Genomic DNA, 72,089 nt, shown 5'->3' with positions numbered 1-72,089 from the left:
ATATTTTTATGTCAATACGCATACCTGGTACAAGTTAACAACAGTGACGTGTCAACGACAATAAGCAGATCAAACACCAATTTATTTTCAGTATGTATAAATACATTCTTCAGCAATATTGTTGTGTTCTTCCTAGAGGCCACTGCATTGATGTTTCTTGCCAACATTAAAAAAGTGAACGGTTGTGTCATAGATAAACTTTAAACATAGAAATGTATAAATTGAAGTAAAATAATGAAAATGGACTCATTCCCGAAGAATTAACTGAATGTCGGTACCTACATGATGAAAAATGAAAAATTAAATTTGCATTTCTATAGTCAGAATATTCGGGGTTTACTACTTGTGGAAAAAGCGTGGCTCATAAAAAAGAAAGACTAGTTGACAACAGTCTCCTGGCATTCGTAATAAGACATAATAGAATGAAATGAAACTGTTGATCGACTGAATGGTGAAACTAGTATATATGCACGTGGTCTACATCTGTATCTGTATCTACATCTGCATAAATACTCCACAAGGCACCATACTGTGTACATGGCCGAGAGTAACTTGTACCAATGCCAGTCATTCGCTTTTCTGTTCCACTAGCTAATGGATTGAGAGAATAACGATTGTCTATATGTCTTCGTACGATCCCTGGTTTCCCTTATCTGGTCCTCGCAGTCCTTATGAGGAATGTATATTGGTGGCAGTAGAATCGTTCTGCAACCACTCGAAACTGCTAGTTCGCTAAATTTTCTCGATAGTGTTTTGGGACAAGAACGTCTTCTTCCCTCCAGCGATTCCCATTTGAGTTGAAGCGACATCTATGTAAAATATGCGTACTGATCGTGTAACAACACATGGGTAATTTTCTCGCTGCCAAATTGACGCTATTGATGCCGGACCCACTGTGTATGAATCGCTCGATACAATTTTTTTATTACATTCCCGTAATTCTCGGCTTTTGCTGAGGTGCTTTTTTATTATATTTATTCATTATTTCTATTTATTTATCTTTTAAATAATTATAAAAATATTCAGTTTATTTTCTATACGAAAACAGGTGCATTTTGGAAAACTAGTCACTCAGGTAGTTTTACGTTGAACTTAAGCAACACGGCATAAAAATAATTGTTAAAGTCAATGAAATTTATATTTTTCAGTAATAAATGAACTTCTGCTCCTCAAATGTACAAAATTAATATCACAGAATCGATCAAGATAACTTCTTTTAAAATCATCTCTGATAGATGACAGTCTTTAGTCATAGGTTGTTACCATGTGGCGAGAGAGTCTATGTGAAGCTATGGTTGTGGCGTTACCAAGTTTAGTTTCGTCTCTGTCCTTTGAAATGATGCTGAATATTAAGGATAAGAATTTCATTTGAAGTAACTATGTGATGGAAAGTTTAAGAAGTATTTTGTTTGGTTTGAAGGAAACCGGAAAAATGAATCAGCTACAGTGAAAGAAAATTAGTACTTCACCCATTTCGTAAGAAACCCGATCATCATTTACGGCCTATCTGAATGAAATTGAACTGCCCCTAGACACTGATAACACAACAAAGATAGTTTGAAATACACTTTTTCTGTTTTCTGGCGTTGTCACTGATGCAGTATTCACGTAATTGCAATATATGTGGTACACACATAATATGTAATACTACTAATTCATTTTAACAATTAATTTTAATCATAGGCCAACAGTAGTAACGATTTTAGAACCGAACCTACCGGTAACAAATCGAATATTTCACCTCTGAATTTTGCCGATATCTTCCCTTAATCTGACCTGGCAAGGATCCCAAACACTAGAGCAGTACTCGACAATGGGTCCTACTAGTGTCTTATATACAGTATCTTTTAGAGGTGAGCTACCATTTCCTAAAATCGTCCCTATAAATTAAAGCTTTCCCTACTACTTACCCTAAGTGTTCGTTTCATTTTATAACGATTTGCAACGTTACACCTAAATATTTAATCGTCTTGATTGAGTCAATCAGCATGCCACTAATACCATATTCGAATATTACAGGATTGTTTTTCCTATTTATCTGCATTACCTTAGATTTCTCTATATTTATAGCAAACAGCTATTCATCACAATAAATACAAATCCTGTGTAATTTCTCGTGTATCCTCCTACAGTCAGTCAACGATGCTGCTAACCGTATACGTCAGATAGTTTACGTAAATAGAGAGCAGGAGCGGTCTTATCACACTTGTCTGGGACACTCCTGATGATACCCTTGTCTCTGATGAACGCACACCATCCAGAACAACCCGCTGGATTCTATTATTTAAGCAGTCTTTGAGTCACTCAGACACCTGGGAAGCTGCTCCATATGTTCGGAACTTCGTTAAGAGTTTCCAATAGAACACTGTGTCAAACGCTTTTCGGAAATCTAGGAATATAGTATATGCTTGTTATGCTTCATCCATGATTCGCAAAATATAGTGTGAGAAAAGGACAAACTGAATTTCGCACGAGTAATGCTTTCTAAATCTACGCTGATCTGTGGACAGAGGCACGTCCGTTTAAAGGAGATGTATTATATTCTGACAGAATGTGCTCTAGAATCTGCACCAAACCGATGTTAAGGATTTAGGTCTGTAATTTGGCAGGTCCAGTTTACCCTTCTTATATACAGAAGACGTGTGCACTTCTGTCCAAATACTTGAGACTTTGCTCTGGGTGAGAGATTGCCGATAAATAGAAGCTAAGTGAGGGACAGACGCTTAAGAGTACTCACCGAAATGTAATTCCATCCGGACCTGCCGACTTTGTTTCAACTCTTTCAGCTGCTTTTCAGCAAATATGTCTATTTCTATGACCTCCATACGGGAGTCAATGGGAAGGTCAAACAGTTGTATATTTGTACGTTATTCCTGTGTGACTGATTTTTTAAACGCAAAATTTAGAACTTCAGCTTTAGTTTGCTGCCTTCTCTGGCCGCACGACACTGCACAGCGGTTGACTAGATAGAAGCCTTCAGCCCGCTTGGTGATTTTACGTACGATAAGAATTTTCTTGGGTTCCGACAAGATCTTTCGCTAAAAAAATGCAAATTACAGTGGAAGCCGTTGTATGCTTCCCACATCGGTCTTCTTATCTATGCAGAATTTCTACTTACTTTTCCTGCCGATATTTTAGCGTTCTTTCTTGAATCGATAATGCAACAATCTCTGTTGTCTCACAATTTTCTGAATTTTGTTACACACATCCAAAAAACGTTCAGCATGATCTCAATTCCCAAAACTCCTAAATATAGACGTTGACTGTGTATATTATATCACAGACACAGTCGCTTTGAGTGTTCAGAGATGTCACTAAATCCACCCAAAGACATAAGCAACCATGTATGAGCAGTGCCTATTAAACGGGGGCGGTCCGACAACCGATCAGTTGCAGTCATTCCACCAGGAAGGAGGTACACGGCTCGTGTTGTCTGTAGTTCAACCATGCCTAGAAGGTAACAGCGCGGTTCGATTGCGTCCGCATTGTTACTTTGTGCCAGGAAGGGCTCTCAACAAGGGAAGTGTCCAGACTTCTCGGAGTGAACCAAAGCGACGTTGTTCGGACATGGAGGAGATACAGAGAGACAGGAACTGTCGATGACATGCCTCGCACAGGCCGCCCAAAGACTACTACTGCAGTGGATGACCGTTACCTACGGATTATGGCTAAGAGGAAACCTGACAGCATCGCCACCATGTTGAATAATACTTTTCGTGCAGCCACAGGACGTCTAGTTACAACTAAAACTGTGCACAGAAGGCTGCACTTCCCTCACGACGTCCATGGCGAGGTCCATCTTTGCAGCCACGACACCACACAGCGCGGTACAGATGCCGAATAGCCCGCTCAGGATTGGCATCACGTTCTCTTCACCGATGATTGGCGCATATGCCTTTAACCAGACAATCGTCGGAGACGTGTTTGGAGGCAACCCAGTCAAGCTGAGCGCCTTAGACACACCGCCCAGCGAGTACAGCAAGGTGGAGGTTCCCTAATGCTTTGGTATTGCATTATGTGGGGCCGACGTACGCCGCTGGTTGTCATGGAAGGCGCCGTAGCGGCTGTACGATACGTAGATACCATCCTCCGACCGATAGTGCAACAATATCGGCAACGAAAATTCGCGTCCCCATCGTGCACATCTTGTGAATGACTTTCTTCAAGATAACGACATCGCTCGACTAGAATGACCAGCATGTTCTGCATACATGAACCCTATCAAACATGTCTGGGATAGATTGAAAAGGGCTGTTTATGGGCAACATGACCCACCAACCACTCTGAGTGATCTACGCCGAATCCTCGTTGAGGAGTGGGACAGTCTGGACCTACAGCGCCTTGATGAACTTGTGGATAATATGCCACGACGAATACGGGCATGCATCAATGCAAGAGGACGTGCTAGTGGTTATTCGAGGTACCGGTATGTACAGCAATCTGGACAACCACCTCTGAAGGTCTCGCTGTATGGCGGTACAACTTGCAATGTGTGGTTTTCATGAGCAATAAAAAGGGCGTAAATGATGTTTATGTTGATCTCTGCCAAGCGGTCCTAGGAGCTTCAATCCGGAACCGCGCTGCTGCTTCGGTCGCAGGTTCGAATCCTGCCTCAGGCATGGCTGTGTGTGATATCCTTAGGTTAGTTAGGTTTAAGTAGTTCTAAGTCTAGGGGACTGATGACCTCAGATGTTAAATCCCATAGTGCTTAGAGAGATTTGAATCATTTTTGTTGAACTCTACTCCAATTATCTGTACAGGTTCCGGAACTCTCGAAACCGAGGTAATGCAAAACTTTTTTTGATATGTGTATTAAACCACGGTGAATCTCTTCCGTCCTTAATCCACTTACCTAACATGGGTGCCATTCATTAAGTAATACCTGTACAACAGCCTATACATAATGTCACATTCACCGCTGCAAATAAGCACCCCATTTCAGCATGAGTGTCTCTATAAAAAGTTTGCACAAATTCAGTTGATCTGTACAACACGAGAATGTTTTGGCATTTAATAACGTTATCTCTCAGTTTTTCCATAGCCGTCAGCAATGGACTGTAAGTGCTGGTGCAAGAATGTGGTTGTGTGGTTTTCTTAGAATTTTGTTCACAGTGAACTGTAAAAGCATAGTGAACAGAGTGAAATGATCGGTGCTTTGAAATTTCTTGTAATTCATAAACAAATAAAAACAAAAAATGAAAGCGAGAGATTTTAAAAATGTACTACCTGCGATGAAACGAAGACCTCCAACAGAGAAGATGTACATAACATTTTAGCAATATTGCGTGTTCACGGGAATAAAGGGATACATCACGTGAGGCATGCAACCACAGCAAGGGATGTATTTTTTCTGTTTACTGGTTGATTTATTTGTAGTTGCACAGTTGACCGTCCTGGAGGAACGTTGGATATCAGTAGAAACGGCGCTTGTGGCTAAAGTAATTTCACTCCAAAGGATACTGTATTGTTAAATAAATGAGTGGAAAGGAAAATAGATCGGTCAGATTGGAAGCAGAATGTCAAGAAAAGTAGGAGAAACAGTGGAAGATCTTATATTTCTACGGCTGGTAAAGACATGCCTGAAAAACTCTCATCATATGTGGTGCGTGCAAGAAAGTTGTATATCATCATAACGTAAGAATTGTACTCTATAATAATTTGTTTGGTGTGACCATTGATTTGTGCGGAACAATAACGGGACAATGACACTTTTGTAAAACTAACTTGTTTTGGCAGGAAATCTTATAACAGTATAACAAACGTTTACTGTTTCGAGACGTTGCTTTCTGCCCTGGGACCGTTATTTCGCAAGAATAAAAAAAGAAGGCGCGCAGTCAGTGTCATAATTACCTACGAATGGAAGTATGTAATACATGACGCTTGTTTCAGTTCATCTATCATTATAAAGAAAATAAGCCAGAATCACTTTGTTACTGTCAATCTTCTTTAAGGTATTAGAAAGTGTGACATAAACTTGACAATTACTAGTTGCGTAGTTGAATATCAATGCAGATGATCCAAATTAAGTGTGTCTGCGTCTTAATTGAAATGTCATTTACCCTTGAACGTCATTCTCTGCTGGAAACAAAAGAGAAAATCAACCTCAAGTTAATATCCTATACCTGTTATGAGGTTTGTTACACCTCCATCCACATGACTGCTCTGCAATGAACACTCAAGTACCTGGCAGAGGGTTCATCGAACTACTTTCACACTATTGCTCTACCATTCGGCTCTTTAACAGCGCACGGGAACAAACAACACTTAAATCTTGCTATGCGAGCTATTATTTTTCTAATTTTATTACAATGGACATTTCCCCCTATGTAGATAGGTTGAAACAAAATATTTTTGCACTAGAAGGAGAACGTTGGAGATCTAATTTTCGGGAAAAGATCTCACCGCAATAAAAACACCTTTGTGTTAATGACTGAAAACCCCAAGTCGCGTTTCATAACATTGACGCTCTCTACCCTATTTCGCAGTAATACAAAACAAGCTGCCCTTCTTTGAACTTTCTGCATGTCCTCTGTCAATATTAAATCCTATTGTTGTACGAAGAGCTTCTTCCTCTACCGGCAGAGAAAATGAGGGGCTTGTTAAATATATGTAAATACCTTGATGTAGAATAGAGAGAATTTCATGTGAACTTACCATCTGAGTAAACAGTTCAATTTATTTTTCCTTTATTTTTCTTTGTTATTGTGTCTTGTCCTGTATAGAACTAGCTTTTTGCCCTCGTAAGAGAAAATGGCTCTAATCTCTCGAATTTTCTCATCGTGGTCAATACGTGAGAAGTATGTGAGGGGAAGTAATATGTTGACCGTGTTCTCCTGAAAAGTGCTGCCCCGAAAGATCACATGTCTGTTGAACGTCCGGGCCTTATATACTCACTGATACGCGGAATAATGCTGTTGTCGCTTACAGGTACAAATGTTAGTCACTGTGGCCTCGTACAGTTAATCTTGATATCCCCTTCACAAACAATAAGGTCCACCTACGTCAGGCTGCCCTAGAGGATGGATTTCTCTAAGGGAAGATATCGACTGCATGGACTGGCAGCATTTGCTTCTTCCTGAGGAGCATGTCGGGAAAGCTCGCGTGAGTAGAAATGCAACCCACTGATAGTTATTAGGGACTCTTCCAGACATTCACACAGCTCTCTCTCAGGACTGAGTTCGTCTGATGTTTAACTTATTCAACTACCTCATACACAACCTATCTCGTTCCACTGTGACAGCTGAAGTTAGCCATTCCCCTGTTTTCCTTTTCTTTATTAATTGTCACATGTTTCTTCACGTGTACAATATCAGTTGTGTAGCTATTAACTTTTTACCTTCCTTTGTAACTCTTCGCAAATCCTTTTCAGTAAATATGCTCTTTCATTTTCGATTATGCACAAATTTAGGACTTTTTGTATACCGGCTGGTACGCTGCCAACGTTCTTGTATTTCGTGTGTAAGAGGGTGCCTTATGACGGCTGAGCCACCGGGAAGAGAGTGAATCTGCAGACACTCCGCACAAATGATGCCTCCAGGAGAGCTACTGTAACGGCCAGAGAGACCTGTTGCACAACCATCGCTGTTTCCGTCTGTTTTTCTGTGAAATAATGGACAATGAATGATCCTGTGTAATGGGCTTAGAAGATTTGTAAATGAACAGGGCACCAAAGCTTTCTGGTCTAGCTAAGTTATGTCTTTCTCAAGATTGGAATGCTTCAAGAAGGGAATGTTTTGACAAGTGCGAGTTTACTTTACCATGAGAAAGGAAAGTGTTGTGCAACGAGAGTTACAGTTGCTGGTCTATTATTCAATCTATAAATGAATATCATAAAGTGGCTGTTCTTGTGTACGGACACACTCTGAGCGAAGTTAGCAGGACTATTCTAGTGTGACACTAAGCTGCTAGGCCTCACGTAGGAGCCAGCCGTGGTGGCCGAGCGGTTCTAGGCGCTTCAGTCCGGAACCGCGCGACTGCTACGGTCGGAGGTTCGAATTCTGCCTCGGGCATGGGTGTGTATGATGTTCTTAGGTTAGTTAGGTTTAAGTAGTTCTAAGTTCTAGGGGACTGATGACCTCAGATGTTGAGTCCCATAGTACTCAGAGCCATTTCGAACCTCACGTAGGGTACTTCACTTTGAGGTATGCTCGGAGGTATCACATGACTTTGGTCAGTCGGAGTCACTGCTGTTAATGCAAGAGGTTCAGTTCAGTTCAGCCGTTGCCGCAATCATCCAATGCCCACAGCCGACGGATTCATGTGCACAGCTATCATCAACGCTAGCATGCCGGCATGCACCTCCCCGTAATGAAATGTAATAATGCAAGCAAGTAACAGTCCGTCAGCCAAAGTTCTCTCTGTTTCAAAGTAATAATTAACGTCCCCGGTAAGTATTAATCAAATGGATATACCGTATTATGGTTTTCTGTATAATGTTATAGTGTGGTAATAGAATATTATTTCTTTGAGGATAATTTTTTTTAGGGTTAACTTCCACAATTCTAGCAGAGGTCCTAAATAGCAATTTTTATGAAAATGAAAGCAGTAAGAATGTACTTAAGTTACATTTGTGTAAGAGTTGTACTTAATACATTTGATTTGTTATCGTTCATTAATGACACTCTCATGCGTAATTTTATTAATTAATAAATATTACTTATGTAAGTTATCTCCTCAAACTGGGAAATATAATAAACCATCACCACTTATTTAGTTTCCCAAACTGACTAACAAAAGCTCCACTACAAAAAAAAAGGTATTTGTTGTGAGCCTAACGACAAATTATTTGCGTTAAGGAGTACGAATGTCAAGTACTTCATGCTTCTATATAAACCCGAAATGTCTCAGATCTACAGATACAAACGCAGAAACCTACACACAATCACTCAGAGAGAGAGAGAGAGAGAGAGGAGAGGAGAGGAGGGGTGGGGAAGAGAGAGAGTAAAGGAGAATTCGGAGGAGAAGGATAAAGAGAAGGCTAACGATAATCAGAAGGAGGAGAGGGAATGGGTGACAGGTAGGAGGGACAGAGAGATTCACGCAGCGTCCCTTGCTAACGTACCGTAACGTAAGCAGCACGCAGACGCTAAGTTCTTCACATACTGTCACGGGCCTTAAATCCCAGCGACAGATTGTATCACATAAGCACCTTGAGGTGGCCTACTTTATGAGGTACAGAGGCAAGAACGTGTGACCGCGAGCATCTCGACTGACAAGAGTAACGTGTGCAATGCCGGAACCGCGCCAGAAAAGGGGACCAGCGGAACGGCGAGCTGGCTGAGTTATAAGCCATCTCATGTGTGTAGACGGAACTCTTCCCGAAAAGGGGCTGCTGCTTTACAACCAGTTTTAATACTGCTGCCAAGCGCATAACTTTGGTGATACCTGAAACACAAAATTATCCTACCAAGGATTTATTTTCGTCGTCAGCAGTGGAGATGACATGTATACGGCCGTACAGGCTTACGTTACTAACCAATTTATGGATTCTGCGCGACACTTAAATGCCTCGCTTGTTTGAGCCTGCGACACTCTCCTGTACACAAACTGCGACGTGGCGTTTGGCTGTCAACAGTCAGCTGAAATCACTGTCCTCGAAAGCATACTTGCAAATTCTGAGCGCAATGTGCAAGTGGCCGTACGTGGGACGTTCCCAACGTATGTTTAGTTATGGACTATTTTACAGTTCACCGTGCCCAAAAAAATCACATTAAATTTTAATGCGACAGGTGACACGTTACAACATAGTTTTATGAAAGGTAGACTATTTATGTGTCAGATGTTTCAATTTACTAAATTTTTATATTCGTTTACCGACGTAGGGATTACCTCACTAACAGCCAACAGCACTGTAATCACTTGAAGCACTTGAAGAGTAGATATATAAAACATTCTATGTGCCAAATCTTACATTCCTCAGGAGAATCAGAGAACAATGTATCTCTTTTTTACATAACTTACTTATATCGAACAGCTGGACGAGTGTTCTGTTACCACAGAATTATGGTGGCCACCTCAACACTGCAAAATATAATGAGACAAATTAGAAAATAAGTAATTTATTAAGAACTTTCTAGTTGCCATAACAGGTGACTATATGAAAGGTTTTGTTCCAAGTGCCATTATTAGTGAGTCATTACATCTCATGTGTGATAATATTAGTACTAAAATACAGCAGAAATATTTTAATCGTAGAACTATATTCCACAAAAATTATTTCTTACTGCTCTGCAAGGCATCTTCCGTGGCCTGGAATATGTATATATTTTTACTATTTAGTTTACACTTTGGAGCAATGTATCTATACATTATAAACAGTTCTGGTCGTTGGTTTTTTCTCTGATGTAGTAATATTTTAAACTGTACTTACAGGTTGCGTGGACGATTTTCTACATGCTATGTTTCTGTTCCATTTTTTGTGCCGTTCTTCTTCTTATAATTGTCACTTGGGGTTTATATTTCCATATTTCACAGCAGTAGGAACTGGACACTTGTTTTGATGCAGTGTTTTGGTTTGTGTTACTAACCATCAGATGCTATTGCAAAAGATTGAATGTTATGGCCAACTTTCGAGTGTAATTTTTGAAAATCTGCCGTCTGTTTATGTATGCATGTGTGTGTATGTGTGTGTTTTTGTGTGGAATAGTATTTGTTTTGGTGAGAGTTTTTATTATTATTACTTTTTGTGTCTGAGTCTGATCAGAAGGCGAGGGGGAGGTGAGGGGGAGAGAGAGAGAGAAAGAGAGAGAGAGAGAGAGAGAGAGAGGAGAGAGGAGAAGAGAGACAGATATGTATATTCAGCCACAAAAAAATTGTAAACATGTCTCTCTCTCTCTCTCTCTCTCTCTCTCTCTCTCTCTACCTTCGTCTTCTGATCTTCTGATCTCACCCACACACACACACACACACACACACATACAGTCACGTACAAAATTCATAGTAATTAAAAAAGTTCACCACAACAAATACTATTTCACACACAAAAAAACACACACACATACACACACATGCATACACAAACAGATCACAGATATTTCGAAAATTACACTCGAAAGTTGGCAATAACATTCGATCTTTGGCAATAGCATCTGACAGTTGGCAACACAAATCAAAACACTGCATCAAAACAAGTGTCGAGTTCCTAGTGCTGTGAAATATGGAAAATGAAAACCCCAAGTGGCAATTATAAGAGGAGGAACAGCATCAAAATTGGAACAGAATCATAACAAGTAGAAAATCGTCCACGCACCCTGAAAGCAGAATTTAAAATATTACTACGTCATAGAAAAAAAGCCATCACAACTGTTTATAGCGTATAGGTACATTGCCTCAAAATGTAAACTAAATGGTAAAAATATGTACATATTACAGGCCACTGAAGATGCCTTGCAGAGAACAAAGACGAAACGCGTATGGCACGAAAATTTTGTTTCATTCAGTTGTAGTTAGTCAGTCCAAAAGTATAAATTATCAATATGTCATGAAGAAAGTGACTCAATCTTGACTTCGGTTTCTTACACAACGCCATTCATGGGATGTGTTGCGAAGTTTACTGTGAATTTCCCTGTGCGTTTGAGGAAGGAATAGTAACAGCGTCGATAGGTCTTTCTGTAGTGCAATCGTTAAACATGATAACCAAAGCGGCCCGAGTTCGATTCCCGACCGCGTTGGAGATTTTCTCCGCTCGGTAACTGGGTGTTGTGTTTTCGTAACATTCGTATGATCATAATTGAATTCCCACTTTTGCGATGCCTTTATGGACACGTAACGCAACCGTACAACTTTGAAAATTAATTACAAACATGGCAGGTATTTCAGACGAGGTACAGCATGGCATTCACCTGCTATGGCATTTCCTCGTTTGAATACATTAAAGTTTTTCTTTTCTTCTGCTTTAGTGTAAGAATTTTTAATAGCTATTTGAGATGGCTGAGTATTAGAAACTTTGATCACACTTCATTTGGGCATCTTACACTACTGCATTTACAACAATATTGCCGCGGAATTTTTAGAATCAAAGGATTCAGTTGTTTGTATTGTAAGGGCATACAGATTTCCTGAGGGAACCACTGCTAGGCACTATGACCATGCACCTTCTAGTAAGGGGTGTTTGAAATATTTTCTCCAAGATTTGGCACTTGGAACGAGTATAGAGACATTCATTAGGGTATCTAGGGACATTCATCAGAGTACCGAGAAAACGATAGCATTGAAAACAGGTTTTGGAGAAATGTGGAACGTAGAAGGTCTTCCATATCTACTTTTCACTTGTTTCATCTTTCACCTAATACGACATCTGTTTTCCTTCTATCAGCCTTTATTGGACCAAAGACATAAACTTTGGTCGATGGATGGTGTTGCAAGCGTCTCTCAAAAATTTTCCATTTCAGATGCCTTGTAAGGTGATGAATCAAATACCGGGTGGTTATAATTGAAGGTCAGCTACTCACAGATGTACAGTGTGGGCTATTAGTATCATTTGGCAGCAAAACTTGGTATATAATTCTAATGTGTTAATGCGCAACCGATTACGCTGGGAAAAAAGTTCCAATTTTGGCCACCAGGTACAAATCAGGCGCTGTAATTGCAAGGAAGAAGTATAGTAATATTTCCATATGTAATGGGTTAAGACCGGGACATGGACAGAAAAGGTCAAGTAAGTTGGAAAGGCATATTGTTGGCGTTATTGTTAACTGCCACTTACACAGTCTGTTGAATATAAGAATCGAAGACGTGGACGAGAGGCCCTACAGTGCCAGATTTGCACCGGTGGCCAAAATTGGAACTAATTTCTTTCCAACAGAAATCGCTTCCGCTTTAACGCGTTACAACGTCTACCAAGTTTCGCTTCCATACGATAATTATAGCCCACACTCGACTTCTGTGAGTAGCTGCACTTTAATTGCAATATGAAAGTCGTACACAAAGGAAATGGTGGTACAATTTTTTCACAAATAAACAGCATATTCGCTTATAACAAGCAAATTCGACGGTGTAAAAGCGTCTGAATGGCATGACCAGCGAAAGGCGTAGTGGTGATAAATATAAAAAATAAAAGGGACCGAAGCAGTGTACCAATAGCTTTTTGTATATTATCTAATCAGTCGCAGTCCTTGACAAACAGTCAATTAGGGGCGGCATATCTTATATAAAGGTCGGTCAAAAAGCAGTACACAAAACATTTTAGCTTGGTGTTTCAAAGCATTAGGGAAATGAAATTTTCTGTGTGGAAGCGTTGAGCCTTTCTCACCTAACCCATATTTAATTTTGATTTCCTATTCTTTTAGTTTAGCCTCCATGAAGAATCAACATAATAGCCTACACTGAAAATTGCGCGTTTCGCTACAGCAGGTTATTCCATGCTTTTTGTCTGACATTTTCACATGCCCTGTAAATTTCTGTACACTGTCACATAAAACACTTTGACCGTCTACACCCACGTTTATGCTCGGGTAGCCACCTTACGATGTAATGTGTGAAACACTTTCATTTCCACCTTTCCTGGTCTAGCCGCGAGTGGTGCGCTGAAAGGCCGACTGATGCTAAACCCCCATGAGCCGAATTCCTCTGATTTTCTCGTTGTAATAACTTTGCGAAATGTGTGTGGGACGAAGTAATATGTTGTCTGACTCTTCTTGGAACACGTATTCGTGAATATTCGACAGTAAACTTCTCGGTAATGTCCAGTGATACTCTTCTAACGTTCGCTACTGCAGTTGGATGAGCATCTGAATGATTCTGTCCAGCTTAGTAAAGAAACACCTGTGACGATGCGTGTTGCTCTTATTTGGATCGTCTCTATCACCTGTACTAATTCCATCTAGCTGTCGACGCAGAGTGATGGCAAATAATATGTCGTAACGGTTGTGAAGACTTTCGCGACGGAATCCTTTGATAAAAAGTTCTCGGCAAACCTGAGGCGTATAATTTGCATAAATTACCGAGCTTTCGATGATAATTCCCATCATCGTTCTGACGACGATGTTTAAGGTAGTCATAGACATCTCGGGGTTCTATCCAAATTTGAAGCAGCGAGTTTCCCGAGAACTATTATGTCGAAGTAGTCTCATTCATAGATGAATCTAATTTTTTTTTTTTTTTTTTTTTTTTTTTTACCAATGGATCTCAGTCTGGCATTTTTCTTTGGTACTTTTGAACGGTGATTGTACATGAAGTCGTTCCAGGCAGGACCATATTTAGGATCTACAGACCCCTAGGCTCAACCTCAGGTGTGGACCGTAATAGCTGAAACTTGCGATAACGAACCCACCAAACTAGCATTCTAGAGTAATTTTTGAATCAAATGTCTATAACTCAGTTAAAAATTAAAAATAGTGTTTGACCAGTGTGTCCTCCTCGCTTTTACTTACTGCTGTGACAGTTGACACTCCATGAATACACAAGACGTAAACATACAACTTCGTAGCGAGGCATGGAAAGGTGTACGCTGGAATTTACAAGGGAGGAGAAAAAAAAAGCAGAAGACATCAGATCAGTTACCGAGGTTAAGAGCATCCTGGAGAGAATAGCCACTACAAAATGGCCATGTTGCCAGAAAAAATGATGACCGATGGACAAAGGTGGTGCTGGAATGAACTCAAAGAAACAGAGACAGACCACAAGGTAGACTGCTAGACCAATGGGACAAAGACCTGCGGAAGGTAGCTGTAGTCAACTGGCTGAATATCGCCTTAGACGTTCCTAGTGACAGAACAAGTTACATGCATGCATGAGCTCAGCACTTACTTTGAAAGACCACGTCATTTATTGGTAGAAATAGCTGATTATGATGATAATGGTTGCAGCATTTAACGTTTATTATTAGATTTTGTAAAATATTGCTATACAGTTCATGATAGTTTAATGGACTGATATGATAAAAAAAATCAACAGATTTTCATTTGGCACTTCTGTTTTAAACTGAATTGTTCTTCCTTTTTCCGGCGATTAATATATATTTTATGGCGTCCAGAATTATTGCTTACATAAGTAAATTTTAAAAATGGTCTTACTATCTCTACTTTTTGTTTTACTGTTGACATTCGCCAACAGCTGGCACGAGAGTTCTGGGTACCCTGCCAGAATAACAAACAAAGCCGACTTCACTTTCATATTGTTCATGTAGGATCTTTCGAGTGATGAGTGCTTCTTCTTCAACAAAAGGCACCACTGGAGGAGTATAACATAAGGGTATGTGTTGAGCATACAGTCATTATAATCACTAAGGTCGGCTTTCGAAAGAAGACTACTTATGTCTTACCTAATTATCTTCTAATTTGTCCTCATGGAGCCCCACTCTAGTCATCGCACCGTGGGAAATGGAGATATTTTGATAGTAAATGACATCTGGAGGGCTCCGTTGTTGAATGGCAAAATAAGTTATATATCAGCTAGCAACCCTGAAACTGACGATACACTTTTAACCGACAGACATCTTTCCATTGACGGTTTTGAACGTTTTGTTCATCATCAGACGACCGCGCTGTATTTACTGTGGGCTACAATTGATCAGCTGTTGAATGTTTACAGTGCTGTAATGTACTAGAGAGAAAACGAGTTTTCAATAAAGATATATTCGAGATTGAAATAACATTCGGGTATCAACTTGCACTTTAACGCAACATGTTTCAACACGCACCGACAGCACACGGATGCATTAACGAGACAAAGGTATAAATTTTTTACATTAAGTTTCAACTATGCGTTGAAATATGTAATATAGATATATTATGGACAAAATCATATGGGTTCAAGTAACATGAGAGTGAAATGAATGATGCTTTCTTTCAGGTAACGAAGTATGGTGAAGAACACGTGATAAATAATACGCTATGTGATCGAAACTATCCTGACCCCCCAAAAAACATACGTTTTTCATATTAGGTGCATTGTGCTGCCATATACAGCCCGGTACTCCATATCAGCGACCTCAACAGTCATTACACATCGTGAGAGAGAAGAATGGGGCGTTCCGCGGAACTCACGGACTTTGAACGTGGTCAGGTGATTGGGTGTCACTTGTGTCATATGTCTGTACGCGAGTATTCCACACTCCTAAACATCCGTAGGTCCACTATTTCCGATGTGGTAGTGAAGTGGAAACGTGAAGGGGCATGTACAGCACAAAAGCTTACAGGCCGACCTCGTGTGTTGACTGAAAGATACGGCCGACAGTTGAAGAGGGTCGTAATGTTTAATAGACAGACATGTATCCTGACAATCACACAAGAATTCAAAACTGCATCAGAATCCACTGCCAGAACTATGACAGAAGGTGAGAAAACTTGGATTTCATGTTCGAGCGGCTGCTCATAAGCCGGTAAATGCCAAACGACGCCTCGCTTGGTGTAAGGAGCGTAAAATTTGGGCGATTGAACAGTGGAAAATCGTTGGGTGGAGTGACAAATCACGGTACACTATGTGGCGATTCGATGGCAGGGTGTGGGTATGGTGAATACCCGGTGAGCGTCATCTGCCAGCGTGTGTAGTGCCAACAGTAAAATTCGGAGGCGGTGCCGTTTTAGTGTGGTCATGTTTTTCATGGAGGGGCTTGCACCCCTTCTTTTGGAAGGCACTATCACAGCACAGGCCTACATTGATGTTATAAGCACCTTCTTGTTTCCCACTGTTGGAGGGCAGTTCGGGGATGGTGATTGCATCTTTCAACACGATCGAGCACCTGTTCATAATGCACGGCCTGTGGCGGAGTGGTTACATGACAATAACATCCCTATAATGGACTGGACCGCACAGAGTCCAGACTTGAATGTTATAGAACACCTTTGGGACGTTTTGGAACGCCGACTTCGTGCCAGGTCTCACCGACCGACATTGATACCTCTTTTCAGTGCTGCACTCCGTGAAGAGTGGGCTGACATTCCCCATGAAACCTTGCAGCACGTGATTGAACGAATGCCTAAGAGAGCGGAAGCTGTCATCAAGGCAAAGGGTGGGCCAATATCATATTCAATTCCAGCATTACCAATGGAGGGCGCCACGAACTTGTAAGTCATTTTCAGCCAGGTGTCCAGATACTTTTGATCACACAGTGTATTGTTTCATTGTAGATAGTGAATGAGGTAAAAACCTGCATTATAAAGTTATAATATGTATTTTAGCCAAAGAAAATGTCTTGCCCGCCCACGGCCCTGTTAACAACTAACAGGCGAAATTAATATGCGGTCACGACCATTGAGAAAGTTACGGCTATTACAATGAGACCACCAACTGAGCTAATTAGATTAACATCACTTTGAACTACGTCTACACTGCCGCACAGCTGATATTTGTCTAAGAATGGCTGTCTGCTACCCGTCGACTGTTACCGGACGAATTTCTTGTCATTCGCTACGCCATGATGCGTTTGTTTCCATCAGCAATGCCGGGCAGAAATCATGCAGGTTGCTCCGCACCTAAAGCCGACTATACACGCTCATATGCGAGTATGCTTAAAACACGGTTTTAGCTCAGTGGTTGAAGGTGATTTATATGTCTGTCAGACAGAGATGGGCAATGTTAGCAGTGTGTGTTAGGTTAAACATCCTGAAGGCGTTGTCCTTTCTACAGAAAGTTTGGCCACGGTTTCGCTCAGTAAGAATGAGCGCTTCACGGAAATACGCATCTAATCCCAGTCGTAGACGCAACAAGAGAGAGATTATGAGTCAAAGAAAGATTCCGAGGAGCTACTTTCCAAGACGGGTCAGAAAACATATTTTCTCCTACATAACACACATCTCACGAAATGACCATGACAGGAAAGTGACAGAAATTGACACTCATACTGAGACATGCTTGCGCTCTTACCTTTCGTGAAAGGAACAGAACACATGATAGTTCTGCTGGAAGTACAGTCCGCCACTTAGGTAGCTTGTAGAGCATACAGAGTGTCCAGAAATTGATCTTACCATCTTTTATGACTTGTAGAGAGCATTGTGTACATAGTATTTTGAATAGGTATCCATGTCCTGCACGTCATTCACTTCTTCTTGAGGAACTGATTTAGGTGTGAAATTTAGAAAATTGTGGTAAGGGCTGTGGGACCAAACTAGTGAGGTCATCGGTCCCTAAGCTTAAACACTACTTAATCCAACTTAAAATACCTTATGCTAAGGACGACACACACGCCCATGCCCGAGGGAGAACTAGAGCCTCCGACGGGGGGAGCTGCGCGACCCGTGACAAGACGCCTTAAACCACACGGATACACCGCACGGCTTGATTTATATGTGACGTAGTACAACTAATGGGTAACAATTCGACAGGAAACATGACAAAACGTCCATTTATCATTTACGCACATTTGTTTGTATTAACGCTTAAGCATTACTTGCTTACATTATTCCAAAACAAAAAGGAACCCAGAATACTGTACAGATAAAACGTAATATTTAAGTGTTAATGCAAAAAAATCCCTGAAGTGTTAAATGAATGTTTCGTTGTGTTTCCTTTCGAATCGTCATCTAATAATTATACTGTGTCATGCCTAATACAATTCCTCAAGCAGAAGTGGATGAGTTAACCATACAAATTGAAACCGTCGTAGAACGGAAACGGTACTTTTCCAGACATGGGCTCCTATTCAAAATATTGTGTAGTCACTCCCACTCCTGTACAAGTCCTAGGAGTTTGTAACTGGAATTTTCGAACACCCTGTAGATATAGATACGTATGTGTCATAGGTTGTATTAGGAGAGAGATAGCTCAATATAGTAAGCGCTTTCAGAGACGAAGTCCAGGAGTTGTGACAGTTCAGGAAGTGAAACATCTATTTTTATTTGGGATGCATATCACCACCTCAAAAGAAAGTAGTATATTTAGCCTTAAGACAGAGGGCGGGGGAGGGGGGAGGGGCTGATGACCTCAGATGTTAAGTCCCATAGTGCTCAGAGCCATTTCAACCATTTTCGAACCTTAAGACAGGCTCTTCCTGTAGTGTACAGTGCTACCGGTACGTCCTAAATAGAGAGGTGAAACATATTCAACCGTTGGACAGTTGACTGGCCAGACTGGCCAGATTGGCCAGACGGGATGCTTCTCATACCTGGAAAATTACGGATAGTTTTCCCAACTGTACGTCAGAAACATAGCGTATAAACCGTTAAAACACTAAACCACAAGAATCATAGTTTATACAACTAGCGGCCAAACGGCTTACATTACACAAAACAGAAATCCAAGATGTAACGTACCGCACATAAATAAGCAAAGAAATCCTGTGTTGCTCGATTACAATATCGGCAATAAATCAGTGAAAATCTTAACATCCTTAAAACACATAGTAACAACCGTCAGGAGCGTTAGGAAGCAGATCTTAGGTTTAGTAAACGCGGATGTAATTCATCAACTATATAAGTGGCTTAAAAATACTCGTAGGATCGAGTTTTGAGAAGTACTTGTCAATCTATAACTTATACCACTTTGGACTAATAGCAGAGATAAGATTATCCACTTAAGAGAGGGGCGTTTCGTCACATGATCGTTCAGTAACAGTTGGAGTGTTTCCGATACCTTCAACAAACTACAGTGAAAAACGTTATAAGAGAGGCGTTGTACGTCACCGAAAAGATTTTTTTTTTCATTTCGGGAGTATACGTTCCTGGGGGAGTTTAATAAAACATTATTTCCTCCCAAACACGTCACCTGAAAGAGCCACATCGAGAAAATCAGAGTAATTCGAGCTCATCCGGAGACTTACCAACTGTCTTTCTTCTCACGCACCATTCGCAAATGGACCTGGTAAGAAGGGGATGATAGTGATAGCAGAAGTACCCTCCGCCACACTCCGTAAGGCGGGCTGTGGAGTATGGAACTGAATGGAGATGTAAATAACATGTCGGAAGCATATGGTTCTTTCGTGGTCCGTCAGTCACATTACTCACTAAGAACAAAGTAGAAGATAACTCATCGTAATCTCCAAGTCGTCATTAGCCCATGACACATGATCTTGGCATAATTTTTATAATCTGTAGTGAAGCTTAGATATTTGAAGATCCCCTCCTCCCTCCCCTTGGATGAGTGCCGCGGACTGCGATTGTGGAAATAGTTTCAAGAGTAGCTTTATAGGTTTTTGCGACCACATTCTTCAATAGGCCCTGTCGTTACTTACGATGCAGTGATGATGTATTCCACCACGTAATTTAATTCGTCATTGTTATACATTTACCTAATTCGCTAATAATTTCAATAAACTGCCCTAACATAAACGTCTGCCAGTGTGCCCCAACTGAAAGCTCGAGAGATATCTTATGTAGCCTTATTTGCTACAGACCAGTTACATGAAAGAAAATGTAATAGATGCCTAACAAACAGCAGACTTAGGTCCTGCAACGAAATAACATACAATGGATGAATGACGGGCCAATGGCCTTGTCGCAGTGGTAACACTGGTTACCGTCAGATCACCGTAGTTAAATGCTGTCAGGCTTGGTTAGCACTTGGATGTATGTCCGTCCGGGTCTGCCGAGTGCTGTTGGCAAGCGGGGTGCACTCAGCCCTTGTGAGATCAGTTGAGGAGCTACTTGACTGAGAAGTGGCGGCTCCCATAACGAAAACTGCCAACGACCGGGAAAGCGGTGTGCTTACCACATGCCCGTCCATATCCTCATCCAGTAACGCCTATCGGCTGAGGATGACACGTCCGTCAGTCGGTACCACTGTGCCTTACGAGACCTTGACGAATGTCATCATCTGATGAAGAGCGTGAATACCAGAACCAAGAGACTTCTGTAGGTCAGAAACTTATCCGTGAGCCGTTGATATCAATTCAGTAATTACTTTATTGCTGGAATCTGACAATTTCCTTTTGTAACAATTCAATTTTCGGTCGAAAACGTTGCCGTGAAATAGGCGCAGCGATTAGGAAGTTAGATTTGTGTTAGCGCGTAAAGGATTTTTAACCGCCTTCCGTCCAACCTGAGTTAGCTGTTTCACGGTTTCTATGATTTCGGACGAATGTCATGAGGTGGGGTTCAGGCGGGCCCTACTAATTTCCTCCCCTAGCTTTTTTGATTCTACGTTCTCTGATAATGAGATGATAAACTCTAAATATACTTATCTCGTCCGAATATTCATTTATTTCGGTAGAAACAACTTTGGCAAATCCAGATCGCTCTCTTAGTAGACAACAGATCTTTCCTGTCGGAAATTTTTTGTTATAGTTTCGCCCTATTACATAACTAATTATCACCAGTACTGTTGTTCTAGACGCAGACTCGTCAGTAAAAAGGACGAAGGGCTTTGAAAACAGTACATATCTCCCAACGCTATCACTATTATGGATAAATGACTTTTTATCACTATCTCTCTATCGTTATTTCCAGAGGACGCAGACCGTTAAAGAAAGGTTCTCCCTTCTGAGAAGATTTGTGAAAGTTTTGAAGAGTGCTTGGCAATGAATGTTTGTGGTGTCTTAAGCTGACTTTAGACAAAACAAAAAACGGCTGTAATGTGCTTACGTGAAAGAGAAGTGTCATATACAGTCGTCACATAAATCATTACACGGTGGCACCGTCGAAGTACTGAATCGTGATCGTTGAGAGAGATTTAGGATAGAACAAGCTGGTATGTTTGTAAAGAAAATGTGTTTACAATTCACAAGAAGGTTGTTGGAGATGTGTTGACCCACTGCGTAGGAGACAGCGTGTAGGACACTCGTGGGGCTCAAAAATGGCTCTGAGCACTATGGGACTCAACATCTTAGGTCATAAGTCCCCTAGAACTTAGAACTACTTAAACCTAACTAACCTAAGGACATCACACACACCCATGCCCGAGGCAGGATTCGAACCTGCGACCGTAGCAGTCCCGCGGTTCCGGACTGCAGCGCCAGAACCGCTAGACCACCGCGGCCGGCTTCGTGGGGCTCAAACGTGTGTATTCTGATCCCAGAAAAAATGGTTCAAATGGCTCTAAGCACTATGGGACTTAACATCTGAGGTCATCAGTCCCCTAGACTTGGAACTACTTAAACGTAACTAACCTAAGGACATCACACACATCCATGCCCGAGGCAGAATTCGAACCTGCGAACGTAGCAGCAGGGCCGTTCCGAACTGAATCGCCTAGAACCGCTCGGTCACAGCGGCCGGCCGATCCCTGAAAGATTATTATCATATCAGAAAGGCAAATAAACCGAAACAGTTCAAAGAAGATATTAACAATGTATACCACATTTGTTTTGTTGTCATGAAAATGTTATATTTCCACTCAAAAACACTATTAGGTAAGTGATTATGAGTTACTGTAAAATCTCAACCCCCTACCTTCGTAGAGAATAACTGTATATTTTCCCCTGTTGCGTATGTGTAATTTAACGTTTGCATTCTTAAACTGAGATTAATGTATTTAGGGAAGGATTCACCTAATTATGTTTCCCACTCAGTTTCGACTGAATATGAAGGCACCAAGTAATCCAGGTACCGTATGTTCTTTGTGCACAAGTCTTCATCCCATAACTTTAAATCCAACACTCAGGTATCTATAACGCCTTTTTGGCCCAATAGATATACATATATTGTTAAAAGATACAATACGTCTGAATTTATTGTTTCAAATGGCAATTATAAGGAGGAATACTGAGAAAAATCTGTACCGCATATGTACGTATTTGCACACTGCTGCTGCAAGAAACGTTTCGCCATTATGGACGGCACCATGTCTTCTTTCCTATTACAGTGCGCCGGTCAGTCGGCGCGCGTTTAACACTAGCCCCGCTCTGCTAATCCATATAAGAGAGCCCTCAGCTCGTTAGCTGAGACCAAATGCCGATTGGCAGCTGTATAACGACTGGGAGCTGAGAACAGCTTTCTCGGCGAGACGGTGACTGGAAAGAGGATCTCTTATTAGCGGCTTCCAGAGACGGCAGCTTTTTGCCAGGAACTGTCCATTAATCGTCTGTGGTCATTAACAGTTTCTTCCTTACACAGTGCGGCGTTCTTCGACCTTATCCGTCTTTTGCAACCTGAAGGAACAGAGGTATGTAACTTCTTGCAAGCCATCAGCTGTCGCAGAGGCTGCGTCTAATAGAGACAATACGCCTTTTTGTGGACAGTTGTAACGACAGAGGACGCTCCTTGTAAAGGCAGACGTCGATCCCCTAGCAGCGAAATGACCGGCGTTCCTCTGCGCTTCCGCTTTGGAATTGGCACAGAACCGTAGAAACTCGTTTTACTACGAAAGTGGTACATTCATGGTTACTGAACAATGCCTTAGAACAGGGGCTTCCTTTGAGGAGCAGCACTAAAGGCCCCGTTTGCAACATAATTTACGTTATCTTGTGTGCGGGTCTTTGCATCAAGCGTTGATCACCCACGCGTCTTCTTCCAGTTCGTAAAATTGTTGTCGTACTGCATACAACAGTTTCATCCATAATAAGCAAAATATCATTTTCTTGAGGTATGTCAGTTGTCACTGCCGCTTTTCGGGCAGTCTACACATTCAGGAGGACACGATGAGTTTGGTTTCTAAGATGTCTTGAAGTTTTGTTCTTTGGAGCCCACAGTGCAAAAATATGTCCTCTATTCCCACGATTATTAAGAATATCAGCCAGCTAAACTGCTTTTTAAATGGTTTTCATTTTATAAATCACTCACGATGAGCCCATTTTGGCATCCTGCCATCATCAAGTGCTCTGTAAATACGTAAGAAAGTGATGGTCTTAACATAAAGGTCTGTAACTGTGATCAGAAAAGTTACAATACATTCGTTTGGTGTTTGCACCTTATACGTAATATCGCTGCTGCCATGTCGTGTCTTTTTTTTTAGAATTGTTAGTTTTTCCTAGATGTATGTTCGAGATGTAGACCTCACTTCCGTTGTTTCCTATCTATTGTTCTCTTGACAGCTTGCATGACAATGGATCAGCGATATAGCATGTTTACATAGTTAACATTATAAGTAAGTCATGTGTGCAAATTCGGTTGTTTTTTATTATTTTTATAAGTTTGTTCTAATTATTTTTCGCCTGGAATTAGTTTTAGTTGAAATTTTTATGTTACATTTTTATCTGTTCGTTACTGTCTATGATTATAAGTAACTGATGAGTGGAAATTCGGTTGCTTTTTATTATTTTTATAGGTTTGTTCTAATTATGTTTTCCCCTGGAATTAGTTTTAGTTGAGATTCTTATGTTTCATTTTTATCTGTTCGTAATAATTTTGTTACTATCTATGATTTGTGATGTTTTCTTGGTGTCATGACTTTGCTGTACACTGTCATGTTGTTATCGCTGTCGCTATGGATATGTATTATTTAGTCTAAAATGGTTCAAATGGCTATGAGCACTATGGGACTTAACTTCTGAGGTCATCAGTCCCCTAGAACTTAGAACTACTTAAACCTAACTAACCTAAGGTCATCACACACATCCATGCCCGAGACAGGAATCGAACCTGCGACCACAGCGGCCGCACGGCTCCAGTCTGTAGCGCCTAGAAGCACTCGGCCGCTCCGCCCGGCATTATTCAGTCTCTGTCATTTATTACTTTACCCGTTTTCTTGCTTTATACTGTAAATAACATTATCTATGTACCTTTTGTGTTTTAGGTCGGTTTGTTCATTCGGTACATTTTTAGGGGTTGCTCTATGCATGTGACTATATCTTTATTTGCTGAAGGATGGTCATGATTGCTGGAACCATAGCTGACATAATGTCGCTGATCCACTGTCATCCAACCTGTCAAGAGAAAAATAGCATACATAAAAAACGACTAAAGTCAGATCTACGTCTTCAACCTACATCTAAAGAGAAAATAATAATTCTAAAGCAAGACAGGATATAGCAGCAACGATATTACATATAAGGTAAAATAACAAACTAATGTATTATAACTTTTCTGATCATAGGTACAGACAATTGTATAGAGACCATCACTTTTTATGTATTTACTGAGCACCTGATGGTGGCAATATGCTGAAACGGGCTCGTAGTAAGTGTTTTATAAAAAAAAAACTATTTAAAGAGCAGTGTACCTGGCTGATATTCGTAATAAGTCTTGAAATTATTCATGCATCTGGTCTGGTGTTTCGTAATCTTTAACTTGTGTTACTAGGGGAACTTCCTTCATTCATGTGGAACTGTTGATGGAATCTGTAATTGTTAACATGCAAAGCATATTGAAACTGATATCTGCTTCATTCACATTTTGTATCAAACCTACAGAAAGCGTTTCTGATATTTCCACTATTATCCACAGTTTCTTATAGTGGTTTATATTTGTAACATTGTTTGCTGCAGCCGTCGTTTGCTGTGGGTTTTGACATGTAACTATCTTTTTAGAAAAAGAAAATCCAAATCGGATGACTGGCTGCAGCTAGCAAAAGTAGTGCTTCGACCTTCAAAACACGAAGTCAAAGAATACAAAATCAATTTGGTGTCCACTATCTACAACAGTCTACATTTCATGGACAAAAAGAACGACTTGGGTTCGACATGGGATTCGTATCTTATCTATGGAGCACAAGTTAGTTCTTCAGAAGTGTCATCATATATGAATGCCATATGTGTTCCAACACTCTACAACGATGATACGTCAGCGCTACAGGTCTGTAGTTATATGTATCTGCTCACATCTTCTGCATAGTTCGTGGAAGATATTAGCGACTGTGTTATCTATTTCATTCGCGTGATGAGCGAGGAATTAATGACTAATACCCACTTACCCTTCTTAGAAATTATCTGACCTGCACCTGTTTCAGTTGATACTAGATGTGCACGTCCTCCGTAGGTCGACATCAAATATCTGCTACATATTCCAAATAGACAACGTGGAGCTTTGCAATAACATCATCAGGGCCCATGGTACTTCCTATTCTGAGTGACTATAGTCGGTTTATGTTCTACAATGATATTTTCTATGTATTTTTGTGTCCGTGCAACGACTGAACGGAGAACTGTAGCCTAAGTTGGTTTTACAGCTACTTTCGCTTTCGGACGACTAGATTGCCTTAATTAATTAAGTTTCTCCTTTTCGAGCCAAAATAATCAGAGAATGCCTTGGGTGCTTAATCTGATCCATTTACTGACTTTAAGCACACTGCTGAAGGTTTTTGTCAATTTGGTAGATAATACTTCGCTTTCCACGTCACTGAATGCTTTAAGCACACTTGTTCTAACGGCCGCTTTGGCATCGTCAACTTTTCGTTAGTTACAAAGGCTTCTGCTTTACTTCAGTCTGCTATCAGGTTCTTTGTTTTTGCAGCAAATTTTTGATGATTCCTATCAGTAACCGTATTGTACGACACCCATTTATCTAGCATGACTCTAAATTACGCCCGAGTCTGTGTTTCAGATTCTTCATATTTTCCTTCCCAGTGTAGAACATATGCTGCTGGTTACTGAGGTAATTAGCAATCATCTCGCAAATGGCTTGTATGACTAAATGCTTAAAAAATTTCTGTGAAAAGTACACTGACGAAAGAAAGTCGCAACACCGAAAAATAATTTTGTAGACTAATGAAATTTCGGGAATAAATCTAACTAGCTATCTTATTTAAGTAATTAAAATTGCAAGATCACTGGTTAAAATAAGCGCAAGAGATGCCATGTCAGTATAAAATGCCGGTACATTAATAACCGGTGTAGCCGCTAGAGTGTTGGATACTATCGTGCAGATTTGCATGCATGCAGGTGCAGGTGCCGGATGTCAGTTTGTGGGATGTAATTCCATGCATCTTGCACTTGGTCGATCCATGCAGGGACGGTTAAAGCTGTTTGTGGATGAAGCTGGAGTTGTCATGCGATGATGTCTAATATGTGCTCGGTTGCAGACAGATCTGTTGATTGAGCAGGCCAAAGCAACATGTCGACACTCTGCAGAGCAGTTTAGGTAACGGCAGCAGTATATGGACGAGCGTTATTCCGTTGGTAAACTGGAAAACACCCCCTTGAATGCTGTTTATGAATGATAGCACAACAGGTCGTTTCACCGGACTGACGTACAATTTTGCAGCCAGGGTTGGTGAGATAACCACGAGAATGCTCCAGCTGTCATTTGATATCGCACACCAAACCACAACTCCAGGTGTAGGTCACTGTGTCGAGCACGCAGACACGTTGGTTGCAAGCCTTCTACTGGCCTCCTCCTAACCAAAACACAACCATCATTAGCACCAGGCAGAACGAGCTTTCATCAGAAAACATAATAGACCTCCACCCTGCCCTCCAAAGAGCTCTGGCTTCACACCAGTGAAGTCGCAAATGGCGGTGATCTGGAGCCAGTTTAATGCGCGCTACTGGACGTCTGTCTCTGAGCTGTCATTGAAGTAGCTGATTTGTAACGGTTTGTTGTGTCACTGTAGCTCCAACTGCTGCTCAAATTGCTGCTGCAGACGCAGCACCATGCACCAGAGCCATATGCCAAACACGATGGTCTTCCTTCTCGGTATTGCCATTTGGCCGTCCGGATTCCGATCTTATTTCGCCCATATATTGTCGTGACCACCGCTGACAGTAATCATGTACAGCGGCTACATTTTTGTCGAATTTACTGTATCGCAGAAGGAACATACGGCTTCTCGAAGAAATCTAAATAGACATCATCTTTCAGATGTAGGACCACGCCTAGCAAATTTTGTTTACGTCGCACTACTTCTCCTTGGTGGCGCGATTTTTTCCCGTCAGAAATCAGAGCTCATGTGGAGACTTCCAGACAGTCATCCTCCCCACACGTCATTCGTCCATAATACGGCGGAGGAGGGATGAAACAGTTCTGCCAGAAGTACCCTTCGTCACACAGCGACCGAAGATTCTCGAACTTCGCTTCTTGCCGCGGTAAAGCCTGGCGGCCACTAGAACGCAGAAGATAATACTTTTTGATTCCGTAATCCTATGAACATATTACATTGTTTGGTATCCCGCCTGGAAGGCGGCGCGTGGGTAGGAGCAGAAGCAGGAAAAATGCGTCGGCATTGCACGTAAGCAAAAGTGATTTACTGGAGCCTGAATAAATACAGAGGCATACATAACTTCGTACAGATGAGCACAGTCTCAAGCTAAAGCGAAGTGTCCCGTACGTCTGCTCTTGATCAAGTGGGATGAATCTACAGTGGTGCTCGTAAAGCTGAACTGCGCATGCTAGAGGGCGCTGTCGTCGTTGTCTGTCGTAGTGCCAACTTAACTGGCAACTAAGCCGTGGCATCGTTGCTATCGATACCACACATTGGATATTCCAGATTAATGGACAGTAGCGAAATGATTTAAATAATGGAAACTGCAGTGCTTAGCACAACACTTTTCAAGAACTTATTCTCGTTTTCAAGAGCATTTCTGCATTTGGGTATATAAATACACTCCTGGAAATTGAAATAAGAACACCGTGAATACATTGTCCCAGGAAGGGGAAACTTTATTGACACATTCCTGGGGTCAGATACATCACATGATCACACTGACAGAACCACAGGCACATAGACACAGGCAACAGAGCATGCACAATGTCGGCACTAGTACAGTGTATATCCACCTTTCGCAGCAATGCAGGCTGCTATTCTCCCATGGAGACGATCGTAGAGATCCTGGATGTAGTCCTGTGGAACGGCTTGCCATGCCATTTCCACCTGGCGCCTCAGTTGGACCAGCGTTCGTGCTGGACGTGCAGACCGCGTGAGACGACGCTTCATCCAGTCCCAAACATGCTCAATGGGGGACAGATCCGGAGATCTTGCTGGCCAGGGTAGTTGACTTACACCTTCTAGAGCACGTTGGGTGGCACGGGATACATGCGGACGTGCATTGTCCTGTTGGAACAGCAAGTTCCCTTGCCGGTCTAGGAATGGTAGAACGATGGGTTCGATGACGGTTTGGATGTACCGTGCACTATTCAGTGTCGCCTCGACGATCACCAGTGGTGTACGGCCAGTGTAGGAGATCGCTCCCCACACCATGATGCCGGGTGTTGGCCCTGTGTGCCTCGGTCGTATGCAGTCCTGATTGTGGCGCTCACCTGCACGGCGCCAAACACGCATACGACCATCATTGGCACCAAGGCAGAAGCGACTCTCATCGCTGAAGACGACACGTCTCCATTCGTCCCTCCATTCACGCCTGTCGCGACACCACTGGAGGCGGGCTGCACGATGTTGGGGCGTGAGCGGAAGACGGCCTAACGGTGTGCGGGACCGTAGCCCAGCTTCATGGAGACGGTTGCGAATGGTCCTCGCCGATACCCCAGGAGCAACAGTGTCCCTAATTTGCTGGGAAGTGGCGGTGCGGTCCCCTACGGCACTGCGTAGGATCCTACGGTCTTGGCGTGCATCCGTGCGTCGCTGCGGTCCGGTCCCAGGTCGACGGGCACGTGCACCTTCCGCCGACCACTGGCGACAACATCGATGTACTGTGGAGACCTCACGCCCCACGTGTTGAGCAATTCGGCGGTACGTCCACCCGGCCTCCCGCATGCCCACTATACGCCCTCGCTCAAAGTCCGTCAACTGCACATACGGTTCACGTCCACGCTGTCGCGGCATGCTACCAGTGTTAAAGACTGCGATGGAGCTCCGTATGCCACGGCAAACTGGCTGACACTGACGGCGGCGGTGCACAAATGCTGCGCAGCTAGCGCCATTCGACGGCCAACACCGCGGTTCCTGGTGTGTCCGCTGTGCCGTGCGTGTGATCATTGCTTGTACAGCCCTCTCGCAGTGTCCGGAGCAAGTATGGTGGGTCTGACACACCGGTGTCAATGTGTTCTTTTTTCCATTTCCAGGAGTGTATGTTTGGTGGTGTGTGATTTTCTGCCTCTCTTGCGCATTTTTGAAGTTAACTTCAAAAAGATGCAAGAGGGGCAGAAAATCACACATACAAACATCACCTAATATATTAATGTAAACGAATGCATAACTGCGCTTGAAACCGAGAATAAATTCTCGAAAGGCGTTATACTGTACATAAAAAAATAAGTAACTGGTGCCATTTTCATTATTTACATCATGAATGACACAGTTGCTAGCTTTCCGGAATCATCTAATATTATCAACGAAATTAAGAGCAGAATACACTGTTTCGAAATTGGTGGAAAATAGTGACATTTATGCTGTATCATTTAAGGACTGCTGTGTAATGCAGGCGTTGACAGGATGATCAGACAAGTGATTCCGCTTTATTTTTGCTTTTGCTTCACTAATAAACTCTGTTGTCATACAAAATTCGATAAACTTAGTACTGTATTAGGCCAAATTCAAAGAGCGTGTATGAACACACGTTATTCGTGGAATCAAGTACAATAAACACTGCAGATCAGATGCCTCTTGAAGAAAACTGACGTTGTTTGCGCAGACATAGCAGTATTAATCATAAAAATTTTGAGTGGAGTCATCATCGTCGCAAACACTTGTAATGGAGTATGTTTGTTTTTCTGTCATATGTGAGCCTGGTAGAGAACGCACAGTACAAGAGAGATACACCGCTTTCCATAGTGATGACAGTAGTTTCAGGTGGAGGAACTTCTAAGAATCTAATCTGCCATTTCAGTTCACTAGTTTCGTTTCATTACCACGCTGCCTCTTATCAATCGCTTTTCGTCGGCTGTTTTCTAAAAAATAAAAATAATAAAACATAAATAAATGTAAAAATAAATTAGGAAAGAAAGATCGAGGGCTGAGGACTCGCAGTTGTTAACATTAATGTGAAACAAGCAAATATTTATTAAGTACTATCTTATACAGGGAGGGGCAAGTAAAAGTGGCACAGAGAACTGAGTTCTAGGGTACAAAGAAACACAGAAGAGGAGAGGCAATACAGTACTAACCTGACTACAGCAGATTGTGAAAGTGACGACCATTCATCTCTTGGCACTTTTGGGCCTTGTTCAGCAAGTTGCTGAAGTCGGATTGAAGTTGGACTGCTGGAATTGCTGCATTCTCATCCGAAATGTTCTACTGCAGTTCTTGAAGATTACGAGGGTTGCGATACCCATTAGACCTGAGGGCTCCCCACACAAAGTAATCGCACACTGACAGATTATGTGACCTGGCTGTCCAGATTGGTCCATGATCAGATTGAACTTTGCCAACAACTCTGTCAACTGTGAAGATTACGTAAATGTGCTCCAAGGTTCATCCGAATGTACGGGCAGTTGCTCCACCCTGCTGGAAGTAACTATAGGCCTTTTCCTTCTCCGTCAATGCTGCCACAAATGGATCAGAATGCTGGCAATGTAACTCGCCAAAGTGATCGTCTGATGAAAGACTATGGGACCAATAATACGGTGTGCGGACACTGTGAGCCAAACCCCAATCTTCTGATTGCAACGGCGTTTCGCGGAAGTAGTGTGTATTCTCTGCTGCCCAGAACCTGCAATTCTGTGTGCTAACATAACCACTGAGGTGCAACTACCCTTTATCAGACATAAAGAACTGATTCATGTCCAAGCCATGTATAGTTATCTCAGTGAGCTGCCACTCACAGAAGTAGAGGCTGGGGAGCATCTGCTGATTTTAGCGCAGATGAACAACAGACAGTCGGTAGGGATGCATGTGTAGGTCCAGGTGGAGTATTCTTCTGCATGATCGATGTGGTACGCCGGTCTCTTGCGACAGGCGTCGGGTTGGTTTGGTAGGACTCTGAAGCAGTTTCTTATGAACTGCAGCTACGTTTTCTGGTGTGCCGGCACGTTTCGGAATGTTTTTACACTTGGTTCAAATGGTTCAAATGGCTCTGAACACTATGGGACTTAACTTCTAAGGTCATCAGTCCCCTAGAACTTAGAACTACTTAAACCTAACTAACCTAAGGACATCACACACATTCATGCCCGAGGCAGGATTCGAACCTGCGACCATAGCGGTCGCGCGGTTCCAGACTGTAGCGCCTAGAACCACTCGGCCACCCCGGCCTGCTTTTACACTTGTTCAAAACAGATCCTGTCTGATTCCATTTTCGGAATAAGCGTTGCATGGCATTCTTTGCTGGAACTTTGGCACCATTAAACTTCTCAGCAAAGAGACCATACTGCTTCCATGACTTTATTGTCACGTAACTTTCCACAAGAAACTTCCGCTGCTCCACTGTGAGTTCCAACGTTTCCTTTGCACTGTTCCACTCACACTGACACAGCCCGCACACACTCTGAATCAGTATGACCGAGCGAGGTGGCACAGTGGTTAGCACACTGGAATCGCATTCGAGAGGACGTCGGTTCAAACCCGCGTCCGGACATCCTGATTTAGGCTTTCCGTGATTTCCCAAAATCGCTTCCGGCAAATGCCGGCATGGTTCCTGTGGAAGGGCACGGCCGTTACTTCTCATTCTAAAGCGAAATACGGTTTCACGTACTTGGTATCTAAAGTGTTCCATCGACTATTATATAGATGCACAATGCAAATGTGTCAATGTATTTATTTCAAAGCGACACTAAATATAGAATTTTATGGAAGATTATCTGCAGTTGTTATCAGAACGTGTAGCAATAAGTATATATTTGTAAGTTTACAGACAATGGATTTTGTGACTAGTGTCGGAAAAGCTTGTCAGTCTCCAGCAGAAATTTATTTTAAGATTATGTGTAATGGGTACTTACTTTGTTTACATTAATGTTAAAAACTGGAAGAAATCTGTCATAGACCGTCCATACAAAGATAGTATATAAATCACATGAAGTACTCCTTGAGTATTACATTTTTTGTTACCGCTTCCAAGAACAAAAACACAGTAGATTAAAAAATTAATAGCTTATGTATGGGATATCAGCCGCCCAAAGAGGAAGATGCAGTTTGTTGTGCTCCACATTTTCCCTCGTCTTTGTGAGAGATACTCAGCTTGGAGTGTTCATCTTTGTCACAGTAGTGTAAAAAGTGACACGAAACCAGCTAAGTGCAAATTCCGTGCAGTTCGCGCCTTCCTTACTTTTATTTACGGATGTAAGCCGACTTTCGGTATTTCCTTTGTGTCCGCGAAAAATCACTTGTGCAAGACAATTTACTTTGGGAACTTAGGTCCAAAAACTTCACGTGCAATTTAAACATGATTTTTTTTTTTTGTGCCGACTATCTCAAACTCGTCCATGTATAATGATATATTGTATAATCTCGCCCGTTGTGTGCCGTTAAAAAATTATTTTGTGCTGTGGGATGATTTTAATCAACGCTTGTGCTTAGTACAACTTTAGCAATAGTCTCTTGGTTCAAAGAACCATTCAACTAGAATTTCAGTGCATATCAACGCTAATAAACGGACATTTTTTTTAGAATTTTCGGCGGCTACAGTTGTTGTGCATAATATATTTCGTAATAAATCGGCGTTTGTGGTTTATCTACAGGAACACTATTATCACTAACTATATCACATTACATTTAGTTTTTATTTCAACAGGCATGTATTCTGCGTGCATTCGAGTTTGTTAATGACTACAACCTCGAAAACAGTTTACTTTTATCCCAGACTTTTCTCTCGTATTAATAGGAATCTCGTATTGCTGAGTTTCAATCAAGATCACATTTGCTCCACTGTCCCCTGGTTTTGATTCAAGGGGAAAATTTTGAACCAGAGACTTCTAAAGTTCTGCGACAAACCGGTCTGCGACATCCTAGACTTGTGCCCTAGGATTGAGAGCTGTAGCGTCCTTCGAAATGGATCAGGGTTGCACTGCACATCAGAGGCTGCTACTCAGGTAGCCAGCTGACTGTGTATGAAGTAGAAACAAAGTATGTTTTCGATTAGGAGAGTCTAAATCCAGTCCAGATAACCATAACCGTAGGCGTTCTGGATGTATCAACATAGGATCGAAAGAAATGCCCCCCCCCCCCCCCCCACTGCCGAGAGCTTTAAAATCCTAGTAGCTTCTAAAAAGCAGCGGGGCTCACATAACACTAGGTACCGAAACTTGTATAAAACCCGATACTGATAGCAATTAGATTTGTGGGCTAAATTTAACTATATATTGTAATGATAGCCTAATGAGAAGTTGAGGTGATATATTTAGTGTAAGAGTCATGACATTCGAATCAACCAAGACTGAAATTGTGAGATTATCTGTACAAAACTCAGAATCACATTATTAAGGGTGGGCGCAAACTTATAGTCGGATCCTTCTGTCGTCCACCAAACTCACCTCCACAAGTGACAGGAAACCATTGAGAAAAGGTTAGTTCACTAGCACGTAAGATCCCCGAGCTTGCTGTCATCATTCAAGGAGACTTCAGTCACCCAACAATCAACTGGGAAAGCTAAAGTTTTGTAAGTGGTAGGAGTGACAAGCCACCCTGCGAAACATTACTAAATGCGTTTTCTGAGAACTACATAGATCAGATTATTTGGAAGTACATTCATGATGAAAATATATGGGATCTAATAGGAACAAACAGACCGGACCTCTTTGAGGACGTCCACACAGTAACTGGTGTTAGTGATCATGAGGCAATTGTACCAAACTACGTAGGGCAGCTAAAAAAGTAGAGGGATCTATATATCCAGCAAAGTAAATAAGAAGGCAGTAGTGTCGTACTTCACTAACGAACACGAAACATTTAGCTCTGTAGAGAAGCATTTAGACGAACTGTGGTTCGGGTTTAGAAGAACAGTTGACCATGCATTTGGTACGTATGTACCTAGTAGCACAGTTCATGATGGAAGGGACTCTTCATGGTATACAGTCATTTCAAAGAAACTAAAGAAACAGAGACTACTGCATAGTAGGTATAAACCAAAGCATGGGGCTTTAGATAGGGAAATGCTTAATAACAAGCGTGTGGCTGACAAGTGGACAGTGTGTGGAGCCTTCAATGATTACCGTAACACAATGTTACCGAAATATCTCTTACAAAACCCAAGGATATTCTGGCCACATGTCAGTGGTACTAAATTAGTATCGAGACACGCATGGACAAGACAAGGACTGAAATGAGGATAGGAAATTAAAAGTAGAGACGCTGAATACAGTATTCAAATGTTCCTTTACAAAATAAAATCAGTTTTATAGCCCCTGTTCAATCCTTCTACGACTGCAAAGACGAGTAATAGAGACATTAGATTCAGTGGTGTTGGGAGACAGCTGAAGCCCCTAAAATTGAACAAAGACCCAGGGACCGATGGAATCTCTGTCCGTTTCTATACCGAATATTTAGCTGATTTGACATCTCTTTTAACCATAATGTGCCGGCCGCGGTGGTCTAGCGGTTCTAGGCGCTCAGTCCGGAACCGCGCGACTGCTACGGTCGCAGGTTCGAATCCTGCCTCGGGCATGGATGTGTGTGATGTCCTTAGGTTAATTAGGTTTAATTAGTTCTAAGTTCTAGGGGACTGATGACCACAGATGTTAAGTCCCATAGTGCTCAGAGCCATTTTTTAACCATAATGTGCCGTACATCTCTCCAGCAAGAAACAATGCATCCGTCCACAGGAAGGGTAGCTGGAGTATCCTTGCTGTCCACTTTGTATATTACTGACCTTACAAACAATATTAATGGCAGCCTCGGACTTTTGGCTGGTGATGCAATTATCTGTAATGAAATACCATCCAAAAAAAGTTGCACAAATATTCAATTGAATCTTAATTAGATTTACAAGTGGCGTAAAGATTAACAACTTACTCTAAATATTTATAAATGTAAAATTTCACAAAATGAAAGATCGTAGTATACTATTAATACAAACGAACGATTCACAACTGGACTCGGTTAGCTCATAGAAATACTTGTGTGTAACACTTTGTAGGGATATTAAACGGAAGAATCATATAGCCTCTGTCAGAGGTGAAACAGGTGGCAGACTTTGATGGTTGGTAGAATGATAGGAAAATGCAATCAGTCCACAAAGAATACTTTTTACAAAACACTCGTGCGACCCACCCCACAATACTGCTCAAGAGTGTGGCACCCGCACCAAATACGAATAACAGTGAATATCGGCAGCACGAATGTTCACAGGTTTCTTTGACTCGTTGGAGAGAGTCACAGAGATAATGAAGATAGTGAACTGGTAGCCATTTGCCAAAAGACTTAAATATACCAAGGAAGCTTACTTACAAAGTTTCAAGAGCCAGATGAATCTAGGAATATTACATATTGCCGCGCGGGATTAGCCGAGCGGTCTGAGGTGCTGCAGTCATGGACTGTGTGGCTGGTCCCGGCGGAGGTTCGAGTCCTCCCTCGGGCATGGGTGTGTGTGTCTGTCCTTAGGATAATTTAGGTTAGGTAGTGGGTAAGCTTAGGGACTAATGACCTTAGCAGTTAAGTCCCATAAGATTAAAAACAAAAAAACAAAAATACCTATTGCTCCCACAGGACAGGGTTAGGTTAATTACAGAAGCGTTTAAATACACATACTTGCCGCACTCGATTCGTGAAGGAATTGGAAAAAGTCCCAGTGACTTATACAAAGGTAAGTGCACTTAAGGGTGGTTCGCAAAGTATGGATGCAGATGTAATTATTCTGGTTATATGGACATCTTCTAATGAAATACTGCAATCTTTTGAGATACGTTACATTAATATTAATAACAAGAAAGAACAGAATAATCCTTAATGACGTACAGAGTAACTGAAACTTTTTTTCTTAACTACACTACGGCGAACTACGCACACGACAGTTATCTTCAGGCATATCGAAGTTCTCTGCTCAGAAAGCAGTGTTTCACATCCATGTTATGTATGAAATGGGACTGTCTTATTTGCCATGACTATTTTTAAGAAATTTTGGCCATAATTTTGAATGAAGTTGTGGATTTGGTAAATGTACTCAGTATTTGTAGTATCAACATAACCATATTCTTCGGAGGTCTGTGTCTGAGGCCACAGATTTTGGTCAGGGAGATTACTTCTTTTGAAGAGAGTAACAAATAGTGTGTGTTAGAGACTGTGGCAATATATTTGGTTAGAAGAGGAGGTAGCATATTCAAAAGGGATTTTCTAATAATATGTTTTGATGAAAAATACTGAAAAAGTGGAACTGTATTACCGGAGGAATTATGTAATCCGACGTTATATATATATATATATATATATATATATATATATATATATATATATATAATTGTGTAGTTTCTTATTGCTAGAACATTGCGTATGATTGAAATTTGGTGTAGAAATTTTAAAATGCAATATATGGATTTGTCTTATCTTTGAAAAGTAACTATACACAGGAAAATTATTAAGAAATATTTTGCTACCTTGTCTAGTTGCGAGAGCCTTATGAAATGTGTATTGTTATTATGGTATCATGAACCATAGTTTAACTTGGAGTATTTGTTCTCATTTATCATTCGTTAAGTTTAGTTCCTCATTTTTCATTCTTTAACTTTATGATTGTGTTTTTGTACTCGTAGTGCACAACGCGAATTCTGTGCTGCAGAAGCATTTTGTGAAAATTGGTAAGATACATTCTTGCATTGCACATCGCAAGTACGGCAAATAAAGTTGTGCTGCGGACAGTCAGATCAATATTGCTAATAGTAACAGGTTGCAGAACAGACGAGCGTTTCGTGCGCACAGGTAGGGCAACAAATTTAATTACTATCAAAATTTATGTCTACTGTAAGGTACTGTGATTGTCAGAATGTATTTATAAAAGTACGATATAATTTCAGAGGTTTCAAATCAGTTCAAGATTTCAGAAAAGTGTTATCTTGTGAGTTTTCAAGCAGTTTTATTAGACAGTCAGTTGCGTTAAATTTTATGTTCATTTGCTGTGTAATTAAATTAACAGTTCTAGTACAGTCATTGTCTGCAAGACTAAAGATAAAGATTAACAATATTCAGGGCCAACATTTTAATCCGTGTCATTTGTTTTGCAGTCAAATAGCACATGTACATTTCGTTGAAAACGGATTGCTTACTCGCTGGCGAATTGTTCGGTATACTGACTAGTCTGTATTTCGCATCGTGTAACGTGGGATTCACGTATTTCCGTTCAAAATTTAATTGCAACACAGTTCTGATGCCCTGCACTGAGATTTGCGTACATAGAAATTAAAATAAATTTTACCAATTTCTCGGGTACCAATCAGACACTAACGAGTTTCAACAAATACGAACATGTTTCATATAGAGGTCACTGACCAGAACCGAACAAATAAGGACATTCTCGATTCTTAAGGATCGCTCTCACACTGGCGCCCGTGGCTGCTGTGGTCTGATGCTCTGGTCAGGGGTTGCACTCGTGTCCGGACCGACAATTTCACTGTTGAACTCTGTACTGTCCTGAACAAACTGACGCGAGCGTGTTGCTGATCTTCACAAATACTACCGAGGCTGTTCCTTGTGCAGTTAATGAGAACAGGGCGATTTCCAAAGTAGTTTATCAGGATGTCTTCAAGCTGGAAATACAAACATCAAAAAAAGTTTCGCATCACCCCGGTTCCTAGAACATAGACGTTGAAGATAGACGTTGCCTCTGGATATTGTATCTCAGACACAGTTCCTTTGACTGTTCTGAGATGTCACTAGACCCGCCCAAAGATGTAAACAACCATGCACGAGCAGCGCCTATTAGACGGAGGGCGCCCGACAACCGATCATTTCCAGTCATTCCACCAGGAATGAGGTACACGGCTCGTGTTGTCTGTAGTTTAACCATGCCTAGACGGTCCATTCCGCGGTTCTATAGCGTCCAATTTGTTACTTTGTGCCAGGAAGGGCTCTCAACAAGAGAGGTGTCCAGACGTCTCAGAGTGAACCAAATCGATGTTGTTCGAACATGGAGGAGATACAGAGAGACAGGAACTGTCGGTGACATGCCTCGCACAGGCCGTCCAAAGACTACTACAGCAGTGGATGACCGTCACCTACGGATTATGGCTCGGAGGAACCCTGACAGCAACGCCACCATGTTGAATAATGCTTTTCGCGCAGCCACAGGACGTCGTGTTACAACTCAAACTGTGCGCAATAGGCTGCATGATGCGCAACTTCCCTCCCGACGTCCATGGCGATATCCATCTTTGCAACCTCTGCGAGCTAACATCCCAAATATGTTCGGGCTCACATGCAGTTCCTCTTCGTCGAAATGTCTTGACTCAAACTCGTCTAGGGGTTGAACCGCACGTGTCGCATTACACGCTCTAAGTTAGACACTTGAGACCCTTTGGTTAAATTGTCTGGCTGATGGCGAGTTTGCGAAATTGTATGAAACAAAGTTAATGTAACATATAATAACAGCAATAATAATGTCGGGAACAAAATTAACGAGCCATAAATGATGTAGGCCACAGAGTTGCGATCTGGTTAGATAATCTTTATTCAGAAAGGAAACTAATAGCGAAAGTGGATGTATTTAGAATTACTATTACACTCGAGGGCATATCCATTTGACACAGTTCGATAATTCACAAGCTCATCGCGAAACACAAGTCCAATACACCACCTCGATATTTACACGAAAGATTAGAGTTCACACCAGGTGCAAGGCTGATCACCGTCCATCTGATTGGCTACATCTTATTCTGCATTATATTACATTTTAACACATTTAAACAATTAAAGCTTGACCACTATCACGGTCTAAATAAAGGAACAATAATATCCGTTTCACAATAAACGTTAAATTCTTTTACATAAAACTAATAAAATTTCCTTCTTAGCCTTGAATGCCACGGCCAGTAGCCTTGCACCAATGTGCTTTCTGATGAATAAATAAGGAGCAAAAGTAACTATTATGCACTAAACATTACAACAAATATTCTATTGCCTAGTGATTCAATAAGGTGTCATGCTGTCGTCGTTCAGTGTGTTTTGTGTGGAGGAAATGATAATCTGATGCTCAAATGAAGATACTGATAATTTAAATTTACTACATCTTATAAACAAACAAAGTAACAGAGTTGATATTTACAGCGTTTGCACTTCTATATGAAGTGTCGGTCCTAAGATCGACCAAAACGTTCAGATTTTAGCTTTCAGGTCTTTGTTGCAAAATCTGTTAATTTCACTTAAACAGTCAATCCTAAACTATTATAGATATGAACAATATTGAGGTTACCATGAAATTTTATGAAGGGTGGTACATTAAATTACTGTGGCTTCATTCCCTGCACTACCACAGAGATAAATCGTTTTCATAAATGTTTCCTTTATGGCCGATCTTAGGTCCACCATATTTAACATTTCTACGTCTCCCTAGCCACAAACGTCATCTGCTGGGTTTCCCTATGACGTAGGTTCTCGTGTGTCTCACTCGCAGACTACAGCGCTTAGGCCTCAATAGAAAATAGACGAGTGTCAGTTTCCCCATCTCGTGGTGAATCTGCACCCTTTCTGGTACATGGTCCTGGACGACAGGGTTCGTTTCACAATTCCTGTAGGCTGACTCTTTCGGCCATGCTCGTTAATTCCTACCACGACACCATGCAACGCGGTACAGATGGGCCCAACAACATGTCGAATGGACCGCTCAGGATTGGCATCACGTTCTGTTCACCGATGAGTGTCGCATATGCCTTCTGCCAGACAATCGTCGGAGACGTGTTTGGAGGCAATCCGGTCAGACTGAACGCGTTAAACACTCTGTCCAGCGAGTGCAGCAAGGTGGAGGTTCCCTGATGTTTAGGAGAGGCACTATGGGGGCCGGCGTACGTCGCTGGTAGTCATGGAAGGCGAATGCCGATGGTGAAATCATATTTGCAGCATATTGGCGAGATACCCGTCTTCATGGACGACAATTCGCGCCCCCATCGTGCACATCTTGTGAATGACTTCCTTCAGGATAACGACATCGCTCGACTAGAGTGCTCAGCATGTTCTCCAGACAAGAACCCTATCGGACATGCCTAGGATAGATTGAAATGGGCTGTTTTTGGACGACATGACCAACCAACCACTCTGAGGGATCAATGCCTAATTGCCGTTGAGGAGTGGGACAATCTCTACCAACAGTGTCTTGATGAAGTTGTGGATTGTACGCTACGACGAATACAGGTATGAATCAATGCAAGAGGACGTGAAACTGCGTATTAGAGGTACCGGTGTGTACAGCAATCTGGACCACCACCTCTGAAGATCTCGCAGAATGGTGGTACAACATGCAATGAGTGGTTTTCATGAGCAATAAAAAGGGTGGAAATGATGTTTAGGTTGATCTTCATTCCAATTTTCTGTACAGGTTCCGGAATTCTGGGAACCGAGGTGATGCAAAATTTATTTTGATGCGTGTAAGTTCTTGCGGCGACACACATGTGAGTGGTTACGCTAATACGAGGCAGTGCTGAAAAATAATGCTACAGTGTTCTTTATTCTGTTCTCAGTATGGGTTGAGGTTTTATACGCCACGCATGTTACTCAGTCGAGTTCCCCGCTTCGCTGACGCAAGCTGCAACCCTCTGCCGCTAGAAGGCTTCGAACCGTAGCATGTGAAATGGCGGTGTGTTTGTAGTTTCTAAGAGCAGAAAACGTGCCTCCAATAGTCGAATGAGAGCTATGTAGATTTACATTGTAATGTACGAGCACGTGCTGAAAGTAATGCTTCCGAACTTTTTATGTGAAAACTCTTAAAGCTTTCTAAATGAAACAAACTTTATTAGCACTATACATCTTTATTCTTCATGTCTCCTTGTATACCAGACCACCCACCAGTGGTCCGACATCTGAAACAATCCGACGCCTTGAGTTCAATGTCATAGATCATCCTGCATAGACTACCGACTTTTCCCCACCCGATTTTAATCTGTTTCCAAAACTTAAAGAACACCTTCGAGAACTTCACTTCCGCAGTAACAAAGCTCTACAAGGAGAAATGAGATTGTGGTTCCATCAACAGGCTCAAACATTCTTCAATGATGATATAAACAAACGGATCTCTTGTCGATAGAAATGTGTTGTAACCAGCGTGACCATGTTGAGAAATAAACAAGGAGACATGAAGAATAAAGATGTATAGTGCTAATAAAGTTTGTTTTATTTAAAAAGCTTTAAGAGTTTTCACATAAAAAGTTCGGAAGCATTGTTTTCAGCACGTGCTCGTACATTACAATGTAAATCTTTTGTTCATTAACATAATCGCAAGCAATTTAGAAAACATGGAACCACGACAGGAACTTTATTGGAAAATGGTCAGTCCGAAGACTGGCTCAACGCAGCTGTTCACGCTAGTCTGTCCTGCTGGAGCTTCTTCATTTCTATGTCTGCTCATGTCTACGCGTCCCTCTACAGTTTTACCCCCTTTCCTCCCTTCATCTTTCCCCCACTTCCCCCCTCCCTTCACACACACACACACACACACACACACACACACACACTTCACTCGTTTTCCAAATCTACTATTCCTCGATACCTGAGGATTTGTCCACTTAACCGATCCCTTCTTTTCATCCAGTAGTGCCATGAATTTCCTTTTCTCCCATTAGGTTCAATACTCCCTCACTAGATATTAGATCCACGCTTCTGACCTACAGCATTCTTCTGTAGCGTTGTATTTCAAAAGCTTATACTTTCTTTTTGTCTTAGCTGTTTATCGTCCACGGTTCACTTCTGTGCAAGACTATCCTCCAGGCAAGCACCATCAAAAAAGATTTCCTGATATTTACATTAATATTGGAGGATAAAAATTCTACTTTTACGTTTTTTTTTTTTTTTTTGTTTTTTTTTTTTTTTTTTTTTGTTGCCTTTCTGCATTTCATATCCGCTCTACTTTGGCCATCATGTTATTCAGTTGCCCAAAGAGAAAAAAATCCAGTACTACTTTTAGTATATTGTTTTCTAATCCAATTCCCTCATCATAGAGCAAACAGGAAAACTCATCTTCTGCATTTGATGTCTTCATTCCTAGTCTAATTCTGTCAGCATCGCCTGATTAAATTTGATTACATTCCATTATCGTTGGTTTTATTTTTGTTGAAGTTTATTTTGTACTCTCTTTCCAAAACACTATCCGTTCCGATCAACAACCCTTCTAGAACCTTTGCCGTCTCTGAGAGAATTACAGTGTCATCAACAGACCTTAAAATTTTTATTTATTGTGGCTCAATTGAAATTTTTTTAAAAAATTTTCATTGGTTTCCTTTACTGCTTGCAGGATGTACAGACTGATAACTCTGGAACAAGCTGCAAGTCTGTTCCCCTCCCTTCTCGACTACCGCTTCTCTTCCATATCCTTCGATTCTGATAACTGCAATCTGGTTTCTGTAGTAGTTGTGAATAATATTGCGTTCCCAGTATTTTCTCCCTACTGCCTTCACAATATCAAAGATTCAGACCTAGTCAACGATGTCAAAAGCTTTCTCTAGATGCACATATGCTATAAACGTAGGTTTTCCTTTCTTCAGCCTATATCCTAAGACAAGACGTAGGGTCAGTACTACCTCACGCGTTCAACGGAACACAGAGATTGCATTCGTCGACCTCTGCTACTACCAGTTTTTCCATTCTTCCGTAAACGATTTGTGTCAATATTTTACAAAAGTAACTTATTAAACTGAAGTTTCGGTGGTATTCACACCTGTCGGCATCTGCCTTCTGTGGAACTGGAAGTTTTACAATCCCGTTGTCCTTCTTCGTAGCTGGGTGGTCAGCGTAGACGATTGATACTCCCGTGTTCGATTTCCGGTACTATCGGGATTTTTCATAGGTGTGAGGGCTGGAACGGGTTGCACTCAGCCTCACAATGCCAATTGAGGAGTAGCTTGACCGAGTAATAGAGGCTCCAGGTCACGAAAACTGTCCGCGGGAGAGCCGTGTGCTGAGACCACGTCTCTCCATACCGCGTCCAATGCCGCAATTGGCAGACGATGACACGGCGGTCCGTCCCGATGGGCCCACCAAGGCCTCTGCACGGAGTTTAAGAGTTTACAGTCTTCTTGGAGTCTGAAGGTATTTTTCTTGTCTCGTGTATCTCACACACCATGTGGAACAGTTTTTTCATGGTTGGCTCTCCAAATTATCTCACTAATTCTGAGGGAATGACGTCTGCTCCAGAGGCCTTGTTTCCTTCTATATCTTCCCGTGCTCTAATTCTTCACACAGTACCAAACTCCATCTTCATCTTCAGCTACTTCCGTTTCTCTTTCTATAATGTTGTGCTCAAGTTTCTTTCCCCTATATAGAGACTCTTTACGTGTCTTCCACCCTTCAGCTTCCCTTCTTTGCTTAGTAGTGGCTAACCACCTGAGCTTTTGATATTCATATAGTTGCTTCTCTTCCTATAGATGATATTCATAGCGCTGTATCTCTTCCTATAGGTTGCATCTGTCTTTTCCCTAGTCATGCAAGTTTCTTCTACAGCCTTGCAGTTGTCCTCTAGCCATTCCTGATTAGCTGTTTTGCGTTTCTTGCCTTTCTTTCGTTAGTGCATTGTACCGCAGTTGCGCGGGGTCGGCATGGTTGAAATCGGATGTGGCAAGGTTAATTTGACTACCTCATATTTTAGAAGTTTACATTACCTTCCGCCAGCTTCATTTGCTGAATTTTTATGTTTTTCCCTTTCGTATACTAATTCAAGGATCTTCTGTACCTTACATCTTAGGCCACTGCAGCACGATCTGTCTGGAGACGATGAAGCGTGGTCACACGGTCGCGTTTTTACCCAGAGGAAAAATCACAAGAACAAAAGTGACAGGTTACCTGGAGTGTTACAGACGACGTCGTCGCTGATTTACGCATCAGCGGAAAAAGATTTCACAGTCACAATAAACGATACAGCGCTAAGATGAGCGGCTGTGGACAATGCGTATGTCTGATGAACAGTATTTGTCTGAGTGTGACATTCCGGCAGGGAAATTCGATGCTGGTTGCGTAGCGATTTTCATCTAATTATGTTCATTTGAATTCTATTCATTCAGGTTTTTATCATAAGATTTTGCCAACAGTAAGCTTCTGGCGTTATGGAAAAGCTTTGGAATTGGATTTTTTTCTTTATCAACAATATAATGCTCTAGTAAGTGAAGCAAGTAGTCTTAATGCATAGCAGGAAGTAAATCAGCAGAAGATGTTAGGCCAGTCTTTTCAAATCCCCAGCATCTATCCCACAGGACTTTTTTCTGACGATAAACAGCGTCAGTCACAATAGGTATCACTTCGCCCAAAGAAACAGACAACTGATAACCATGCTTAAGGAAGAATGGAAACGAATTCTCCTCACACCACTACGATTTCTCGGCTCGTAGTTCTATCCTAACTATCAGAAAATTACACAAATGGAAAGGAGTCAATACATACAGGGTGTTACAAAAAGGTACGGCCAAACTTTCAGGAAACATTCCTCACACACAAAGAAAGAAAATATGTTTTGTGGACATGTGTCGGGAAACGCTTACTTTCCATGTTAGAGCTCATTTTATTACTTTTCTTCAAATCACATTAATCATGGAATGGAAACACACAGCAACAGAACGTACCAGCGTGACTTCAAACACTTTGTTACAGGAAATGTTCAAAATGTCCTCCGTTAGCGAGGAGACATGCATCCACCCTTCGTCGCATGGAGTGCCTGGTGCGCTGATGCAGCCCTGGAGAATGGCGTATTGTATCACAGCCGTCCACAATACGAGCACGAAGAGTCTCTACATTTGGTACCGGGGTTGCGTAGACAAGAGCTTTCAAATGCCCCCATAAATGAAAGTCAACAGGGTTGAGGTCAGGAGAGCGTGGAGGCCATGGAATTGGCCCGCCTCTACCAATCCATCGGTCACCGAATCTGTTGTTGAGAAGCGTACGAACACTTCGACTGAAATGTGCAGGAGCTCCATCGTGGATGAACCATATGTTGTGTCGTACTTGTAAAGGCACATGTTCTAGCAGCACAGGTAGAGTATCCCGTATGAAATCATGATAACGTGCTCCATTGATCGTTGATGGAAGAGCATGGGGCCCAATCGAGACATCGCCAACAATGCCTGCCCAAACGTTCACAGAAAATCTGTGTTCATGACGTGATTGCACAATTGCGTGCGGATTCTCGTCAGCCCACACATGTTGATTGGGAAAATTTATAATCTGATCACGTTGGAATGAAGCCTCATCCGTAAAGAGAACATTTGCACTGAAATGAGGATTGACACATTGTTGGATGAAACATTCGCAGAAGTGTACCCGTGGAGGCCAATCGGCTGCTGATAGGCCTGCACACGCTGTACGTGGTACGGAAACAACTGGTTCTCCCGTAGCACTCTCCATACAGTGACGTGGTCAACGTTACCTTGTACAGCAGCAACTTCTCTGACGCTGACACTAGGGTTATCGTCAACTGCACGAAGAATTGCCTCGTCCATTGCAGGTGTCCTCGTCGTTCTAGGCCTTCCCCAGTCGCGAGTCATAGGCTGTAATGTTCCGTGCTCCCTAAGACGCCGATCAATTGCTTCGAACGTCTTCCTGTCGGGACACCTTCGTTCTGGAAATCTGTCTCGATACAAATGTACCGCGCCACGGCTATTGCCCCGTGCTAATCCTTACATCAAATGAGCATCTGCCAACTCCGCATTTGTAAACATTGCACTGACTGCAAAACCACGTTCGTGATGAACACTAATCTGTTGATGCTACGTACTGATGTGCTTGATGCTAGTACTGTAGAGCAATGAGTCGCATGTCAACACAAGCACCGAAGTCAACATTACCTTCCTTCAATTGGGCCAACTGGCGGTGAATCGAAGAAGTACAGTACATACTGACGAAACTAAAATGAGCTCTAACATGGAAATTAAGCGTTTCCGGACACATGTCCACATAACATCTTTTCTTTATTTGTGTGTGAGGAAAGTTTCTTGAAAGTTCGGCGTACCTTTTTGGAACACCCTGTATAAGGTACGCAGAAAAAATGAGTTTAAAAGTGATGAAAGTATCTAGAGCTGACTCTTGCACTAGACGTCCAAATTATTGAAGAACAATTGATCAATCAAGTATCAACCCTAACAATGAGCATACTAATGGCGTAAGGCGGTATTTTTAGTGGTCGCAGTGTTTCCTGCCAGTAACTGCTGAGCTACTGTGTGACATAAACAAAGAGCTTCACCTTACAGGAACATAGACCATAGTTTAGTAGCTTATGCCATTTTTATTACGATAAATTACTCTCAGCAGTCGACAGATTGCATGTGTGACTTAGACAGATCTAAATCCAATATAACGCATCTGTGTTCACAACAGCTATCACAACATTATTGTAATGAATGTACTGTACAGCAACGACATAAATGACTAATAACAAATAGACACAGTTGGCACGGAGATAAAAGAGTACACCTAAATTTTGTTACGTATTCTATTTGAATTTGCATTTAGTTTCGAATGACCTTGCTGTCGACTATAACACCAGTCAATATATTTTTAAATAAAAATTGAAAGTAAATGAAAAGACTAACAATTTCCAAGGAAACTAACCTTCAAACATTTAAAGAGTACAGTCTAACATGTAGACAGACAGTCAAGGAGAGTAACCAGTAGTCAGACAGGGCATCATGCATTAAGAAAGAATCAGAAAGTTCCTGCAAAACCATAAAATTGTCTCGGATAGAAGGAAAAATGGAGAGTAGAGTTTAACGTTTCGTTGACAACGAGTTTATTAGAGACGGAACACTAACTTGGTTTAGGGAAGGACGAGGAAAGAAATCAGCTGCGCCCTTGCAACGGAACCAAACTTGCATTCGAGTTAATGGATTTACAGAAACCATAGAAAACCTAAATCTGGATGGCCAGGCGGCTCTTGAACCACCTGCCTCCGTGTATAGCTACTGTACCACCTCCACTGTTCTAGTTACCTGTGCAAAAACTGATTACGAGAAAATATTACAAATTTTCACTTACGAAGAATATAAAAACAAATATTCTGAAACAGTTGAAACAAATTTATTATATAATCGAAGCATAAGAAAACGAGATAAATTTGACAAATAAATATATTCACCTTCTACTTTTGACTATTCATGAGCTATTATTATTTCATTTGCGCTCATGGAATGTTAAGTAACTGACAGTGGGCTATTAAGAGGCCCTTTCAATAAAAATACAAGCAAAACTCCGCATTCTGCCCCTGATGGGTCAGTCGGGACCGACGACCACTGTTTCATGGAGTCACAGAATGTGGTACGGAGGGTTGTGAGGCCAGCACACTGTTTTCTTTACCTGCTCACTGAAGCTCTTCCTCAGTTGGCATCACGAGTCCGTGTGCATTCCGTTCTAGCCCTCCCCACAAAAAAAAAAGAAAAGAAAACTGGCGGATCCGGAAATCAAATCTCGGTCCTCCCCATAGCAGCCTCACACTCTGTCCACAGAGGCCAGTAGTGGACTGTTCAATAAATAATGATCGCAATTTTATTACGGTCATAATTTCTCGTGACAGAATTTAATTTTACAATAGGTATTCTGTTAGCAAATGTGTAGCAAACATACCGAACTAGTTTCATTGTTAGCGCTCCTGGTTCTCGTCTGTGAGAGGTGGGCAAGCTGAGACACAGGTTCAGTATAACCGACTGCAACAATGACGCGCGATGAACAAAACTGGACTTCCAGACGTTGCTTTCGTCTCAACAAATCTTCACCTGAATTGTATATAATGTTACAGGAGACCTATGGAGAGTCTTTTCTTCCCTGCATCACAGCTCGCAGATGGTTTAAATTGTTTAAGGGAGGAAGAGGTTTTCAAAGGAATTTGGAGCGGGCTCTCCAGTTACTGTTCTTACAAAAGAAAACGTCAGTTCCTCTGCAGTCATGCTGATCGACGAAAACTTCCTAAAATTTATAAAATTCCATTGGGTGTTTATCAGTATTTGTATCTGCACATACATCAGTAACAAGACAATACTACAGGAATGTCCTGAAAACTTTGCAAGTCCGTAACAGGCACAAAAGTATCCGTGAGCCAGACTGGACGCTACACCACGAAAATGGTGTGACAAATGCATCTCATCCAAAAGAGACTATTTTGAGAAAGACCATAAAAAATTATAAGAATGAGTGAAGGTATGCTGTCAAAAAATCATGATCATATTTTATAGATGAACCCTCGTATATCATGAAAACGATAGAGTTAGGAAGGGAAGAGAGGAATGAGGATAGGATGTAACGAGCCGACAACGAGTTGATTAGAGACGCAACAAAAGCTCGGATTGGGAAGGAAATGAACGATGACCATTTCGAAGGAATCAACCCAGGAGTTCTTCTGAGCGATTTAGTGAAACTGTAGAAACCAAAAATCTACATCAGTGAATGTAGATCCGATTCAAGCTCCTCAAGAAAGCCAGTCCAGTGTTAAGTCGGCGCCACTTCGGTCGGTTACTCTAAAGCGTATCCAGCGGACCGGCCTAAGAACTGTAAATTCCCGGTATAAAATTCCACATGTTCCTGTTCCTAGATTAATCACCCAATTACAAAAACTCGTCTTAAAATATCGTATCTCCTTACAGATGACTGTCCGCGATGCACAAACAAGAAGAAGTAAAGTACAGTATTGACCATTACCTCAAAAGCATTATCTGAGAGGAGCTAGGAAGATGGGCATACGGAATGCGTATGTTCTTACAAACATGTGACGATACATGTAGCTGACATGCCGAAACGAAATACGTGTATACTTTTTTTTTACAGCGATATTTGTAAACACTTTTCACTGAAAAAGTCAAGAGAAACTGCACACACTCATGATTGTATTCTCGTAAAAACCGTTTATTTTACACAATAGCCGATTCCGTGAAATGGTCCGTCGTAAAATTCTTAATGTGTGTGATAGGAAACTTATTCTAGCCATCAGTAATTCATTTTAACCACCGAGTAGTATTAAAGTAACGTAACACAATTTGCAGTAACGTAATATATTCAGAAAGTATTGTAATTTAGAGTACAGGCTTGTACAGGTTAACTTGACTGCAGAAATGTCAATATTTTAAAGTATTTTAAAATGCCAATAAACTGCACTTCACACTGAGGGAAAATATTACAATGAAGTGAAAATTGAATATTTATTTGTGGCTTCAGTGATCTGAAGCGTTTCTAGACCTGAGATAAAATCCCCTGCAGATTAAATATTGCTGTATGTAACAAGCACTCGCAAGATTTTTTGGCGTGGCGTCGGATGTAAGCATTTCGCATAGAAACATAGCAGTCGTGCTTTCACAAATGTGGTAAGGTGTCCAAAATGGCAGTAAAAGTGTCTCCATTCGCCAGGAGTCCCAGAATTACTTGTAACTTAATACGAGCTGGCATGACGTCTCGAATAAGAACACCTGACATTTGCGTAGAGGATGAAATACATCTGAAAAAAGTGAATTAATTTTGTTCATTCGAAAGTGATTTTCATACATCATTCAAGTCCCTGCCGTTGACGTTTTTGTTAGCCTGTTTGCCGCCCACAAATGATTTCTGTAAGAATTTTTTTTTTAATCGAATCTTTGTTGGAGGCTATGTTCTCTCCTCGTTTCGCTTGTACGAATTCTGTCGACGCCATTTTGAAAACCTTGCCAGTAGGAGCTCCGAAAGCGCATGTGGAAACTCCTATTGGCCTCCAAAGGCGTTGGAGGGGGCATCGTGTGCAAGTTCTCGGTGCCTGTGGAAACGCGGCTTAAAGCTAGGGGACGCAGAGCAACACGGCACGGATCGATAGGTCGAAGGAAAGACTACGAGACGCATGCGCGCAGTCATGGCGCAGTCGCTACTCGATAAACGGCACAGGTCGATACTCCTGTGCCCTCTGACTGCCATTTTGCAGCAGCACCACGCAATTGCTTGAGAAACTCTGATTTAGCCTTTTTCTCGTTATGGCCATCGTCACAATTCCGGAGCGTTCTCTCTACAAGTCAAAGCTTAGGTTTTTATTTATTTATTTATTTTAATAATGTCGTCTAGCTCTCTTAATGTACTTATTTACCTACACGTAGCTCAAAATTGACGCTCAACATTATTTTGCAACTTCCGTATTTTGATGTCATGAAGCCTGTAGCGGAAACGACGTTATAAATAAAGAAATAAACTATGTAATCTAGAAAGTCTTATTCACAAATATCTGCAATGACTGCAGTCTCCTTTAGGATGTTTATTTCGTTTATTAACAAAATTTAAATGTTTTATGACGTATGTGCAAGACAATAAAACGACAAACAAGTGCTTGTGCAGAACTTTTGTAAAAATTTTTCAGCAGCGTTTTTGACAGGCTGTACAGTCGTCAATAATCTATATTGAAACAGCAACCACAGAATTAACCAACATTCGTCATGGATAAAATACAGGGTTATTACAAATGATTGAAGCGATTTCACAGCTCTACAATAACTTTATTATTTGAGATATTTTCACAATGCTTTGCACACACATACAAAAACTCAAAAAGTTTTTTTAGGCATTCACAAATGTTCGATATGTGCCCCTTTAGTGATTCGGCAGACATCAAGCCGATAATCAAGTTCCTCCCACACTCGGCGCAGCATGTCCCCGTCAATGAGTTGGAAAGCATCGTTGACGCGAGCTCGCAGTTCTGGCACGTTTCTTGATAGAGGAGGTTTAAACACTGAATCTTTCACATAACCCCACAGAAAGAAATTGCATGGGGTTAAGTCGGGAGAGCGTGGAGGCCATGACATGAATTGCTGATCATGATCTCCACCACGACCGATCCATCGGTTTCCCAATCTCCTGTTTAAGAAATGCCGAACATCATGATGGAAGTGCGGTGGAGCACCATCTTGTTGAAAGATGAAGTCGGCGCTGTCAGTCTCCAGTTGTGGCGTGAGCCAATTTTCCAGTATGTCCAGATACACGTGTCCTGTAACGTTTTTTTTCGCAGAAGAAAAAGGGGCCGTAAACTTTAAACCGTAAGATTGCACAAAACACGTTAACTTTTGGTGAATTGCGAATTTGCTGCACGAATGCGTGAGGATTCTCTACCGCCCAGATTCGCACATTGTGTCTGTTCACTTCACCATTAAGAAAAAATGTTGCTTCATCACTTAAAACGAGTTTCACACTGAACGCTCTTCCACGAGCTGTTGTAACCGCGCCGAAAATTCAAAGCGTTTTTCGGGTGTCAGGGCTTGTAGCAATTGTAAACGGTAAGCCTTCTGCTTTAGCCTTTTCCGTAAGATTTTCCAAACAGTCGTCTGTGGTACGTTTAGCTCCCTGCTTGCTTTATTCGTCGACTTCCGCGGCCTACGCGTGAAACTTGCCCGCACGCGTTCAACCGTTTCTTCGCTCACTGCAGGCCGACCCGTTGATTTCCCCTTACAGAGGCATCCAGAAGCCTTAAACTGTGCATACCATCGCCAAATGGAGTTAGCAGTTGGTGGATCTTTGTTGAACTTCGTCCTGAAGTGTCGTTGCAGTGTTATGACTGACTGATGTGAGTGCATTTCAAGCACGACATACGCTTTCTCGGCTCCTGTCGTCATTTTGTCTCACTGTGCTCTCGAGCGCTCTGGCTGCAGAAACCTGAAGTGCGGCTTCCGCCGAACAAATCTTTATGAGTTTTTCTACGTGTCTGTAGTGTGTCGTGACCATATGTCAATGAATGGAGCTACAGTGAATTTATGAAATCGCTTCAATCATTTGTAATAGCCCTGTAATACCTCTGGATATGCTTTAGCATCAACACATATTTGACCTAAAAAATAATTGAAGGTAATCCTCGAGGTCAGACCAACAGGACAGCACGATACTGACGGCGCGGCGTATCATCGTCTGCCATACGAGTATGATTTAATTCGGATGCAATATGGAGGGGTACTGGGTCAAAACACTATTCTCCTGGTCGTTGTCGGATTTACAGCCATTGGAGCCGCTATTTCACTATCAAGTAGCATCTGAAATGGCATCACTATGTCGAATAGACCGCCACTAGGGAAAAATCCCTGGCAGTAACGGGAATAGAACCCAGGTCCTCCGCATGGCAATCAGAGGCGTTGCTCACTCAGCTACAAAGGAGGACCATATAACATCTGTTTGTCCTAATTATCTAGGAGGTTACAAAGTAGTAACTATGCAATAGCTGTTGTTATTTCGTTCTGACGTACGGCCTCATGTAAAGAAAAAAATCTATTGTCTTCAACTTTACTTTTGGTAACTTTGATTTCTGATCGTGCGCATCATCCGCTCATGGATCTGGAAGATGTTGAATAACATTTGTATTATATGTACATTCACCCACAGACAGAGTGAATGCTTGTGTTGGACACACATAAGTATAATGCTGCGAACAATTATAGGTAGAAAATTGGAAAACATATATTAAAAACTTAAATACATAGTATTTATGTGTAAAAATCGACGAGAATCCTCTAAACTTCATACATTAAAGTAAAGGTATTGTCACACATTCTATACAAGTGCCTAACGGGTAGAAGCTAAGTAGTAATAGCATTTGGGAACTCGTCAAAGTTCGCTTTTGTGTGTGTGGTTGTACAATTTAGGGCGCCCACGCATGAAAGTTGACATGAAAGCAAACCCTTTGCCGTAAGACCTATCTTGTTGTAATACTGCAAAAAGGAGTGTATAGGACAGCGCGTGTCTGACTCATTTCAATTCTTCAAGGACCCAGTGACGTATCACTGTGCCACTCTAATGTAATACAACTACTTTCTAATAAATAAATTATTTGGATAAAGTTGTCTCGTCTTCTTGCGAAGTCAGTTTTGGAGACTCTCGGTATCATCAACGTCTTTGGTGGCTTCAGTCTCTGGAGGGTGTTCTTCACTACGCCACGTTTGTGTTAAAACTTACAACCTTATTTTGGTTTTTCCTTCCAATTTGTGTGTCCCTTACATTTTGTTTTCCTTTATTTTATGCTGCCTTTTGCTTCTTCATTCATGAGGTGCTGATGATCGTGTCAACAGATCTGGTACTGGTACTCTGACTGAGTCTGAATTCAGTTGTCTGGATTTTGCGGTTCTATCACTTCTGAGACTCTCGTAAGACTCGAAAAGTCTCCCTGAAACACCCACTGAGTGTAGGAACTTGTAGAAGTTGCGTTGTAGGAATTCTATTGCCAGGCGCAGCACGCGAATCTAGACTCGATACATGAGTTCGATACAAGCATGAACTGCTTTCTCCCACGTTTTGCGACATTGCGAGAGTGAATATCCCAAATAACAACTAATCTCTTTCCGGTCATTTCTGTAACCTTGGACGACTATTATAGTTGGAAAGTCAGTAAATATTACAAGTAATAATTCCACTCAGTTCCCTTTTAATTCGGTACTGGATGAAATTCTTCAGTCAAATTTTGTAAAATCGAAAATAAAAGTTTTCAAAAACATGTGACTAATTATATCTTCCCCTGTTTCCAACATCACCTACCAGTTGAAACAAGGAATTTAGGGGACTGCAGTTACTAAGCACTGTGTGTTGACAAGCAAACCAGTATCATATGATGGTACCTGGCAAATTTTATCACTCCTGTGTTTCTGTATTGTAAACAGAAACTCTTAAAATTCAAAATAACTTCATGTTCGACCGAACATAATTATCGCTGAAATTATCGCACTGGATCCATTCTGATTGATGAAACCCTGAAATGGATGCAGTTGGGGCTCCTTTCACGAAGGTCACACATTTTTCTTCTTGGTAAACTGATTATGGAGGGCAGTGAGACAGAGTAGGGATAATATTTAGCTGCAGACGAATTGCCAGTCAAAGTCGTTTAGTGTTTTCTCCTGTACTCTAATTAGAACTTGCGAATTAAAATTTTATTTCGCGAAGAAATTAGACAAAAGTCACATTTTGTTCAGTGAATCATAAGATCGAAGCTATTTAATAATTCTGAGTACTTAATGATAACATAGGATTCAGACATTTAATACGTGGAATTTCTACACAGATCATTCAAATATGAGGTCTACTGTACAGTTCAGTTCACATCCTTATGAAGACTATCATTTAAGCAGGAAAAGCGGAGACTGTTCATGAGTGTATTTAATGATCTGCTTCGATTGTAAAACACGATAGAGCAGGTAAAGTGGACGAAAGGCCAAGATACAGCTTCTCTGTAGCCCCGAGTAGAAGGATGCCAGCTGCTGAGTTTCTTTTCTGCCAGGACACCCCATGTCCAGGACAGATCACCCGTGTCCGTAAAGAGTGATACTTATTTGCTTTTATTATCGAATGATCGTACCGAGCGAGGTGGTTCAGTTGTAAGACACTGGACTGTTATTCGAGAACTCCGTCTGATCATCCAGTTATAAGTTTCCTCTGGTTTCCGTGAATCGCTTAAGGCAAATGCTGGAACGATCCCTTTGAGAAGGACAAATGGTTCAAATGGCTCTGAGCACTATGGGACTTAACCGCTGAGGTCATCAGTCCCCCAGAACTTAGAACTACTTAAATCTAACTAACCTAAGGACATCACACACACCCATGCCCGAGGCAGGATTCGAAACTGCGACCGTAGCGGTCGCGCGGTTCCGGACTGTAGCGCCTAGAACCGGTCGGCCACACCGGCCGGCTGAGAAGGACACATCCGATTTCTTTCCTGATTCTTCACCAATCCAAGGGAACTCGTCGTCGACAGACCTCTTAACCGTAACTTTCTTTACTTCCGTACGATTATCTTGGAAAGTTAAATATTACTTACGCTGCAAAAGGTCGCCTCCAAAGGACCCTGCCAATTGTATATAAATTGGTGCATTCTGGCTAAGTTAAGCATTTCATACGGTTCTTCCTGATAGAACTATCAACACAGCCCTCGTTACAGCAACTAAGTGAGAGCATACACTGACGAAGGTGTAAGGATTCCCTCTTTTGGAACCAAATAGGTATAAGCACTTCTGCGCTGGTAGCTGACAGACCTCTTCTCCGCAGGTTTGCGGCCAAGGTGGCCTTCCGTCAATTGTTGAAATAAGATTCTTAAGAAGAACAACTGGCTATCTGATATTCTGAAGGAAAACAACAATCAGACAGTAACTGGGACTTAAAAGCATAAATGAACATGTCAGCGAGTACAAAAATGAATTGAGAAGTATTTTCGTTTGAATGAATGAAAACGCAATGCCTAAAATAGTAACTAATGATCGATCGACATGGGAAAAATCAGTAGATATGTCAAGGAATGGAGATCGAATAGACACTAACCACAGACAACATTGACACTGAAGAAAAAGGAGTAACAGACAGATAATTCATACTTGGGGGAAGGCCATGAAACAGAAGAAAAGTTGACAGCTCATTGTTCACTGTGATTATCTACGCTGGTGTACTTTATAAGTTCAAATAAGTGCAATTATGGAAGATCTATATGACCGTTTCAAGTAAATGAGTGTTTACAAAGAATACCAACTTACGTGTCATTTGTCTCCTATTTGTACCAAATCCTTTGGTGAGCTTCAGGTACTTAGGGAAGGTCTACGGCAGAAGAAACTATGCTACTTTTAGAAATCTTTCTTAAACTAAAGTCAGACGGGCGCTTTGGCCACTCTGAACACCACAATCTGTCGCCAACTTAAGCCACATCATACGTCAGCAATACGCACCAAAACACGTCCGTATATGTAGCTGTTGTGGCTCGCTACGTGAGTGTCGTTCGTGATGCTGTGTGTCTTCCATTAAAACTGGCAACGCTTGATTAGAATTTGTTCGAATCTTATGACAATAGATTATACCGCAGATATAGTCAAGAAACTATATGTTAATGCAATGCTGTAATTTTTATGTAGTATGTCGAAATGTTTTGCAGATATTTAGATGTCGCAGGTGATACATAAAGCAGATAGGTTATAATGAGTGATTTACATCTGATCTTGAGTTGACGGTTGGGGCAAAAACATTGGGCTCAACAGTTTAATTTTGTTTTTCTTTTTATTTATTTTGTTCCATTTTAAGTCAAAGTATTGTCGTCGAAGTTATTTCCGAATGTGATTGAGACTTGATTCTTTAAATTCGCTTCTCTTTTAATTACCTTCACGTATACAAAAGTCATTCGAAGCTCCCTACTTTACTTTTGTACAAATCCACTGTCGAGTCAAAATATTACGACCATATACTTAATTGCGAATTGGTCCTCCTTTGTAACGCAATACAACAGAGATTCTGAGTAACATGTATTCGAAAAATCATTGGTTGGTTTCCAGACGTACGTGGCTCCAGATGTCCACGCACAGGTCACTCAAATCCCTTAAATTACTGGCCGGTGATTTGTCGGAGTGAAACTGGGCTCCGATAGCAATCCAGATGTATTCCAGCGTGTCCAGTTCAGATGAATTTGGCGGCAAGTACACCAACGTGAGTTCACTATTATGATCCCAGACTATTGCAGTACGCTTCTGGTTTTGTGATACGGGCAGTTATCCTGATGGAATATACAAACGCCGCCATGCAAAACATCCATTATGGTGGGATGCTGGCGATCCAGAATAATTTCCAAGTAGACTACACTGTCAAGGCCCTTCGATTACTACCACAGGTCATACGGAAGCACAGGTAAATGTCCCCCATCAGGTAACACTGTCTCCGCCGTCCTGCATGCGTTGCGCGCTTCATATTTCGAGTAGACTTTCGCCTGGATGGCGGTTTATCCAGAGAAGATCATCGCCAAAAAACATGATTCATCGGATCAGGCGAAACGTTTCCATTGATCCACGGCCCAACTCGATGATCCCACTTTCATGGCACTCATAATTGACGATGTCGTTTGGTCAACTCGGAAGCACGTGGAGTCCGTCTGCTGCGAAGAATAATGTTCAACAATGTGCACTGGGCAGTGTGCCCGAAGCCATTGAGCTTGCCCCAGCATTGTATTCTGTCGTCAGGTACACCAAAGATCGCCCCATATCCTGTTTTACAGAGAGGGCAACCCTTCGAGCTCCACGTTCTGTGATTAGATGTGGACGTCCAAAACCTTGTCGCCGATTCGTACTTTCACCATCCTTACCTAGTTTCCATAGATGCTTACGAGTGGCACGCGAACAGCTGACCAGCATCGCCGTTTGCAAGATGCTCGTTTCCAGGCTCTAAACACCAACACTCTACAATCTGGAAAAAATTTTGAAGTTTGTGGTAAGGTCTTATGGGAACGTACGCTAAGGACGGCACACACACCTACGCCCGAGGGAGGACTCGAACCTCCGACGGTGGGAGCCGCGCGGACCTAACAAGATGCCTCGGACCGCGAGACTACCCCGCGCTGCTGTACAATCCGTCAAAGTTGTTTACGTCAATATATTCCCTCATTTGCTGCTCGTATCGTCGCTAGAATGATTCCCCATTCGTCTCAGCTTCGCTTATATACCTTCTTTACTAGGTCACGTGCCCGCAACGATACCTGAAGGCCTGCAGTAGCAATGTGGACAAAAGTCATATATTTTGACTCATCAGTATATGATCGAACGATGGTGGTTGACTGCTGAAGCTTTGCGACTACAAGCCATTTTTTTAGATATTCTAACGTATCTTCAGTCACCTTCGTGAACTCGAAGAATTTGAGTAACGGCAGTGATCGTCTTAGCTGCGGATATAAAAGGTGAAATTCTCAGTGAAAGTGCGTCTGATGTATACTGCTTGTATGACGATCCTGTTTCACATGATTTTCCCAATCAAGGCAAATTTTGCCACCGTCTTGTTGAGCAACATAGTTCTCCGGTTTTTCGGCACCAGAATCAGTTAGCTGATCAATTTAAGTGGTGGCAGGAAATTGTCACTCACACATGGACACCCAAGCATACCAATCTGTGCTGCAGCTTGTAACCGTAAAACCGTGCGCCCATGTTGTCGTTAGTATCTTTCGCTAACGTAGGTCACAGCATTACATTTCAACATGCTCAATTTTTCACCGAGGCACCAAAGAACCTGGTATAGACATGCGTATTCAAAAATAGAGATATGTAAACAGGCAGAATACGGCGCTGCGGTCGGCAAAGCCGATATAAGACAACAAGTGTCTGACGCAGTTGTTAGATCGGTTACTGCTACTACAATGGTAGATTATTACGATTTAAGTAAGTCTGAACGTGGTGTTGCAGTCGGCGCACAAGTGATGGGACACAGCATCTCCGAAGTAGCGATGTAGTGGGGATTTTCCCATATGACCATTTCACGAGTGTACCGTGAACATGAGGAATCACGTAAAACATCAAATTTCCGACATCACTACGACCGGAAATACATCCTGCAAGAACGGGCCAACGACGATGAAGAGAATCGTTCAGCGTGAAAGAAGTGCAAATATTCCGCAAATTGCTGCAGATTTCAATGCTGGGCCATCAACATGTGTCTGCGTGCGCACCATACAACGAAATATCAACGATATGGGCTTTCGGAGCCGAAGGCCAACTCGTGTACCCTTGGTGACTGTGCGACACAAAGTTTTACGCCTGTCCTGGGCCCGTAAACACAGATATTGGATTGTTGATGACTGGAAACATGTTGCCTGATCGGACGATTCCCGTTTCAAATTGTATCGAGCAGATGGACGTGTAAGGGTACGCAGACAATCTCATGAATCCATGGACCCTGCTTGTCAGCAGGGCTGTTCAAGCTGATCGAGGCTCTGTAGTTGTGTGGGGCGTGTGCAGTTAGAGTGATATGGGACCCCTTATACGTCTAGATACGACTCTGACAGATGACATGTATGTAAGCATCCTTTCTGATCACCTGCATGCATTCATGTCCCTTGTGCATTCCGACAGACTTAGGTAAATCCAGCAGAACAAAGCGACACCCCACACGTCCAGAATTGCTACAGAGTGGCTCCAGGAACACTCTTCTGAGTTTAAACACTTCCGCTAGCCACCATACTCCCCAGACGTGAACCTTAATGAGCATACCTGGGATGCCTTCCAACGCGCTGTACAGAAGAGATCTCCACCCTCTCGTACTCTTACGGATTTGTGGACAGCCCTGGAGTATACATTGTGTCAATTCCCTCCTCCAGCACTACTTCAGACATGTCCAAAAGAACAGATACCATCGGTGACCATGCAGCTTGTTAGAATGAAATTACGATGAAATGAACACCCTTAGCTGCTTACAGCCGTTGACACACGTCAACGGGGACAGATGAAAATGTGTGCCCCGAGCGAGACTCGAACCCGGGATCTCCTGCTTACATGGCAGACGCTCTACCCATCTGAGGCCCTGAGGACACAGAGGATAGCGCGACTGCAGGGATTTATCTCTGGCACGCCTCCCGCGAAACCCTCATTCTCAACGTTTTGTCCGGCACTACATTCGTAGTGCCCCCGCCCATTATACTCATTACTCGCGGCGCGTTGCCGATTCCCGTAAGAGTTCGGGCACTGTTTGTGCATTCGCACAGAAGAAGGAGATGGTCAAGTGGCCGGTGAGCCTTAACTATATATATACTAAAATGGTATCTGTCCTTTCGGATATTGTGGGTGACAGTCTCTTAGTCTCTTAAGCTTTACCCGACAAATTAGCAGGCACTGTTTGACGCTTATATCTGAGTAAGAAATTACCGCCCTATTTGCTTAGCTTATCCTTGGAAAAAGACAACTGATGAAGTTTATTGGTGACGGGGCACCGCTCCATTTTCTAGGCTTTGTGTGACGCAGTGTCACGAACGAAATTGTTGTTAGGAAGGGAATTGTTGAAAAGGAAATGAAGGAATTCGAAGGAGTTGTTCAAGGAAGTTCAGTAGTGCAGCCTCTTCTTTCCCCTAACCTTAATGCCTTAGTTTTCTGGCTCTTGGGATAATTATAGACATTGCTGTATTCTACACATCGCTAATGTGCGCACGTTACAGTAGCATGTATTCTATACATGTGACCTACTCTCACAACAATTACTTATGGTCGCATAAGATAAAAATTCTGTGAGAAGAAAGGTTGAAAGATCTGTAAGAATGGATGGTAACCACATCGAGTACGTCCTACAGGGTTAACAAACACTTACCTATAGTAGCCCAGAATGGCGCGTATTTCAACAGTTGTTTGTTTCTGGAATTACGTTAGTAAAATATTTTTCTCTTTTTTTGATCTCCTGTAGAAATAGGATCGACATTTTCCACATAAAAAGCGAGCTATATAATTTAAAGAGCTATGTTATACCAGAGGGATGGGAATTGTTGCTCTTATTTTTGTTGTTGTCTTCAATACGAAAACTGGTATGAGGGAGCCCTCCATGATAGTGTATCCTCTGCAACTGTCTTCACTTCTACATAGGTGCTGTAACCTACATACCTGCCTACCTACATACCTGCTTACTGTATACCAGGCTTCGTCTCCCTCAATATTTTTTACCCGCCACTCTTTCTTTCATTACCAAATTGATGATTCCTTTGATGGTTCGGAATGAACCCTATCAAATGATCCCTTCTTTTCTTTTTTTCTTTTCTTTTCATCACAATTCGCGTCAGTGTCACCTCACTCTTTATCCAACGTCCCCATCACATCGTCAGTATTCTCTTGTGTCTCTACATTTCAAAAGTTTCTATTCTTTTCTTGTCTGACTGTTTATCCTCCATGTCTCACTTCGGAGCAAAGCTACATTTCTGACAAACAACTTCAGATAATACTGCATAACATTTAAATTTATTTTCAACGTTAACCAATTTCTCTTTTCAGAAATGGTTTCTTTGCTGTTCATTTCGTAATCGAATTGTTTCAGCATCGTCTGACTTAATTTGACTACATTCCACTTCCCCTTGGTTTACTTTTGTTATTTTTGTTTATTTATTTACATGTCAATTGAGGAGCAAATTTTCAAGGTCATGGAACGTGTCAGTACATGAAATTACAACATAAAATTAATAACAGATAAAAATAAATGTTCGTGAACCCAAGAAAATCAAGCCATAAGTTTCAGTAAACGCAGTCAACAATGCAACATCAGAATCAGCTTAATTTTTCAATGAACTCCTCAACAGAACAGAGGGAGTGACCCATGAGGAAACTCTTCATTTTCGGTTTGAAAGCAAGTGGATTACTGCTAAGATTTTTGAATTCTTGTGGTAGCTTACTGAAGATGGATGCAGCAGTATACTGCACACCTTCCTGCACCAGTGTTAAGGAAGTCAAATCCAAATGCAGGTTGGATTTCTACCGAGTATTAACTGAGTGAAAGCTGCTTATTCTTGCGAATAAGCTGATATTGTTAACAAGAAGTGACAGTAAAAAATATGTATATTGAGAGGCTAATGGCAAAATACCCAGACTAGTGAACAGGGGTAGATGGGAGGTTCGCGAAATTATAGCACTTATTGCCCGAACCGCCCGTTTCTGAGCCAAAAATATCCTTTTATAGTGGAAAGAGTTACCCCAAAATATAACACCATACGACATAAGCGAATAAAAATAAGCAAAGTAGACTAATTTTCGTGTCGAACAATCACTTACTTCAGATACCGTCGAATAGTAAAAACGGCAGCATTAAGTCTTTGAACAAGCTCCTGAAAATGAGATTCCCACGACAGTTTACTAGCTATCTGAACACCTAGAAATTTGAACTGTTCAGTTTCACTAACCATATGCCCATTCTGTGAAATTAAAACGTCGGGTTTTGTTGAATTATGTGTCAGAAACTGTAAAATCTGAGTATTACTGTGATTTAACATTAGTTTATTTCTTACAAGCCATGAACTTTTGTCATGAACTGCACAGTTTGAACCTGACCCAATCTTGCTCACACCATCCTCCTTTAGTACCAAGCTAGTGTCATTAGCAAACATAAATATTTTGGAGTTAACCCTAATACTAGAGGGCATATCGCTTATATAAATAAGGAACAGGAGTGGCAACAACACTGATCCCTGGGGCACCCCCCATTTGATGGTACCCCACTCAGACCCTACCTGACAGCCATTCTCAACATTGTGAATAATGACCTTTTGCTGTCTTGTTAAAGTAACGGTGTTCCGAAAGGATAGGCTAAGCACGGTTGGCGGTGGCTTGTTTGTTGCCTTTGGAAGTAGTTTAACTTGTAGCGAAATTGAAGTAGATGCTTCCTGTGAGTAGTATCGGCAGAGGTCATTGTTGGCAACCAGAATAGAATAATAATAGGATCCTTTTACCGACCTACCAATTCAGATGACACAGTTGCTGGAAGGTTCAAAGAAAACTTGAGTTTGATTTCAAATACGTACCCGACTCATACGATAGTAGTCGGTGGTGGCTTTAATTTACCCTCGATATGTTGGCGAAAATACATGTTTAATTCCGGAGATACGCGTAAAATATCATCCGAAATTGTGCTAAACGCATTCTATGAAAATTATTTCGAGCAGTTAGTTCATAAACCCACGCGAATAGTAAACGGATGTGAAAACACACTTGATCTCTTAGCAACAAATAATCCTGAGTTAATAACGTGCATCAAAACCGATACAGGGAATAGTGAACACAGGATTATCGTAACGAGACTGAATATTGTAATCCCAGTTGCTTTCGGAGTATGCTGATGCATTAGCTCCATACTTAACAATCATATACAACCGTTCCCTCGACGAAAGATCCATATCCAAAGACAGGAAATTCGCACAGGTCACACCAATATTCAAGAAAGGTAGTAAGAGTAATCCACTAAATTACAGGCCCGTATTGTTAACGTCGATATGCAGCAGGATTTTGGAACATATATTGTGTTCGAACATTATTAATTACCTCGAAGAAAAGTGTCTATTGACACACAGTCAACATGGGTTTAGAAAACATCGTTCCTGTGAAACACAACGAGCTCTTTATTCACATGAAGTGTTCAGTGCTATTGAGAAGGGATTTCAGATCGATTCCGTATTTCTGGATTTCTGGAAGGCTTTTGACTCGGTACCACACAAGCGGCTTGTAGTGAAATTGCGTGCTTATGGCATATCGTCTCAGTTATGTGACTGGATTTGTGATTTCCTGTCAGAGAGGTCACAGTTCGTAGTAATTGACGGAAAGTCATCGAGTAAAACAGAAGTGATTTCTGGCGTTCCTCAAGGTTGTGTTATAGACCCTTTGCTGTTCCTTACCTATGTAAACGATTTGGGAGGCAATCTGAGCAGGCGTCTTACTTTGTTTGCAGATGACGCTGTCGTTTATCGACTAATAAAGTCATCAGAAGATCAAAACAAATTGCAAAACGATTTAGAAAAGATATCTGAATGGTGAGTAAAGTGGCAGTTGACTCTAAATAACGAAAAGTGTGAGGTCATCCACGTGAGTGCTAAAAGGAATTTGTTAAACTTCGCTTACACGATAAATCAGTCTAATCTAAAAGCCGTAAATTCAATTAAATACCTAGGTATTACAGTTACGAACAACTTAAATTGGAAGGAACACATATAAAATGTTGTGGGGAAGGCTAACCGAAGACTGCGTTTTATTGGCAGGACACTTAGATTCCCTGTAGAAACTAAGGTTTTATTTATTTCACCAGCAATTCTCAGAACATGATTGTTAAATACTGTACGTATGTCTGATTTATCAGTAACAGAAATATTTTTTTGATGTTCACTTTATAATGCATTTTCAAGACACTGTCCGTTCCATTAAACTGCTTTTGCAAGTCCCTTACCGTCTTCGACAAAATTATAAATGTCATAGTTAAAGCGTAAAAGTTTTAATTTCTTCTCCATGAACTTAAATTTCCTTTCCAAATTTTTATCTGATTCCCTTGCAGCTTCGTCTAGAGACAAATTGAGCAACTCCTGGATAGGGCACAGCCCTTTCTCACAGCTTCTTCACCTACGGCACCATTTTCATACCCTTCGACTCTTATTATCACACTCTGGTTTCTGTACAAGTCGTAGTTAACATTTTACGCCCTATCTTTTATCCCCTCTGCATTTGAAAGAGAACATTCCACTTATCTTTTTAAAATGTTAGCTCTAAATCTACAAATCCTATAAATGTAAGTCTTTCTTCACACGGACGTGTTTCGATGGTGCCTACATGTTCAAGCTGCCGGCCAATATGTCGTAAGGCATCTATCCGCTGGATTTTCGCTTAGACAATTTTCGTGAAGGCTCCTGTGAATCGCTCGTGTACTTGTCCAGCAAATGAGATCTAAACATCACTTAAGGCATTTGTTCTGGAGAGTCTGAAGTTCGTTAATATTAGAGTTGTAGGTCATTCGCCATGCGGCACTCCTATGTAGGAGGGTGGCTGTACCATCACCTTGAAGAGTTTCAGCTTCGTTGCAGGGTTGAGATCTTTGCTAAGAAAGATTGGTATCAGGGCATTTAACATCTCTAGTGTCGTCTTTTTCTTCTCCTTAACATGTGTTTTGAAGATTAGTCCCTTGTCAAGCCATACACCAAGGAACTTATGGTGAGTCTTCCAGGGTATCCTGTCTTCGTTGATCATTAAGTCCACGTCCAGTATGGGCCGTTTCTTCGTAAATAAGACTGCTGAAGTTTTGATTGCGTTAATGGTTATTTTGTTGTAGAAAGTCCATGTTTCAAGTCGATCCAACTGTCGCTGAATGCTAGCAATAAGGTGCTGTATAATACGACCCGTGGTTAAGAAAATCTTGTCGTCGGCGTAAAGATCCAGGATACTTCGCGTTCCAGTGGCACGTCTTTAATGTAAATACTAAACAGTAACGGCGACAAGACGGAGCCCTGAGGGGCACCAGCGATAGGCTGTTTCGTGTCAGACTTCTTTCCTTAAAGCTGAATGAAGACTATTGGAATTTGAACTATTACAGTCTTTGTGAAGGAAGTGGACAATTCACACGTCTCGTATATTTTGCCTGCCAAATGAATATGTTTTATCATGGTTGGCTCTCCCAGAGGTTTTAATAAGTCTAAGAAAATGTCCGAAGGCTTTAATTCGACTTTGGTCTCTCAGCGTTCTGCCTAATTCTCCTTGGAATATCAAATCCTTAATCACATTTTCATCTATTACCTCCTCCATTTCCATAATTCAAATGGTTCAAATGGCTCTGAGCACTATGGGACTTACCATCTATGGTCATCAGTCCCCTAGAACTTAGAACTACTTAAACCTAACTAACCTAAGGACATCACACAACACCCAGTCATCACGAGGCAGAGAAAATCCCTGACCCCGCCGGGTATCGAACCCGGGAACCCGGGAACCCGGGCGCGGGACATTTCCATAATTGCTTGTAATCCAATTTCCCTTGCTTGATCTTATATTTATTCCTTCTATCTTTCAGCTTTTCCTTCTTTGTAAAAAATTTTACTCTGCGGCTTCCCCTTTGATTCGCTTTCTCCAGTCGCAGTTCCTCCAATTCTTTCCTAAACTTCCTCGTGGTACATTCAAATTCTAGTCTCTCATGACAAATACATTTTAGTCTCTCTTAATGATCTGAATAACTAATTTTATATTATAATGCTCAGTTTCAATTTCTTCATCATCTGTGGAACGACTAATCACATATACCTGAGCCACTATGATGGGTGTTGGCTCTTGTCTATGTCAGCAACGATAACATGTTCAGTATGCTGTTCGAACTATCTTACCTGTATTTATATTTTCTTTTACGTTACTGAACCTTCTCCTGCATTTTTCCTTTTTGATTTTGAATTAACAATATTGTACTCACCTGATCAAAACTCCTGATGTTCCTGCCGCCGCACTTCACTAATTTGTGTTATACCTGAATCCAATCTACCCATTTCCTCTTTTAAAATTCTCTAACCTATCCACTCGATCGAGGAATCTGACATTACTTGCTCCAACCATAGAAAGATATTTCCATTTTCCCCAATGACAACATGTCTACACGGAAATCCAAATGTAGGACTATTTTATCTACGGTTTATTTTTCCAAAAGAGAATCTCTTCATCATTAAACCATACAGTAGAAACCCAGGCCTTAGGTAAATACAGCCGCTGCAGTTTCCATTATTTTCGTCCGTTCACAGTGCCATCATAGGACTCCATGTTGGCTAATGTTACTAGGCCAAATCAGTTAGTAATCCAGAGTGTTGCCTCTGCAGTTCTCAAAGTATGGTTGCTGCACCTTTCAGGAACCACGCGTTAAGTGGCATCTTTACAGTTACCCCTCCAATGTGGTTCCACCTGCGAAACTGTTACCGGTATCGTTGATTCACACAAGCCATCCAACAGTGTCTAGGGGGGTAAGGGATTAGCCACAAGGAAAATCACGAACACTCTCAGATGAGATGGAGACAATGGTACGTTGAAAACCATAAACTGCAAGAGCGCTAACTTTATGGGAAGTATCCTCTGACAACAATTAACTATAGTACACGTTCAGACTTTTGTGGCGGTGTTCGTAGCGACAAACACTTGGCTGTAGAAATGGCTTACGAAGTCACCGCCACACTTTTAATAGCGGGCCGACCGGTCCGCTGGAACAGTGAACAGAAAGATGAAAGCCCAAACACTCATATTAAATAAAAGTCGGTACTTATCTTTTATTGATGAAGATACAGTAACACAGTAGTGAACTCGGTGTCTACAGAAATCTGTCTAGTTCGAGTCGGAGCGGCTAGGTCAGCGTCGGCTGACGACAAACAACAACTCTGCTGCGGTGAACACACAACTGACTAACAAGTACACAATTCGGTGGCGAGTATACAACTGAGCGGCGAATGCAGAACTGTCCTAGCGCTCGCGACTCCAGCGCTTAAGAAGCCAGAAGCCAGCGGTGGCGCGCACAGACTTGCGGCGATTTCCTCTCTCGCTGGCGCTGCTTATGCGGACGGCGTCCGAACTTTGATGCTGCCAACCTTTTGGCAGCGGGCTCGGGTGGCATTACTGGCTAGGACATAACACAGACAAGATATGCTAATGAACACGCTTTGTGTGCCTAGTCGATAATGCGAGTGCAAGTAAATGAGAAGTTCAGAAAACAGCGGCCACTTGAGAAATAATGAATATTAACACCCAGTGTTCCCCTTCAAGAAGAAGGAGAGGAACAGAAACAAGAGTAATGAGAAATTAGGATACCTATATTAATTGCTGAGCATGATGTAAATATGGGAAATCTCATATGATTCTCTTGGTAAGGTTGCACATTCAGAAACGAATGAAGCTGCTTGGTGATCGATCTGTAAGAAGTCAGAGTCTATCGGCACCACCTTCAGAGTTAACACATACGGAAATAAATATCAGCGTGGATTAAATAATCGGTTCTGTTTCATGGTAACGAGTTTGTGCAACTGTCTTTTCATTGAATGTGTGCAACATGTGTGTGATGTGCCCAAAATTTATGAATTCCATGTGCGTAACTGGTGAGTGTGCGGTCTCATAATGTGTGTATTGTGAATGACGATGGAAAAGAAAGGAAACCAGAAAACCAAATCCTGAAACCTAACATCATCCTCCCTAATATAATCAAGACTTCTGCTATGTTTAACATTTTGTCAATTCCATATACTCTCAGAATGAACATTTCACCCTGTGGAGTTGTGGACCTTGTCGTTTACCCTTCTGACTAATTAAAACTTAACAATAGATACGGACTCAATCCCGTATTGTTTTATTGTTATCCACGACTGACCCAGAAGTCGTCTTTGCAGCTTCATAGGTACTGACAAAATCAAAACTATGATCGCTGGCGTGCCCGCCCGGTTGGCCGTGCGGTCTAACGCACGGCTTTCTGGGCGGGAAGGAGCGCCGGGTCTCCGGCAGGAATCCGCCCGACGGATTTGTGTGGAGGTCCGTTGAACCGACCAGTCTGTAGATGGTTTTTAGGCGGTTTTCTATCTGCCTCGGAGAATGCGGGCTGGTTCCCCTTATTCCGCCTGAGTTACACTATGTCGGCGATTGCTGCGCAAACAAGTTCTCCACGTACGCGTACACCACCATTACTCTACTATGCAAACATAGGGGTTACACTCGTCTGGTGTGAGACGTTCCCAGGGGGTTCCACCGGGCGCCGAACCGCAAAATCACCCTGGGTTCGGTGTGGGGCGGCGGAGGGGTGAAGTGGACTGCGGTAGTCATTGTGGGGTTGTGGACCACTCGACTGCGGCTGCCGCGGGTACGGAGCCTCTCCGTCGTTCCTAGGTCCCAGGTTAACATACAATACAATACAATACAATGATGGCTGGCGATGGCTTAGTTTCTATATCTCTATTAGACATGATATGTCGCCCACATATTTGGGCAGTGCTATAGTATGGATATACAGGTGTTTTCATAGCAACCTGTTTTGTAGACAAACAGTAGTTTCCCAGTGTCCTACCAGCATATCAAATCCCGTAATTCGTTTTACCTGTAAGTGACGCTATATCAGAGCCCCACTTCATACCTGTACACACTGGTACTTCCATGTATCTGTTCGTCATCACCCACACCAGACACGACACATTTATTGCGTTCTCAGAGATAAGTACAAAAAAAAAAAAAAATGTGGCGTACATTTCCCAGAAAGTGAAATGCACAGCTATACATTTCTCTACATTAAGACAGATTCACCATCTTGCTGTTTTGTCAAGAACTAATTGGGTATTATTTCAGTTTTTGGCACATGGACGGCTACATTATCTGTGATAGCTTGTAGTCACGTTGCAGTTATAGTTCTATTACATTTTCCTGGCGCACACCACATACTACTGATGTGTTTGCAGATGTGTATCCATCCAGCATAGAATTCCACATTCTGCATAATAAGTTTCAATCCCGTCTCATATCTTATACACGATCTGATCGAATTTATCCGCACACCTATTTGTAGGCGTTAATATGTATTGTGTACGTACCTTCCCCATGAACCATGGACCTTGCCGTTGGTGGGGAGGCTTGTGTGCCTCAGGGATACAGACGGCCGCACCGTAGGTGGAACCACAACGGAGTGATATCTGTTGAGAGGCCAGACAAACGTGTGGTTCCTGAAGAGGGGCAGCAGCCTTTTCAGTTGTTGCAGGGGCAACAGACTGGATGATTGACTGACCTGGCCTTGTAACATTAACCAAAACGGCCTTGCTGTGCTGGTACTGCGAACGGCTGAAAGCAAGGGGAAACTACGGCCGTAATTTTTCCCGAGGGCATGCTGCTTTACTGTATGGATAAATGATGATGGCGTCCTCTTGGGTAAAATATTCCGGAGGTAAAATATTCCCCCATTCGGATCTACGGGCGGGGAATGCTCAAGAGGATGTCGTTATCAGGAAACAGAAAACTGGCATTCTACGGATCGGAGCGTGGAATGTCAGATCCCTTAACCGAGCAGGTAGATTAGAAAATTTAAAAAGGGAAATGGATAGGTTAAAGTTAGATATAGTGGGAATTAGTGAAGTTCGGTGGCAGGAGGAACAAGACTTTTGGTCCGGTGAATACAGGGTTATAAACACAAAATCAAATAGGGGTAATGCAGGAGTAGGTTTAATAAAGAATAAAAAAAAAATAATAGGAGTGCGGGTAAGCTACTACAAACAGCATAGTGAACGCATTATTGTGGCCAAGATAGACACGAAGCCCACGCCTACTACAGTAGTGCAAGTTCATATGCCGACTAGCTCTGCAGATGACGAACAAATTGAAGAAATGTATGATGAGATAAAAGAAATTGTTCAGGTAGTGAAGGGAGACGAAAATTTAATAGTCATGGGTGACTGGAATTCGAGAGTAGGAAAAGGGAGAGAAGGAAACATAGTAGGTGAATATGGATTGGGGCTAAGAAATGAAAGAGGAAGCCGCCTGGTAGAATTTTGCACAGAGCATAACTTAATCATAGCTAACACTTGGTTCAAGAATCATGAAAGAAGGTTGTATACATGGAAGAATCCTGGAGATACTAGAAGGTATCAGATAGATTATATAATGGTAAGACAGAGATTTAGGAACCAAGTTTTAAATTGTAAGACATTCCCAGGGGCAGATGTGGACTCTGACCACACTCTATTGATTATGAACTGTAGATTAAAACTGAAGAAACTGCAAAAAAGTGGGAATTTAAGGAGATGGGACCTGGATAAACTGAAAGAACCAGAGGTTGTACAGAGTTTCAGGGAGAGCGTAAGGGAACAATTGACAGGAATGGGGGAAAGAAGTACAGTAGAAGAAAAATGGGTAGCTCTGAGGGATGAAGTAGTAAAGGCAGCAGAGGATCAAGTAGGTAAAAAGACGAGGGCTAGTAGAACTGCTTGGGTAACAGAAGAAATATTGAACTTAACTGACGAAAGGAGAAAATATAAAAATGCAGTAAATGAAGCAGGCAAAAAGGAATACAGACGTCTCAAAAATGAGACACAAGATGTGCAAAATGGCTGAGCAGGGATGGCTAGAGGACAAATGGAGGGATGTAGAGGCTTATCTCACTAGGGGTAAGATAGATACTGCCTACAGGAAAATTAAAGAGACCTTTGGAGAAAAGAGAACCACTTGTATGAATATCAAGAGCTCATTAAAACTGTGTACCCGACCGAGACTCGAACTCGGGACCTTTGCCTTTCGCGGGCAAGTGCTCTACCATCTGAGCTACCGAAGCACGACTGCCGCCCGGTCCTCACAGCTTTACTTCTGCCAGTATCTCGTCTCCTACCTTCCAAACTTTACAGGAGTGCTAGTTCTGCATGGTTCGCAGGGGAGCTTCTGTAAAGTTTGGTAGGTAGGAGACGAGATACTGGCAGAAGTATAGCTGTGAGGACCGGCCGTGAGTCGTGCTTCGGTAGCTCAGATGGTAGAGCACTTGCCCGCGAAAGGCAAAGGTCCCGAGTTCGAGTCTCGGTCGGGCACACAGTTTTAATCCGCCAGGAAGTTTCATATCAGCGCACACTCCGCTGTAGAGTGAAAATCTCATTCTGGATCAAGAGCTCAGATGGAAACCCAGTTCTAAGCAAAGAAGGGAAAGCAGAAAGGTGGAAGGAGTATACAGAGGCACTATACAAGGGCGATGTACTTCAGGACAATATTATGGAAATGGAAGAGGATGTAGATGAAGATGAAATGGGAGATACGATACTGCGTGAAGAGTTTGACAGAGCACTGAAAGACTTGAGTCGAAACAAGGCCCCGGGAGTAGACAGCATTCCATTAGAACTACTGACAGCCTTGGGAGAGCCAGTCCTGACAGAACTCTACCATCTGGTGAGCAAGATGTATGAGACAGGCGAAATACCCTCAGACTTCAAGAAGAATATAATAATTATAATCCCAAAGAATGCAGGTGTTGACAGATGTGAAAATTACCGAACTATCAGTTTAATAAGTCACAGCTGCAAAATACTGACGCGAATTCTTTACAGACGAATGGAAAAACTAGTAGAAGCCGCTCGGGGAAGATCAGTTTGGATTCCGTATAAATATTGGAACACGTGAGGCAATACTGACCTTACGACCTATCTTAGAAGAAAGATTAAGGAAAGGCAAACCTACGTTTCTAGCATTTGTAGACGTAGAGAAAGCTTTTGACAATGTTGACTGGAATACTCTCTTTCTAATTCTGAAGGTGGCAGGGGT

Source organism: Schistocerca piceifrons, chromosome X, assembly GCF_021461385.2.
Source record: "Schistocerca piceifrons isolate TAMUIC-IGC-003096 chromosome X, iqSchPice1.1, whole genome shotgun sequence".
Lineage (NCBI taxonomy): Eukaryota > Metazoa > Arthropoda > Insecta > Orthoptera > Acrididae > Schistocerca > Schistocerca piceifrons.
Note: the sequence above shows the minus strand (reverse complement) of the source record.